At 38.0% G+C, this 72089-nt stretch overlaps 4 protein-coding genes, 1 long non-coding RNA gene and 1 other non-coding gene across 6 annotated transcripts; 2 read left to right on the top strand and 4 right to left on the bottom strand.

Moving 5' to 3' along the window:
• Positions 1–4784: 4784 nt before the first annotated feature.
• On the bottom strand, positions 4785–7448 carry LOC118487215. The gene is made up of 3 exons (XR_004880818.1): positions 7315–7448; positions 6736–6802; positions 4785–4993 (listed from the first exon to the last, which is right to left on the bottom strand). It is a non-coding gene; the product is annotated as an uncharacterized LOC118487215 (long non-coding RNA).
• Positions 7449–14866: 7418 nt separating this feature from the next.
• LOC110911725 (WD repeat-containing protein 53) lies at positions 14867–18984 on the top strand. Its single transcript, XM_022156352.2, has 10 exons — positions 14867–15025; positions 15298–15394; positions 15498–15559; positions 16058–16174; positions 16261–16317; positions 16412–16454; positions 16812–16889; positions 17915–18245; positions 18319–18472; positions 18562–18984. The coding sequence occupies exons 1-10, from the start codon at positions 14888–14890 to the stop codon at positions 18649–18651; spliced, it is 1167 nt and encodes a 388-aa protein (XP_022012044.1). The 5' UTR covers positions 14867–14887; the 3' UTR covers positions 18652–18984.
• Positions 18985–21062: 2078 nt separating this feature from the next.
• LOC110911724 (receptor-like protein 51) lies at positions 21063–22463 on the top strand. The gene has a single exon (XM_022156351.2). It carries the CDS (start codon positions 21085–21087, stop codon positions 22357–22359), a length of 1275 nt encoding a protein of 424 aa, XP_022012043.1. The 5' UTR covers positions 21063–21084; the 3' UTR covers positions 22360–22463.
• Positions 22464–24221: 1758 nt separating this feature from the next.
• LOC110911723 (60S ribosomal protein L11) lies at positions 24222–26556 on the bottom strand. The gene is made up of 5 exons (XM_022156350.2): positions 26450–26556; positions 26253–26360; positions 26113–26155; positions 25249–25444; positions 24222–24638 (listed from the first exon to the last, which is right to left on the bottom strand). The coding sequence occupies exons 1-5, from the start codon at positions 26450–26452 to the stop codon at positions 24440–24442; spliced, it is 549 nt and encodes a 182-aa protein (XP_022012042.1). The 5' UTR covers positions 26453–26556; the 3' UTR covers positions 24222–24439.
• A 63-nt stretch (positions 26557–26619) lies between these two features.
• Positions 26620–26692, bottom strand: TRNAE-CUC. The gene has a single exon. It is a non-coding gene; the product is annotated as a tRNA-Glu (tRNA).
• A 3114-nt stretch (positions 26693–29806) lies between these two features.
• LOC110911722 (shaggy-related protein kinase eta) lies at positions 29807–33871 on the bottom strand. Its single transcript, XM_022156349.2, has 12 exons — positions 33492–33871; positions 32628–32723; positions 32195–32254; positions 31830–32102; positions 31674–31748; positions 31539–31595; positions 30901–31041; positions 30767–30817; positions 30606–30701; positions 30444–30527; positions 30224–30325; positions 29807–30088 (listed from the first exon to the last, which is right to left on the bottom strand). Exons 2-12 carry the CDS (start codon positions 32718–32720, stop codon positions 29990–29992), a joined length of 1131 nt encoding a protein of 376 aa, XP_022012041.1. The 5' UTR covers positions 32721–32723; positions 33492–33871; the 3' UTR covers positions 29807–29989.
• Between the last annotated feature and the right edge of the window lie 38218 nt (positions 33872–72089).

A 72089-nucleotide genomic window follows, 5' to 3' on the forward strand; every position in this document is an offset into this window, starting at 1 on the left:
TATCCTACTGATACCACAACCTCTTTAAAGCATATTGACTTAGGAAACCAGTGTAGGACTCTTACGGTTAACCGTTGCGCCTTTTGCGCGCACGGTTCGACTTATGTAACTAGTTTACATAAACTAGCCGAAACGGGTCAAACCTTATTGTTTTGACCCCAAAATCCAGAGTGTGATTATTATACCCATATAAAACAAGTCTTCAAACTTGTTGGGTCCACATCACATTCCATTCCCGGTTTTCGCCTTTCACGCGATTAAACCGTAACTATCCTTTGAAACTGACCGGTCTAAGCTACGGCTAAATTAAAGACCCGTTAGGATTCTAATAGGTTATTTTAAACCTTCGTTCTAGAATAGGAGACCAGTAAAAGCTATTTGCAATTTATTCGATTAAGGATTTATACTTGCAAAGGTAAATACTTTTAACTTGTTTTCCGTTATACGGGCTTGGGTTACGGTATTTAAAATACCGCTTGGTCGGGCAATTGACGCCAACTCATTAGTAGTTGGGTATTATCAATGTGACCCGTTTAAAAACTTGTTTTGTTGGCTTTACGCCTTTGGGGGCTTAATGACCATGTCCCGGATATCCTTGGCAACATTTTACGAAATGGCCACGACCTTGACATCCGGGTGTAGGCGTACACCTGGCATTATGTCCATAATTATAAAAGTATAGCCGTTGGCTTTCCCGCCACGGTTTTATGCTATGTGGTGTGTCTATTAAACTTTAACCCGGCACGACCCGGGCGACCGAACGCATAGTAAACATGTAATTCTTTACAAGATTTAATTATAAATTATCCCAAGTTATAAAGAGTTTGTGCCTTGTGCATTCAAATCAATTTTATTAAACATTTTACAAAAGTGTCGGTTGAATGTATTTACCAGTGTAAACTGACGTATTTTCCCAAAAAGATTAATGTAGGTACTAAGCGTAATTGGCTGGATAATTCTCCTTAGCATCAATAAAGAGTCTCGCAAGCTTAAGATGCCTATGTCTGTTGAACAATTATTTTTATCTTATTATTGATCCCCTGTGGATTTTATTTCAACAATGGTGGTACATTGATATTACATTAAATGTTGAAATATATTTATCTTTATGCTTCCGCTGTGCATTCATATAATTGTGTGGTTTGACTATATTGTTGCCAACTACGTCACGGTAATCCCCCACCGGGCCCACCGGTGAGACACGTGGAAATCGGGGTGTGACACCTTTTCCACGCGTATCCCCTCCGGCGTGTCCGCTTGACGTTCCGGATTCCTTGCCTAAAGAGTTCAATTCATAACAAGTTTAGAACTCTTTCATAAGCTTTAACGCATTATTTTCTAACATAGTAAAATATGCGTTTTCACCCAACTTTTAACATTTTAACCCTTGTTTAGGCGTTTTATCAAACACCTAGCGGTTCAGATTTCTACATGATCAAAACTAAGTTCATGACTTGAAATTTTCACCCAAATTAACTTAATTAGACAATTTTGACATATGTCTTAACATCAACGTTTCCGAAGATTATCTCATAAATTCAATTTACACTAAAACAAGAGTTTTAATCCTAGTGTTTATCAAGTTCTACTAACTTTTTAATCACTCACTATGGTGATTATGAACCTTGCAAATATCATGCAAGATTTTGACAAGAAAACACCTAGGGTTTGTCCCTAAACCTTATATCACTTCCAATTTCATATTTACAACAAATAATCAAGCTCAACATTTGATTTCTTTCACATGCAAGAAATTCGGGTTGAATCAAAACAACCTAATTTGACATACCTTATGATCCCTTTGACGAAGTGATCACGAATCTATGTTCAGATTTCGATTTTAACTTGGTTTGAGCCTTCAATTTGAGGAATTAGTGAAGGTTAGGGTTTTGAGAATGGGGGGTCGCCTTCTCCTGCTTCTGATCGAACCAGACCCTCAAATGGGGTGTTTGGTTTTTGTTTTATCAAACTTAATAACATAAGTTTCAGTTTTTAACAACATGGGCCCCTCCACTTTTTATTTAGTTTATATCTTAGGCTTTTTAATTCACTCATGTGTTACTACAACACTAATAAACTAACTGGGTTATTTATCCTAGTTAGTTTATTCTTGTTTATTTTACACTTTATAAATTTAATATAAAATTTTATATTTTCGGGGTGTTACACTTACCTACATGTTAATAACTAGGTAACTATATTCCTAGTTATTATTATTATTATTTTGTTTACGGGCTAGTTTTTACCACTAACGGTACTTTACCCGTTTCCTTATATTTACCGAGTTTAAAATACCAAACCCGTTTTCGGGGTGTTACAAGTCTACCCCCCTTAAAGAGGTTTCGTCCCCGAAACCATATTTACGTAGTTCATTGGTTTAATCAAACGGGCCAAGTTTCATTTTCAAGGCACCCATTTCTTTCGGTCAAAAGTTTATATATATATATATATATATATATATATATTGACGCGTACGTCTTTCATGTGTAAGGCCTCGTGGGCCGTTACTTTCAGCTTGAATTCGTTATCTCCATTGATTACTTACTTTGGCGGTTAAACTTGTTTGTCACCGGTTACCTTATACCCCATCACCCGGGTATACCATATTGCCATCTCCGGCCTTATGTGTGTTTACTTGCATCAAGAAATTTACGTCTGAGGATTTATTACTTTCCATTATTATTTGATGCGGAGAATTATAACTAGTTCCCACGCTTAACCCAAATAACACGTAGATTCTTTCACTTAGCCTCGTAGGCAATTTATTTAGATTTTCACCTTTTTACCTTTTTAAGGTGAGACCCTGACAATTAGTTTGTTTCTATTTGTGACCCGTAGGTACTTTTGGTCCCGTAGACCTTATCATTACTTATAATTTCGTAGGTTATGATGATACCGTAGATCATCTTTTATTCGAGTCTTTATTCAACTGTATATATATTTATGGTGTCAAGGTACCATTTTTATGCTTAGAATCATTTATTTTCGCTTTTGTATTTCCTTTGACCTTGACCGTAGTGTAAGGCTATATTTGTTTTCTTTCGAATTATCTTTCTGACTTTATGACTTCTAATGTCATTTACACGTCGGTTTGTCCTACACTTACCGTTATCCAGTTCATACTTATATTTCTTTACATCCCGTTACCCGGGTTCTCTATCTTAATGTTTTTAATTCTCCGGTTTCACTAGTTTACGTTATTCCTTCCTATACTTACCCATAACCCTTCGTATAGATTTGTTAACATCTCGCATTTCTATTTATTCGGTTCGCGCTTACTTACATTATCAAACGTTATTCTTAGTTTAACTCGTTTGACTTGTTCATGTGAAATTTCATCACTTGTGAACATCAAACTTCGTTCCTTATTCGACTCGTCCAACTTTGAAATAGTTGAACATAGTTATCAAAAAATGTTTGCCAAATTTCATCGTATTTTTTTTGTTATAACTCTCATTCCGATTCTTTTGACTTTCAATCCGCGTTCCCGTCTCTTGGTTTATGCGTTCGCTCAAAATCCTACCCATTCATTGGGTATCTTTATTGAAGTCATCATCAAGTAACCATTCTTATATGGTTTTAGGCGTCATTTTAATTTATTTGGTCGTATTAGCGAAATCCATCGCTTTTATTCAGTCAAGTCCTTTATTTTTTATTTAATTCATTTGACTTGTCCGTGTGAATTTCATCACCTGTGACAGTCAAGCTTTTATCTCTATGCCTTAGCATTCCTGTTAGTCGGTCTGTATTTTTCATTTACTTTGATTATTGTCCCTTCTCTCGGGCTCGTTATTCTAACGTAATACGCTTCCGTCGTCCGACTTGCGTTTACGTTTATTATCAAACGTCTTATTTATTTGATTCATTTGGGTACCATTCAAGTTAGTCCCATTCACCCCGCCCTTACTACATCGGACGTAAATGTGTCTGCTACAAGAAGTCCATGGTATCATATGCCACTACTTACTTGGCCAGAGTAAGCGATCAGCACATGATACACATGACCTTTTTATAGTTTTCACATCACACCCTATGTAAGTAACGCATCTATCTATTTCATATCTCTGATTTTATATAGTAAAACTTTATTTAATTGCAAAACACAATCATTAGTTTTACTAGTTTTACATTTGAACATATAAAATGTTTTTCTTTTCTATCGAATGAATAGATATCCTATTAAGGTTTTATCAGATATATATGCAACCGTTATCCCCTACGTGTTTGTTGTATTACTATTTGTGCAATTAAATTTAAAAGTGTGCACCTGGTAATGCTTGCCCTAACGGGCTTCTCCTACCGTTAACTTTGTTCGCGATCGTCACGCGATTTAGGTCCTCAATGAGTATGCTCTGCTTGTCATACCTCGGACCGTTCCACCGTCATATCCACAATTCGTTCAACTCTCGTCATCTTCAGATGCGAGTGTCCTTCAACTAAACATTTACGAAAGTTAGTAATTTCGACATTAATAAACGCCCGTATTGTAATAATAGGCTTTATACTGTATGTGTCAACGCACGTAATTTTGTTAACTATATCTATCATTTATCGATTTGATTGGTGTAACGTGTATTACACGATAACCCTATGTGTTGTTCTCAACACTTTAATCATTCTAAACAATTAACATACTTATACTTACCGGATTTGCAATCAAGCCTGGAACCGAACACACTTTATTCTTTAACCATAAGCTCTGATTACCAACTTGTAACACCCATATTAATTTAATATGAATTTACTACTAAATACGCATTTAGTTTGCGTAATATACGGGTTAACAAAAATAAATTGTTAACTTAATATTCATACACGATTAGAGTATTTAGGATTAACATCCCCACTAGTTTAAGACGTACAAAAGTGACATCAAGAGTTACATATTCACATTTAGTTAAAACGAAATATATTAACGCGGAAGCTTCAAAAGTGTTGTGTTCGGTTCTTTGACATGTTGCTTGACCGTCTTCCGGAGTATCACCAACATTACCTAACATCAAAACCAACTTAAAGGTTAATTTTGACAACATATAACAAGTATAATCAAGTTCCGATATCAAATAATGAGAATGAAAATAAAATTCCAAATTCATGCCTCCCGCGTGTCGCGGAAGGCGTCCTTTAATCTGTCACGTGTCGCGCCCAAACTAAGGGATACTGTCGCGTGTCGCGGGGAAGTCTTTTTTTCAGTGGGTCCATTCTCTGGACCTGCATATTTGCCCAGCTCCATTTTTACAAAAATAACAATCTTCAAATTGCCATAGCTTTTTATCTACAAGTCCGTTTTGCGTGATTCTTTTTCCCATGCGCCCGTAATTAAATTACGAATCCATTTATCACCTCGGTTTGCATAAAAATCTGAATTATAAGCTATTGGCTTATAAATCCTTTATATGATTATTCGACCCGTTTGACTATAACATCACACACTTGTTTCTAGTTAATCATAAATCATACACCAAAGCATTTAATTCAAAATCTTTATTTCAGATTTTTAACTTTTGTAGATTACGCACCCAAAACCCAAGTTATGCGCGTAATTCGTTTTGACCCGTTTAGAGAATTTAAACTTTTAAGTTTAAATTTCTCTCGTTCTTTTCCCCCATCATTTTCCCAAATTCGAATTATCTACTTACATTTCACCACAACTATACTCATGGTGGATTTAGTATATTTGACCGATTTTCCCGGATTCTACACTTCGGTTGGTTGTTTTACGGAAAAGACTCGTTTATAGGCACTTGACCCAAAAAGGCTTATGTCTAAAATGTTTAAAACTTACCAAACATTATTTATGTTGTTGAACAACTTCTGGCCAAATATCATGTCAAAACTCGATAGTTAAGACATCGAAATAATTTCTGCAAGTAACGGAACTGTTGCTGTCAACAACTAATTTATTGACAAAACATCCACGAAAACGTCGTCAAACAACTTTATAAAAATCTATAAAAATTAATAAACATCCTTTATGTTGTAAACCAACTTCTGGTCAAATATCGTGTAAAAACTCGATGGTTAAGACCTCGAAATAATTTCGGCAAGTAGCGGAACTGTTGCTGTCAACAACTAATTTATTGACAAAACATCCGCGAAAACGTCGTCAAACAACTTTATAAAAATCTATAAAAGTTACTGAACATCCTTTATGTTGTAAACCAACTTCTGGTGAAATATCGTGTCAAAAGTCGATGGTTAAGACCTCGAAATAATTTCTGCAAGTAGCGGAACTGTTGCTATCAACAACTAATTTATTGACGAAACATCCGCGAAAACGTCGTCAAACAACTTTATAAAAATCTATAAAAATTACTAAACATCCTTTATGTTGTAAACCAATTTCTGGTCAAATATCGTGTCAAAACTCAATGGTTAAGACCTCGAAATAATTTCTGCAAGTAGCGGAACTGTTGCTGTCAACAACTAATTTATTGACAAAACATCCGCGAAAACGTCGTCAAACAACTTTATAAAAATCTATAAAAATTACTAAACATCCTTTATGTTGTAAACCAACTTCTGGTCAAATATCGTGTCAAAACTCGATGGTTAAGACCTCGAAATAGTTTCTGCAAATAGCGGAACTATTGCTATCAACAACTAATTTATTGACAAAACATCCGCGAAAACGTCGTCAAACAACTTTATAAAAATCTATAAAAATTACTAAACATCCTTTATGCACTTAACCCAAATATTTATGCATAAATTAACGAGACTAAAGTCACGTACCTTTAAAGCACACCTTTTCCACGCATATCCTCTCCGGCGTGTCCGCTTGACGTTCCGGATTCCTTGCCTAAAGAGTTCAATTCATAACAAGTTTAGCACTCTTTCATAAGCTTTAACGCATTATTTTCTAACATAGTCAAATCTGCGTTTTCACCCAACTTTTAACATTTTAACCCTCGTTTAGGCGTTTTATCAAACACCTAGCGGTTCAGATTTCTACATGATCAAAACTAAGTTCATGACTTGAAATTTTCACCCAAATTAACCTTAATTAGACAATTTTGACATATGTCTTAACATCATTGTTTCCGAAGATTATCTCATAAATTCAATTTACACTAAAACAAGAGTTTTAATCCTAGTGTTTATCAAGTTCTACTAACTTTTTAATCACTCACTATGGTGATTATGAAACTTGCAAATATCATGCACGATTTTGACAAGAAAACACCTAGGGTTTGTCCCTAAACCTTATATCACTTCCAATTTCATATTTACAACAAATAATCAAGCTCAACATTTGATTTCTTTCACATGCAAGAAATTCAGGTTGAATCAAAACAACCTAATTTGACATACCTTATGATCCCTTTGACGAAGTGATCACGAATCTATGTTCAGATTTCGATTTTAACTTGGTTTGAGCCTTCAATTTGAGGAATTAGTGAAGGTTAGGGTTTTGAGAATGGGGGGTCGCCTTCACCTGCTTCTGATCGAACCAGACCCTCAAATGGGGTGTTTGGTTTTTGTTTTATCAAACTTAATAACATAAGTTTCAGTTTTTAACAACATGGGCCCCTCCACTTTTTATTTACTTTATATCTTAGGTTTTTTAATTCACTCATGTGTTACTACAAAACTAATAAACTAACTGGGTTATTTATCCTAGTTCGTTTATTCTTGTTTATTTTACACTTTATAAATTTAATATAAAGTTTTATATTTTCGGGGTGTTACACTTACCTACATGTTAATAACTAGGTAAATATATTCCTAGTTATTATTATTATTATTTTGTTTACGGGCTAGTTTTTACCACTAACGGTACTTTACCCGTTTCCTTATATTTACCGGGTTTAAAATACAAACCCGTTTTCGGGGTGCTACAACAACCCACAACTCATGAGTCGCACAAGTCAATGTTGGATCGCACAATATAGGGTCAGTCGCACAAGACCATCCGGATCGCATAAGTCACCCGGATCGCACAAGATACCTATTTGTGATTAATTGGGCCGAGTATGCTGTTGGACTGCTTAACTAATTGGGCCGGGTTTATGATGGATCGCACAACATGTTGTGGATCGCACAACATGTTGGGCCGGGTATTATTGGGCTTATATTTGAATCGCACAGGTATGAATGTGTTATGCTCGTGACTGTTGACTGTTTACCATGATCAATACGTGTTGAGAACCTGTTAGGCTATGTGTAAACTTATGGGCAATACTTGAACCAAAACCTGACTCATATGGTAACCATGTTAGGACGTGGTTGACCCCTCTTAGCTCAAGTAACCTTTTCGTGTTCTGCCGAGCAAACCAAGGTGAGTTCACACTCTTACCAAGGCATGGGATTCCCGGCGGGCAGGGGATGGGATTTGAAGGAATGGGATTGAACAATTACTTGTACTTACACTGTTACTAGACTATCTACCATCGTCCTCGGATGCGAAGGACCCATACATAAAACCTACGTATACTTGTACTTATCACTGTCCTCGGGTTGCGAAGGACACTTACGTAAAACCTACGTAAACTAATACTCACTACTGCCTCGGGTTGTGAAGAGCACTTACGTAAAACCTACGTAAACCCCCGCGTACCACTGTCCTCGAGTTAAGAAGGACACTTACGTAAAACCTACGTAAACCTCGTACGTACTACTGTTCTTGGGTTAAGAAGAACACTTATGGTTGCCCCTAGTCTAGTACATATACACATGGGAAGCCCCCCACTAAATGAACATACAATTGACCTAGTTAATGACGCATGATGATGCAACGAACTTACTATTACAAACTTACTTACTGTGAACTCGCTCAACTTTGTTGTTGACTCTCTGTTACATGCCTTGCAGGTCGTTAGGTATTCATGGAGCTTGCAATGGGAAGCGCAGTTGTTGTGGGACATGGATCGTGGATGCCATGTTAAACTTTATAACACTTTGAACTTGATACTTATGTTGGGTTCTCATATTATGCTTCCGCTACTTAAACTATGTTTTGTTTGAACATCAATTGTATTGTGTTGGATTTCATAAACTACTTTTAATTATGTGCTATGTTCAATATGATTGGTGGCTTGATCCTGGTCATGTCACGCCTCTTAGCGGTAGTACTCCGCGTGTGGATTTTTGGGGGTGTGACACAATTGCATGTACCAGACTCCCCTATTTATACATGAAAAACGGCGCCCTCGCGTGGCGCAAGGGGCACCAGTCTACCATAGGGTAGCTTCGTGTCCAAGTAGCTCAGGTGAGTTGGTCTTGCGTTAAAATTCATCGTACACGTAAAACTGTCAAGATAATATCAACTAGGGTTTACCCCCTCCCCCCCTGAGTTTTAGGGGCCCTGATCCTGATTCTGATGGTTCTGAAAATTTTAGGGTTAATGCAGAATTACTTGGGTTTCTTAATTAAGGTTTCCTATTTAGATAATTAATATACTAAGTAATAGTTTTAGTGAGAGTTGTTACAGTCACCACCACCATCACCCATCGCCGCTGCCAACACCCACCACCGCCACCTATAACCACCCACAATCACTACCACCGACCACCACCACCACCACTCACCACTGATTTTATTACTCTGTTTTTCTTTCCTACCGAACAATACACAATAATAACTCATTCCATCCACACATGGTAACCAAACAAGACATGAAATGGTAATGATCCATTGCATTCTCTCGTCCATTCCATTACCTTGTCCATTCCATTCTTTCGTCCATTCCATTACCCCATACCAAACACACCCTTATTCTTATGCCAGATGGTTGTTATAAGAAGAACCCTCATCTTCTCCTTCTCGTAACGAGCCTTACAATGGTTTTAGTTTTGCAGATCAAGCCATTCTCAAGAACTCACGGTGATTGGAAGAATCTCTAACCTGTCAAACCTCATCTAAACACATATTTAACTTAGTGTTTCTTAAAAATGTATGAATTTCATGATGTTTTTGGCTTATTACTTTATATAAAATGTTGGTGAATACTATCTTAGAAAGTCGAATATAAGTTCATGGGCCGGCTATTTAGGAGGGCGACGACCTCTGGACCGATCTTATATATATTTAAAAAATACCTTTATATTTGAATTTCTGGGCTATTATGTTTAAAACTTTGATAAAGGTCTATCTTGTCTAAAATTGTAAACCCAGTTGTTTAAAAGTTTATACCCAATAAAAATAAGCCCAACCTTGAAGTTTAAACTTAATTAGAAACTATTGTGGGTCTAAGGTGTCGACGTGTGAAGGAGCGGGAAATAAACAAAAGCGATGACAGCGAGCCAGTGACGATTGACGATCTCACAATCGACGCATCACGCAAGCAACAACCAACAACACAACACCGGCATAAACACACCGACACATCAATCGAAGGAATTGAGTGGCTTTCGGCTTGTAATCGACTGAAATTGAGGTATACTTTGATCATTTTGGCTCAATAATTTTGTTTTGATGATTGTTATAACAACTACTGTCATATTATAATGTTTTATATATGGTTAATGGGTTTAAATTATATAGACCGATTTATTTTTACTAGCCCCAAGTCCAAAACATTTTGAGAATCTCAAAGAGAGCCTTGTATAAATGGTCAAAGTATAAATCAGTCAAAAGACCATCAGGTGGTGAATATTTATTTAAATAGAGAAAAAAAAAGAAAATTTAATAATAAACTCTTCAACATGGTTTTGTTATAAACTTATAAGACCGTGTGTAATGGGGCGTTTTTTTAAAAAATTTTTGCCCGAAAACGCCGCATAACGCCCACCCCCCCCCCCCATTACAGGGGGCATTTTAGGGCGTGTTTTTCGAAAAAAAACCCCTCCGGCGTTTTAAAAATAACGCTTAAAAAGATGGGGGCCACCATTTTCGACCGTTCTCAAACGGTAACATTCCTTTATTTATTTATTTATTTTTTTTTAATTTAAAATATTCCCCACTATATATATACCCCACATTCACACCATTTTTTATACAAAAACTCACTATCTCTCCCACTTTCTTCCAACTTTTATAAAAAAATACCCACTTTCTTCTAATTTTTATACAATCATGCATCCATACCGCCCTCCTTTTGGTGTCCCCGCTAGACCCGCAAACCCGAACACAACCCAACCGCAAACCCCGTACAATCTTCAATACATGGACCCGAGCTTTTTAACTTACGCGGCTTACTTGAGTGGCGCCCCTCCGTTTGTTCCTCCCACTTTCGGCTATGGTCAAGCCGGCGGGTCTCAACCGTCACAACCCGAAGCCGAACCCGATGTGGAAGTCGTACCGGAGACGCAACCCGAACCGGTGCAAGAAACATCGAAACGCGGCAAAAGGTCGCATAAGAAGAAGGATAAGGACGCACCGCGGCGTACAAAAAATATAATCAAATGGACGAAGGAAGAGGAATACGCGTTGACTCGGGCGTTTGTCGACATTTCGGAGGACGAAGAGACCGGTAACTATTTTATATAAATATTATTTTACTTATTTTGTTAATTTATTTTTTAACAAACAACTTATTTTTTTTTTGTAGCAAACTTTCAAACGGGCCCGGTTTTTTGGGATAGGGTTCGTGCACTCTTCTTTAGCACGTGGGGTCAAGGCGAACATCGGGACAAAGACTCCATTTCTAGCAAATGGACCGACATCAACAACAAGTGTCATGCGTTCCAAGAAGTCTTCCAACGTAACTACGATAATCGGCCGAGCGGTGAAGGTGACGTGGGGGTTTTAACGAAGAGTTTGGAGGAGTTCGAGAGGACAAAATGCCCTTTCACGTACTACAAGTGTTGGGAGCTACTACGAAAAAGTCCAGAGTGGGCGGTAGTTAATCCAATGACGTCTAGTAGTAGACGTCGGGCTAAAAGGTCAAAAACATCATCCTCCGTTGACCCGTCAACTCCGACATCGGATGCCCGCAATGTTGATTTAAATGAGGCGGTGGACGTTGACGAGGGCATTCAAGAAGAGTTGGTCCAACCCACCGGTAGAAGAAAGGGAACCGGGAAAAAAACGGTCGAGTCGTTTTCTGATCTCGAGTTAAAGGATGATTTCGAGGAGATGAACCGTCGTCTCCAAGACATTCGCGATCTCGGCCTCCAACGTTATGAGATTATGAAGGAACGAGTGGCCGAAACAAAAAAATTTAACGAGATGCAAGAGGCGAGGCAAATGGAAAAGGACATCGAGTTTTTGTCCAAACCTATCGACCACCTACAAGGCGATGCGTTGATCCTTACGCAAATGCGTCGCCAAAAAATTAGAGAAAAATATGGACTCTAGATCATGTTATTTTTTTATGTTTTTTTTTTTATTTTTTTCTGCTTTTTTTCTGTTTTTTTTTTTTTATTTTCGGTTTTGTTTTTCAGTTTTTTTTATTTTTTTTTCAAGTAATGTAATTTTATTTTTAAATTAATGAAGTTTATTTTATATTTTAAATTAAAAAAAATAATTGTGAAATGATTGTAAAATGATTGAATGGGGGTTATTGGCATAATGCCCCACTACACCACTTTTGCTATAATGCACCCTTGCTGACTAGGACGCCACGTGTCGTATAATGCCCCATGGTGAAGGCATTATAAACTTCTACCACTACACATGGTCTAATGGTGATATTTAAGTTCCAATGAATATCAATACTTGACAAACTTTCAGAATAACTTTGTATTCATTATAGAGTGGTCACATACATAGAATATTCAAAGTTCATAGATCATGGACTTTACATAAACTATACATTTACAACATTTGAAGATTCTAAAACGATACAGTCTTCAAACACGATGATCGGCTTAAGTTATTATTATTTGATGATATTCTTAACTACTCGTATTAATGGTATGTTAATAGGAATAGAAAGTTAAATGTTAGTTGGATGACATGTATTTAAAATCATCTTCTTGTAATTTAAGTCTGGTGCTTCTTTTCTAGCACTTTGCTAGTTTTATATATATTTTAACTAGGTTAGTTCCCCGTGTGTTACACGGGTTGAACAATTTAAACTATATAATAATTATTTCTTGTAAATGCAAATTAAAGACAGAGACATTTATATATATTTGATAAATAATGAAACTAATAATAATAGTAAAAAAATCTCATACATGTGTACAGAGTCGTCTGTAAGAATTCATGTACCTTGTTTAAGCTCGAAAAAATATGTTCTTTCGTAATGTTTTAATATTATTATTTAATTTTAAAATAAAATGGGTATTGGGCTTAGTAAGAGCATGTTTGGTTATGTTTTTTGAAACAACTTATAGACTTATTGGGGTTTTGGAAAAGTCGGTATGGAGTGACTTATTGACTTATTGGTTTTTTCCTCTCACATACACCCATATTGTCAAACATCATTTTGTAGATGCCAATGGGTATTGGGCTCACTAAGAGCATGTTTGGTATGCTATTTAAAAAAAAATTAACATAGATATCGGGTTTTTTTTTTTTATAAAAAACACGTGCCCCTCGAAATCACAGACTCTGTGCGGTGGTCCTCTCCGCACACCCTTATCACCGCCGATGCATGTGTATACTCATTTAAGTAATTGATATACATTTGATGAGATCCTATATTTTTTTTATTCAATTAACATTTTTCTATTTAGTATTATTTGCAATTATTAACATTTTTCTAAATGTATATATAGAGTATGGATGTTACTGAATTTTCGAAGAATAATTTTTAATTTTGACATATATATTCAAACTTATAATTATATAATGTAGTCTCAGATAAACATTTTTCTATTTAATATTATCTACAAATTAGAAGATAAATTATTAGAAAATAAATATGAAAGAAAGGCGGGAAAACCCAAAAATAGGTGCATCCAATGAATGACACGTGTCATACATTGGTTTACTTTATTATATGTATAGATAGATGTTAAAAAATATATCTACAACATTTTTTAACAAGTCCTATTGTTCTCACGGATAATCATTTTGTATGTCTTTGTTAATGGATTGTCCTTCATCTACTAGCAAAATCACTCAACCATTACCGAAATATAAGAAACTTTACTCGGTGTTCGTTATGAATGTGTATTTCATATATCATGGTTTTAGCTCAAGCTTTACATAATATCAACATATTATATAGTATTAGTGAATCTCACATTATTCTATCATGTCCAAATTAGATATACCAGGCCATAAAAAATTCCATATCTTAGATGTCAGCAACCCATTTTGGGCGTATTGACAGTGAATGAGAGAAGAACTCGGCATTTAAGTGTGTGTTTGGATGCAAGCAATACATGATGGTTGATTTTCTAGTAAGCTTTTAACTCGGGCAATTAAAAACAAGCTCATGATCTTATAGTATATCAACAAAGACAATATTCTTCAGTATGCGGGATCACATCTATGTGGCATGCCCATCGCTCATAAGCTATTTGGTCACCAGACGATCGACTATGCTTTCCTAAAAATTAAAATTGCCTTTCTTGAGATGGATAGAGATAGTAATGAGATGGGTATGTGTAATGGGCATTATAGGGGAGTGAAAGAGTTTAATAACGCCCCCACACCATTCCCCATGGGCATTATAGGTAGGGATGGACATTTTTTTTTCCCAAATACCCGTACCCCGTGCCATACCAATATATTCAGTACGGTATTTGGTACCCAGTTTTGTTCAAATTCGGTACCGATACAGGGACTATACCAATCTAAACCCTAATTATTGGGGCTTGAAGACGGAGAGATATTTTTTAAATAATGTCCAATAAAAAGAAAAACATGAAAAGTAATGAATGAAAGAACGTTAACTATTACAATAGAGTTATTATCCTATGTGGCGAAAAACATCAAAAAGAAAAATATATTTAAAGTAACCTTGTTTTTATTTACAATTTCCCCTGTTCACTTAAATTGGGGTTTAACCCTGTAAAGTTTCAGTTGTACATCAAACAAAGCAACAAAAATGGCGGAAACGAGTGTGCAGACGAACGAGACGACTACCACCGGACCACCGGCAAGACGGCTGAGAGGTCATAAAGCCATCGCCACCTCCTGTATCGCCTCCCGCGACCGCCCTGGCCTCATCGCCTCTGCCGCTGAAGTACGATTCATTCACTTTTAACTTTTTCATACTATGAACCCTATATTTGAAATAAAAGGTGAACCCTGGCCTTAATTGTTTGAGTAAGCCCAAATTAGTTTCTAAGTAAGACATTGATAGAATTACAGGCTTTCACTATTTTAGGCTCTGTTGCTTGCTTTAGATTCAACAAACTTATAACTTATTGTCTTTTTTTTTTATGAAATTTCTGAATTTTGGAGGTAACATTTTTATTTAAATCATATGATGTCTTTATATTATCTTGTATGTAGGATGGGTGTGTTTGCTGGTTTGATATGCGATGTAAAGATCTATTGCACACCATGGATGTTGCTCAAAATCCAATTTCCTCATTATGCTTCAAACCGGGTCAGCGTTCTTGGTCAAATGTTTTTTTTTTTCAAATGAATGTTTTGTGCTTTAGGTGTTTGTCGCATACTTTATCTCATTCAATTTGTATATTTCGATGCAGGGAATGAGAATACCGTTTACGTATCCTCTGAAAATGAAGTGAAGGTTTTTGACGTCCATATGGTAATCTTCATTGGTTCGACATTGTCAGATTTTGGTTACTTATTTTTGTTAACCGAGTTGAGACTTATCTTTGTAAACGACTTCTGATTTTTATAGAGTAAAGAGTTAAATGCCATTTTAGGCCCTGTGGTTTGGGCCATTTTGCCAGTTTAGTCCAAAGGTTTCATTTTTCTCCTGTGGGTCCAAAAAGGTTTCATCGTTGCCATTTTAGTCCACTGGGTTAACTTCATCCATTATTTCTGTTAACCAGAAGGGCAATTTATCCATTTTATACCGAATCACCCTTCTCGTTAACAGAAATAATGGATGAAGTTAACCCAGTGGACTAAAATGACAACAGTGAAACCTTTTTGGACACAGAGGCGAAAAATGAAACATTTGGACTAAACTGGCAAAATGGCCCAAACCACAGGGACTAAAATGGCATTTAACTCTAAAGTAAATTACTAGTTTCTTGCTTATTCTTTATTGGTCATAATGTTGACGTTCATCTTACAGCTTACCTCATGGAAGCCATTGGAGAGTTACAGTTACAATAAAGAGGAGATAAACCAGATCACATGTAACTCAAAGTCATCTTTTCTTGCAGCTGCTGATGACGGTGGTGATATAAAGGTACGGTTATTTTGTTAAAAAAAAAATCACTTTTATTATTATTTACATACGCGGTAGACCAATAACTAGTTAATATTGTCTTGCAGATCATCGATATACGCCAGAAGTGTCTGTATAAGACATTAAGAGCTGCCCATGAAAGTGTATCCTTTTCTGGATTTCTTGAAATACCTTTCTCATGATCATATTTTCCATGTATTTTTTTACTTGTCGTCTTAAGTCTTAACTTATATTTAGATATGTAGCAGTGTGCAGTTTCTTCCTTGGAGACCTTGGGAAGGTATTCTTTTCATATTTATGTTCTTTGTTTAGAAAAGTGTGCCTGAGGCGCGAGGCGAGCTTCAAAACGCCTCAGGGGGTTGAGGCGGTGCCTCGCGTACTTCTGGGTCAAAATTGGTCAAAGTTGATATGTAATACAGACATGAGAGACGCAACTTCTGTTGTGAATGAACTCATAAAGCGTATTGTATGTGCATATAGCAAACGCCTCGCATACGTTATGCGAACACCTCGCCTTTTGGGACCTAAACGCCTCGGAGCGCCTTGCACTTTGTTAAACCAAGTGTCTATTTAAACTTAAAGTGCGTGTGCAAATTCAATTTAATCAACATGAAGAATGGAGAATATTCTTTTGCAGTAATCACTGGTGGGCTTGATTCGAAGCTAATAATGTGGGACTTCTCGAAAGGACGACCATTCAAAGTTATGGATTTGGGTATGGCAATATTTCAATTTTGCTACATGTATTAGTTTGTATTTTATATATAAGAAATATTTCGATTTTCGAGTAAAATGCCATTTCGTCCCTGAGGCTTGGCCAGTTTTGCGACTTTCGTCCAAAGGTTCGTTTTTCCGCATCTGGATCTAAAAAGTTTGAAATCTTGCCATTTTCATCCGGCTTGTTAATTCCATCCGTTTTTCTTCGTTAAGTCAAGGGTATTTCCGTGTTTTTTGTTAACTTAAAGGGCAATTCGGTCTTTTTCACTTTATGTAAAAAGGCCAAAGACCCTTGAAAAAGACCGAATTGCCCTTTAAGTTAAAAAAAGGACGGAAATACCCCTGACTTAACAGAGAAAAATGGAAGGAGTTAACGAGCCAGATGAAAATGGCAAGTTTTCAAACCTTTTGGATCCAGATGCGGAAAAACAAACCTTTGGATGAAAGTCGCAAAACTGGCCAAACCTCAGGGGCGAAAATGACATTTTACTCGAAATATAATAATCGTTTTCTAGTTGACTGAATCAATCAATCATACCCAGTATAATCCCACTCATAGCCAGGCTACTAGTAAGGTCTGGGGAGGGTGAGATGTAGGCAAGCCTTACCTCTATCCCAAGGGATAAAGAGGTTGCTTCCAGTGAGACCCCCAGCTCCAAAGCCACATTCAACCATAAGCGTCAAATGAATCATAAATAGGCATATAACTACTTTTGAAGCAACTAGAAAACATAGGTCCTGGAAATATTCATTTTAAAGCTACGACGCAACGCAATAAAGAAAGCATTAACATACACGCAAGGAGTAGGCACAAAGGCAAGAACTAACATGCAAAGGCCACCAGAAACAACTAAAATGCAACGCACCTAAGACAGGTCTCTAATACCCAACCGTACCAACCTCCTAAAAGTCCTTAACCCTAATCCTATGTCTCCACGAACTTCTATCCTCGACCATGTCCTCAGAAAGGTGCAAGTCTATTAAATCCTTCCTAATAGACTGAATATAATTTCTTATTTTTAGGAAAATCTGAACCGGATAGCAGTAGTAACGCAGGACAGTGCTTCAATCCTGCGTTCGTACACGCAATTGCAGTTCCTGAAGCCGATATGTTAGATAAAACTGACAAGATATGTGTTGTGGCCAGAGGCGATGGTGTTGTCGATGTAATCAATATAGAATCCGAATTTCGAGCCGCCAAATCCAAGGGTTCTTCTAACCCGAAAAAAGGTGGTCAACCAAAGTCAAACGGAAATGTTCCGTCTCCAAGTTCTGAAAAAGAAGATCAAAATCAAAGAACGAGGTTGCGCTTAGATTATTCCTCTGGAGGCCATACTGCTGCTGTATCTTGCGTGTAAGCGTTGACTTTTATCGTCATATACGGTTTCTCGTTTGTAATAGTATTGTGAGTTTTGTTCATGATATAGGGCGTTTTCGGTTTTTGGGGAGAAAGGAAGGTACATAATATCGGGGGGCAATGATAAAGCTGTGAAGGTTTGGAATTGGTCCGGTTTCTTTAAAGCAGATGAAACTTGCAACAAAGATGACTTTCTACATTTAAACATAAGTTTGGGCAGAAAAGTAAGTTAATCCGCGAAAGGTATTTTTGGCATTTGATCAATAGTTCATATGCGTTCGTTGACCAATGGTTTATCTTTGTATGGCATTAGGTCAACTGGCTTTGTACTACTCCAACTGATTCAGAAAATCTTGTGGTTTGTGATACATCAAAAGTAGTGAAGGTTTATACTGTCGCATAGTCAACTATATGGATGCCGAAAGTCAAACTGCAGTTCTAGAAGTTGAATCAGTCTTTTTTAGCAAGATTAGACTGCGAAATGGTGGATCATGAGCAAAAACGATGATGAACAAGTTAGTTATGTTTTGTTGAATCTTGCGAACTTATGCATGTTTTGCAGAGTTAGTGTTATGGCCAGTTTTTACATTTTTGTATGATATTTGGTGGCAAGGTATTTACTTAGCATCGTTTTGCAAACTTATGCATGTCTTGCAAAGTTAGTTTTAGACCACCTAATATTTGTTTGTGGATTCAAAATTAATATACTGCATGCCAATAAGACCTGCATTTTAAAGGTTCGGATCCAATCAACTTGTCAGATCGGTTGCACTGAGTTTTGAGATGGGCTCTTGCTTCGGTTGAGATCTTTTGAGCAGACACTGCTCGTTGTGGTACGGTTGGGGTGGGGGCTGCCTCAAGTTGCTTCAAAGACTTGCATATATATAAACACCATTGTTGCATATGCACACTGCTTGCTACTTGCCTTCTAAACGGACGGTTCATCATCCCCAGGGTATCATTATTATTCTAACCAATACACCGATATTGGTAACTTACTAAGTGTGAATTTTTGACACAATACGGAAACACGACACAAACCTAACACGAAATTCAGGGGTTTGGGTTTAGTATAAACGGGTTCAGACCAGTTTCAGGTCGACACCGCTGGCACCTTAGCTAATCGGGTCGACTTCGTGTCAACCCAGGTTGACCAGTTTAACCCATTTATTTATTTTTTTAGTTTTCTTTTTAAGGGTATTTTTGTGCCAAAGTTTAAAATTTATAAATAATTGTTAATATTTTAAACATAATTGCTTCAAAAAAATAGATGTAATATGTAAATTTAGAATTTTAAAATATTAATATGTTAAATAGTTTGTGTTTGTGTCAACCTATGAATACGCGTGTCATGTTCGGGTTCATGTGACAATCTCCGGCTTTGTGTGAGCTCGGGATCGACCCCCAACCTACATTCACGGCCCATTTAGCAACCCGAACTAATCAAATTTACAACAGTTTTAATCCCTCTGACCACCCTTCTAGTCCTGAACCTGGTAGGCGTGGTGGTGGGGTTTTTGACGCCTTAAACAAAGGTTACTAGGCGCGGGGAAAGTGTTCTTTGCGTTTAGGGTCATTCTTCATTTGTAACCCGTTTCTTCAAGGTTTATGGGTTGACAAAACTGGAATCCAACAATTGTCAATTTGTGGTCTGTGTTGTTGGCTTCTCTTCTCTATTATGTGGGTCAAGATTGACCCGTTTGTTAGAAAAGGTGACTTCAGTCTTACGGAAATATGTATTGCAATTGATTGTTGAGTACAAAGTATAGTTTTAAATTAGCAATTTTTATTGATCATGGCGTCTTAGAGGATGTGCAAGGTGGGCAACCGCACACGGCCTATATTTTATAAGGGCATCAATTTCTTTCTATAGGTACTATAGGTCGATTTAACATATTTAAAGAAAAAAAAACTTATGAAGTCAGTAGTAATTTCATATTCTTCAAGGACTCAATAAGTTAATAACCATCAACCATTATCCCATTAATCAACTAATCGTTTAACTGAAATACCAAATACCCTTTTGGCCTTTTTAAACACTTAATATAATGACTTAATTAACACTTAGTTTATTGCAGCAATTTGGAATTGAAGAAGAACTGAGATTGGCGATTGACTGTGGATAACCAATTAGGCGATTAATGATCTAACCCCTCATTATGAATAGTTGATAACTTTACTTCCAAGAATGCTAGGAGAGTCGCAATTTTTTTAGCTACGTAAGATAAGTAAATTTCCTATAATAGTTTTGTTTTGTTTATTGTTATAGCAGTTATCGCCATAGTAATGAATTTTGTTTATATATATAACGTTCTACTTTAGTGACTTATTTTTACTTGTCGCATAGCGTCTTTGAAATCTTAGGTAAGTCCATGTATGTTGATGAGAGAACATGAATGTTAACCAAAATTCCTTGTTGAATAGTTCATAAAATGTTTGCTTATAGTTTATAAATTGGAAAACTCGATTTAAACGTATATTGTTTACTAAAGATTTTGATGTGTTACCGATACGTATGTTGATGTAAATGTAATCAAAGTTTTTCTCATTAGATATTCTTCAATTGGTAATTTATAAAATTTTAGAATAGAAGATGATCAAGTTGTACACATATAATTGCTTTTGTTTACATTTTATGATGTTCGGTTTATAATAATGATTACTAACAATTATATTTGGAACAAAATAAAATAAAATAAATGAACTTTTTGAGGGTGGTAAAATAGGAAGGTTAAATTAGTAATTTTAGGTATCACCTTTTCTTGATTTATACTCTTCACAAACCTTAAAAACATTCATATTCACACTATCTACTCAAGAGAGAAATAAAACAACAATGAGAGCTTCTATCCCCACCACCTTTTATCTCCTCCTCCTCCTCTACACCATCACCACCACCACCGTCGCTACTCCGCCACGGTCCGCCAAACAAACTGCCACGGCCGAATCTCCATCGTCTCCTTCCGCCTCCACCCTTGATCCACACCAACTAAGAGCCCTCCAATTCCTCCACATCCCCACCACCCAAGATCCATGCACCACCTCCACATGTGACAATGCCACCCCATTCCGCCACCTCCTCTCTCTCCGCCTCACCGACTGCCCCATGGAACACCGCCTCTCCACCACCACCCTCTCCACCCTATCCACCCTCACCTCCATCACCTTCTTCAATTGCCACATCCCAATCATCCACTTCCCATCCTCCCTCACCACTAACCTCCACTCTTTCACCTCCATCAACTCCCTCCAACGCCTCACCGGAGTCTTCCTTAGCCACTTCCACAACCTCAACCATCTCTACATCTCCGGTGATCCCATCAAAGCATCCGGCATCCACATCATCACCTCCAACATGAAGTCTTTAAAAACTATAACACTTTACAACACACATCTCACCGGATACCTCCCAAAAGATTGGAATCCAAAGCTTATCCACATTGATTTTTCCAAGAACAAACTCAAAGGAAGCATACCCACATCATTAACTCTCTTGAAAAACCTTAATGTTCTAAACTTTTCATCAAATAACCTCATTGGAGTCCTACCCAACTCATTAGGAGCCTTAACTTCACTAAAAATACTATCTTTATCGTCGAATTCGCTCTCCGGGCCCATACCCGGATCCATATCCTCCATATCCGGGTTAGTACATTTGGATCTTGGTTCAAACCAATTCAATGGGGTTATCCCGGAGTTCATATCCGAAATGAAAGAACTAAAGTATTTGAATCTTGAAAACAATAAGTTTCATGGTGTTTTGCCATTCAATGCATCATTTATCAAGAAACTTGATGTGTTCAAGATAAATGGGAATTTTGATCTTTGTTACAAGCATTCAATTAGTTTAGAAGAATTGCATCTTGGTATTGCTCGTTGTGATAAACATGGAATGCCCATTTTGCCCCCGCCGGCGATGAATACGCCATCGTCGTCTTGGGTGGATGTTGGTGGTGGTGGTGATGAAAATGGTGGTGATGATGATGTTGTGGAAAAGAATAATCAAGTGCATGTTAATAGGGGGCCAAATAAGGTTGTTCTTGGAGTGGCAATTGCGCTTTCGGCTATGGTTTTTATTATTATATTTTTGGTTTTGTTATTTATATGTTAGAATTTAGATTCACTTTCAAGTTTTGGGATAGTGTTTTATTGATTTTATGTAATTGAATTATCAAATAATTAATATGATGTTATATATGTATTTTGATCGAACTATAATGTTATACGATGCGTATATATGATGTTTATATACGTATTATTATACGATGCGTATATATGATGTTTATATACGTATTATTGTTAAGGTGTTATTTTGAAATCATGTGTGGGAAGGATTAGAGTAGGACATGTGTATATTCATGAATTTTGATTTTTTAGAGAATGATATTTGCAACCGTTGTTTTTTTTTTTCTTTTTGCATCAATACATGTAACATTGGATGCACAATGTAACAAGTTAGGAAAACTATTGTAGCAAGAGAAAAATACGTATGTGGAACGCTGCATAAAAATTCGTTATATAACGTGTTATAACAAACCAAAACTGGAAAGTTTGACATTGTTGTAACGTGTTAGACACGTCGTTGTAAAAAGGATATACAAATTTCATTATTACAACGAATTTTAACAAAAATAAACCGTATTTGGCGTTATACACAATGCATTTAATTCGTAAAAAGGATAGTGCATCCAAATTACGTGTATTTTTTAATCAAAGGTCACGTAATTAGATGAAGGCATCCAGGTCTATAAACAAATCCGAACATTCAATGAGTTTTTTAGCGGGAATTTCATTTACGTTCATTTGTTTAATAAATGAACAAACATGAGCAAAAAAAATTCGTTTGATTAATAAAATAAACGAACATGAACAAAGGTCACATTCATTCAATTGTGCTCGTGAACGTTCAGTAATATGTTCGTTTACATTCGTTCATGGTTCTTTGAAACATTATTTTTGGATTATTATACTTATTATGTCTAAGTTTTGGGATAATTATATTTAGTCAAACGCTTAACAATGTATTTATGTCTAATGTTTATGATTAAGAATGTTGTTTTATACTTTAAAAAAAAATTATATATGTTTGTGTTCATTAACAAATTCAATTCCTTGATGAACGAATATGAACAAGAACTTCGTTCGTGACAAATTAAATGCTAAACAGACAAACATAAACAAAACTCCGTTACATTCTTATGAAAACACATGTACCCTTACCCATACATCCTATTACTTTTTACACTTCTAATATTTTTTAATCTTTTATTTAACCAGGCCCCACTAACAAATATATCGAGAGAGGAATAATGATGTAGCGTTGTAATCGGCAATTGTTTCTAACCATGATTACTTTCTCGATGCTTTTTACTCGTGCTTTTCTTGTACTATACTTCTTTAGAGAAAAAGCTAACTTTTTAGATTTTATAATATCTTCAACAAATATTCTTCGATTCACTAACATGAATTACAAGATAATTGTAGTCGATTATGATCTAGCACTTGTGACCTAGTAAAGAGATCTAAGTTCAATCTTCATTGGTGTCACTTAGGTGGATTAGGCAATGATAGATAGAGATTAGCCTTCTTACAGAGGTGTCAGGTTCTATCCTGAGCCCACCCGGGTTTTCGTCCTACCATGTGTTATGCCAGAGAATGTTCAGTTCATGTTATGGTACAACGGCTGTCAAGTGGCAGTTGGCGATATGGGTATGGTTTCCCGGGGGAACGCCCAAACAAAACTATGAAGCCAATGTGGGGCCCAATTAAGACAACATAGTCCGGCTAGAGTGAGACAACGGTTCCAAAAAAAAGATAAATGTAACCGATATACAAATTTTCTTCAACACCAAGAAGCCGTTGCATCTTTATGTGCAACTCCATTAACCGTATGACGTAAATTGTTTCAATAAAAAAAAACTCGTTTAAGCCCAATACCCGACCCGCAGAGAAAAATCTCACTTGAGCCAAGTATAATCAAAATAGCATTTTTCAAACATGGTAATAAGAAAGCATTTGAGAAAAACAAAGGCGTTTCCATGATTTCCATCCTAAAAACAACTATTGTAACAAGATAATATAACCCGATTGGCGATTACTAGTCGAAAATAGAACCAAAAGACAAAAATGGATTAATACGAGCCGAGTGACAATTAACCACCCAACGAAACTTACAGTAAATATAAGTTTTTCTATGCTCCGATTTGTTGGGATTTGTTGAGGATAACTCCTTCATACTTCACCTGGAACCACTTCATTGCATCCTCCTTTGTAACTCTGTGCTGAATGCCAACACGGGCCTTGCACCTACGTCTGCGGCCCACACGGTACCCTGGCCTCTCTAGAACCACAAAGAAGTCCATACCATAGATACCAGTTGACGGGTCATACCTGAAATAAGATAATAGAAGAATCTTTGAATCTCACATGTTTGATTGTTTGCTAATATGTAAACAAGTCGTACCACTGGCGAGCTACTCTAAATCAACTTGCTTAAAGCTTTTGATTAGAGCCAGGCATTAAATATGCTTGAGCCTAGAGGGGAACTCATTTAAAACTTATACCCAAACTCAATACACATGCTTGACTAGGCTCACAAGCCTAAATGAGCCTCTTATTCAATATTGATATAAAGAGAATTACAGTATAAACTAAATAGATTATATTATTATGTTATTTATATGTAATTATTATATATATCAATTTACAACAGTAAGACTAATTATGTATATGGTATATAAGTAGCTAAATAATAAATAATAAATGAACAAGCTTGGCCCAGTCTTAAAAGAAATTACTCACAGGCTCGTGCATTTATACATACACAAGTTTAGACAGTTCGAAACGAGACAAACAGAAGCCAAAGCAAGCTCGAGCTCATTTAGACTCCAAGTGATATTAATACAGTTTCTTTTCAATGAAATACAAGTATAACATATACTAAATGGAACGTGTAAAAACTCAACTAAGCAGGCAACAAAAGGGATTTCATAAAACTTACTTGATACCAAGATCAATGTGTTCTTGAATACCAAAACCAAAGCAACCGGTGTCACTGAAGTTGCGTCTCAAAAGCTCGTATTCCTTGACTTTCAAGCCACTTTCCAAGAGCTGCATTGCCTTGTCTCCCCTAACAGTGACATAGCACGCAATCTTTTCGTTACGCCTGATACCGAAAGATCTCACCGTGTACCTTGCTGTGACAGGCAACACCAAAATTATCAACACATAAATCTAGACACTTTGTGTCGGCATATTAAATGCAAGTTAACCAAGAACTTAAAACACAACAAGATTTTCTAAACCAATACTCATTTTGTTGTCAATTAAACACAAACTACATCATCAAACTAGGGATGTTCCTGTCCGGTTGGGACGGTTTTGACGAATTTTCTCTGATAAGTACGTTTAAAAAAAATCAAACCAAAGCAACGAATTGGCCGGGTCAGGAAAAATGGTTCTGTTTTAACGGTTTACTGGTTTGAACTGGTTTTTTTATAGCACAAAATAATACCATTAGATGATAAGAACTTTAGTAAAACGGTTTACTGGCTTGGTTTTGACAGCCGGTTCCAAACCATAAACAAATTTTACACAGTAAACCATAAACTGAACCGCTTCACTTCTAAATTGGTCCAAACCGACCGATAGCTCGGTTTGAACAGTTCGGGTGGTTTCAACAGCTTTTAATTATATTAAACCACAGCAGCTAATCAACAACATTTTTTCCAGTTAAAACTGAGAATTGGAGCACAAGTATAACATTACAACTAAGAAACATTTTATATAAGCAAGAACAAAAATCTTCAAATAATCTGGCTATGCACTGAAATTGAATAGAAAACAATAAAAAGCTACAACTCACCCTTGGAAAACACAGGAGATTGGCCACTCAATTGCTCCAAAACCTAATTTCAAAACAACAACAACAACAACAAGCCCTAAATCAGTAAAAGCATTCAAATCATATTATCACACAGATTAAATAAAACCAGATAAACTAACCTTAGCAGCACGAGTAAGACGATCACCACTTTCACCGACGGAGATGTTGAGAACCAGTTTCTGAACCTTAATCTCCCTCATCGGATTCGCTTGCTTCCGTTCTGAAGCCTACAACATTATTTCATTCAATCACATCATTATCATCATCTCAACAAAAAACACTATTCGATTAAACAAAAAAAAGTTAAAAGCACTACCATTGACGATGCGGAGGATTACGGTGGCTGACGGCGGAGCAAAATGAGGGCGATTGTAGAAGAAGAATATGATTTTATTAGGGTTTTGGTTTATATACAAAAAAAGAAGGAATGTGAAATGACGGATATACCCCTGTACTTTAGAAAAGTTGTTAAAGAAAAAAATTGTTTTCCGTTGCCGGGACTTGAACCCGGGTCTCTCGGGTGAGAGCCGAGTATCCTAACCAACTAGACTACAACGGATGTTGCTTTTTTTTATGCTAACAAGGCTTTTTATACTGAGTGTTTTGTCATGTGAGTTGTGGATCTTTAAATGGTAATGACGTATGGGATTTTATAATCGCGTATATATTTTTACTCAAGTGTACTTTTATTAGTTAAGTAAAGTACATAAAGATTGAGTTACGTGTGTTAAAATTTGATACATGAATATGATTCACAAAGCATTTAATACTGGTAAGAAACCTAAAGTCTTATATCAAGGAAATGTAATGGATGCTTGAAAAGGTAGTTGAAAATTGTGCATGAGCTCGTGAGCTTTTAAATGTTACGTGAAGGAGTGAGATGTATGTGTGTTCTGCTATAATAGATGGTATATTAATTTAAAAGGGTTGACGTCTACTTGGAAACGATTTTTAAAGTTTGTTTCCTTTTGTCTATCTATAGGTTACTGTATGAATAGTTTTGAACAAAATTCGATTTGTGTATTTGTGCGATATGGTGAATTTGTGTTGTTAAATTTTTGGTTGTTTATTTATTTTGCTTCAACTCATCTAAATAGTCTGTATAGGACAATGCTAGATGGATTCCATTTTATCTTAATAGTTTCTGTAGGCTAATGTTCATGTGTAGGATTTCTAAACAGTTTGGTAAATTTTTGTTAGTATATGTGAAAAGATTGTAGCTACTTGTCATCTAGGTAAATCATTCTTGGTGTTGGAAAAATCCATCCGTGTCACCATGTTTTATAATTTGAGAATGTATTGTTTATTCTGCCCCGCGAAGTTCGCGGGTATTAGTACTAGTTAATGAAAAATTCCAAAAAATTTAGATTTAACAGCTAAATATAGAAGTCAAGAAAAATAATGGAAAAATCAAAGACAATAATATTATTCTTCTCTCTTTCTTCCGTCATAATTGGTTTTTTTAGAGTCAAAGCAAACTCATTTAATACATCAAATTTAATGTTCAACTTATTTTGTTTTTTTAACAAACATAACATGTACTATTTGGCAATGGGTTAAAATGTACAAGTTATTTGTCAGTCAAACATATCAAACATATCGGGTTAGATAGACCTACAAAACAAATAACTTAAATGTCAAGGAACCTAATGAGCTTGGAGTTTCTTCTACAAACTGAATACTTGTAAAGAGTTACATGTCTGGTACGTTTTTCAAAGTTCTGCCAAAATTAATAAACAAATCACCATGATATTTACTTTGTCACAATATTAGAGTACATTTTTTATTGTTACATGTCAATCATGGATGAAAATAGCAATGTGTGAGATTGATTTACAATATGTGGATATATTGTTATGTGTCAATTGGGGTTTACAATAGTAGTCTCTTATATTATAGGAGAAACAAGTACAATTTAAGTCCCTAAACTATAACCTAATACCAAATAGGTCTAATATGTGAGTACACATATGGTTATAGATGAATGTGATCCCATGTAACCTGAAAAAGGAATATGATCACCCACGACAAACTAATAGTTAGAATTATCTCTAGAATGGTTAATAATAACGATCTTTATTAAACTCGTTAGTTCTTGATGAATAAAAGAGTTTAGGGAGTTTAAAGAAAAACGAGAGTATAAAATAGCACATTCTTTAATTATAAGATAGTCTAATTTCATATGGGATGAGTGAATACCTAAAAGATATTAGATGTGACAAAGGTGCCTAGAGCATGCCACTACAAGCACCATAGTATCTAAGTGTCAACTAGATTTGTTTACATGGTTTAACAGATTAAAAACAAGATCTATTTACTAATAAGAGATCTGATACATTGATTCTTTTAAGCGGATCTAATACTTTGATCAACACAAGATCCATTATCACTCGTCCATTTTAACAAAAACTGCTCCCACCCTCACAACACCATCGATCAACAATTTGTTGTTCAAATTACCATTAACGCGTGCCAATACCATCATATACCTTGAAGATTGTGCACACGCTCTTAGAATGTGAGCTTTTAAATGCCTCGCGAAGGAGTGAGATTTGTGGTGAACATGGAGCCAACATTATGATATGATGCACCAAGTTTCAAAATTAAAGTTCTCAAAAGTCATCCCCTAGGAATTAGACAAAAAAACATATATTTTTCCAGTCATGCGATTAGATACTTAAACTTAATCCGTGTAACATTTATTATGGGCAGGAGGTATTCATGTGGATACAAGAGTAAAACAAAATACGCAATCATAAAGTCGAGTATCTTATTGTTCTATGTGTAAATGTTCTAACACGTATTTAAGAATGTAAAACACATAAAATCTTACGTAAAACCAATATTTAATATGCTTACAAAACTATATTATTACTATAATAACCTAATTTTTAAAGCGTTTAGGAGATGGTATGCATTAACCAAAGGGGCAATGCGCTAGTGGTACCCTAGTGACTTTCTGTATGGGTGGTTACCAGTTAAAGTCTCGTTCGTAACAAAAATGTCATGCGCAAAACAGTGGTTTTACCATAGTGGACCTTCAGGTGATGGGTTTCCCCTGGAATTGGTGATGGGCCGGGTCACCAGCGTTGTCTGCGATCGCGGGCCTGGAAAGTCTTTTGCCTATTGGTGATGGGCCGGGTCACCGCCACCAATGCATGCCACTGCCATCATCCCCCACGGCAATCTGCCACCCCCGCCTATTGGCGCAGCCATCATCACCACCGGCACCAACTACTACCAACGTTACCTTGCCCCCTTCACCACCCCATCACCCCTATCAATGTCGCTGCTATTACCAATTCCACCATCACCACCATGAGTGATGTTGCCGCCATCGAGAGGGGTGACTGACGATTAGAGGCAGGTTGATGGGCTGAATGCAAATATGGTGTTGAGATAAAATCAAAAATTAAGCTGATCTAGAACATGAGATATGCAAACCACGGTAATAGATCGAATCAAGATCCACTCAGTATTTGGGCCACATGTCACATACCAGCGGTTGACAAGCCTAACTGTACGCCTGTATTAACGAGTCGAAAGTGACAAAATGCAGGAGCATTTTCCAACACTAGAGAATATTTACATAACAAGCTAAACATATAATCTACCCAAAAACACATATAGTTGTATTCATAATTTAAAACTTGGGTGAACAAAAGCCGCAAGAAACAACAAAAACCCCGAGCCACTCGACTCCACCTTCCCCCTCCATATACTTAAATTATAAATCCAGATAACACAATAAACAAACTTACAACTTGCAGAAACAAAAAGCATATACATAACCAACTTTCCGTCCCGTTGCACAAACAATTAAAAGACCAAACACACAAGACAATCCACCTTACGCTCAATGACCCACAGCCGGCTGCACAAACTCAACATTCATTTGCTTCTTCACATGATCCGGAATCAACCTGTTGACAAGCTCCATCGATGCTCCTGATAACTGAACCACCAAAAAAGATTACAAAGATAAGAACTTTATATATATATATATATATATATATATATATATATATATATATATATATATATATATATATATATATAACCTTTTTATGGAAAAAAAAATGAAAAATACCTCTTGTTTGAAGTCAAAGAGAGGAGGTAATGGTCGACCGTCCGGTAAGTAAACATTAGGTTGGCGTATCTCATCAAAGAACGGATGTGCCATTGCTTCGAGCTAGCCATAGTTAAAAAATTATCAGTAAAACAATTACAATATGACATACAAGAAGCAAAAGCATATATAAAAAAAGTTAGTTATAAGTTATAACCAACTAACTAACTAACTAACTTACAGCATTGGAGCGAAGACTTGGAGAGTATTGCAGGAGACGAGAAGCAAGATCAACAGCTTCAGCAGGCATCCGCTTAGGAAAAACCTACAACAAACAAACGGTGAGTTACGGTTTTACGGTTTTATATTATCTAACAGAAATTAACAGCTGTAAAAACAGTACCTTATGCCACGGAAAACCCTTCATTTGAGGAAACCTGAAATCGTTGTAGTTCGGATTCATACAACGAATTTCTTCTCGAGTTGGCGTACCCAATACCTGACATAGACCCATCGTAAGAAACTATAAAATCTTCAAATCACGTTTTAAAAAAGATACCGTACCTTGATGATTTCCACCAGCTGGTCGACGGCATTTTCTCCCGGAAACAGCGGCTAGAATATATGTAAGACCGTTAAAATTAGTCAAATAATTTTTACAATGTTTATGGCTTGTGACAACGGTTTAAGATGCAAACCTGTCCCAAGAGAAGTTCGGCGAGAATGCAGCCAGCGGACCAGACATCAATCGCGGTTGTGTATTCAGTAGCACCGAAAATGAGTTCCGGTGCACGGTAGAACCGTGAACATATGTAAGATACATTCTGTTCTCCAGTCACCTAAACACAATGAAATATATAGTCAAATATGACTGTGAAAACAGCAAGAACAATTATTAAATATTATTAAAACTTTCCTATAGAATCCACTAAACCATGCAGTCGTGTTCATTTACATCAAATCTGGCTAAAATCGCGTAAAAAGAAAAAATACCCACGATTTATATTTGTTTAGTAGTCAACGTTAAAATGTGAGATTTTAAAAAGTTTCCGGAAAACTTGAAATTTTAGGCTTTTAGATTTTTAAGAAAGCAAAGCGATAAGCAAAAAGCGAAAAGCATAAAGGCCATTTTGTCATTTACTAGCGTAACCGAACCCTACTGCAAATTTGGGTAACTTTTCATGGCCTTGTATAGAATATAAGTTATCGTATTTTTACTCTAGATAATCAAACACCATGTTTTATTACGCAAACACGTTATAATTGCATGACACTGTATTAGGCAAATGAAGGCTTATATACATATATGGGATGTGAAGAAGTAACGTTAACGTACTAGCATTTTCGCGCTTCCAAAATCACAAATCTTGACTTGGTGAGTCAAAGGGTCAACCTGCAGGAAAGTAAATAAATAAGCTCTAAAAGACGCATCAAAATAAAACCGCAAAAAAAAAAAAAGATAAACGCGCACCAAAACGTTTTGAGGTTTCAAGTCCCGGTGGCATACTCCAGCAACCGTATGCATATACGCGAGCCCCCTAAAGATCTGAAACTTTCACTAGTTAGTCCCCTAAAACAAAAAAATAATAATAAAAAACTAGCGCTTGTGATGAAGGAAAAAACTCACTTGATATGTGTACAATTTCACATAAATGAGGGGCATACACATGTGTAGATCATTATAATGATCTAGAACTTGATGAATCGTATTCGGGACATAATCCATTACTAGGTTTAGAAAAAGATCGTCTGTGCTCGTACTTGAAAAGAAACACTGTTTTAAATTAACAACGTTCGGGTGGTCCATCATGCGCATCATGTGCAATTCACGGTTCTTATATCTTTTGTCTTGCAAAACTTTTTTGATAGCAACGGTTTCTCCGGTTTCTAAGCATTTTGCCTGAGATAATAACAGATCATACAAATTAGAAACTATAAAAGCACCGTAATTGAGTTATGTCAAGTTTAAACGAGAGAAAACTAATCGTGTACCTGAAAAACAGTTCCAAACGATCCGGTCCCTACAACGCGCTCTGCCATGTAACTAAGAGTCTGCATGACGTAGAAATAATCAGTCTAATTTTTAAAATAATTTTGATATTAGTCCAAAATGTTTTATTATATTACACACGAAAAAAGAATCCAAAACGATGTATTGACCGCAATATGTTTACGTTATTACGTACAACGTGGAAATATTCCCGAAAATACCAACAAATAAATTATTTCTATTTTTAGCTATAAGTAAGTTTGGATTGATACGCTCCAAACACAACCGCACGTGAATAATATCGATGACATCAAAAAAGTCTTGGATGAAACTTATAGAATTATGATTGATCAATCAAACGCAAGATCCTAATTTACTGATAGGATTCGCCCTTATGGACCGAATCAAATTGCAACATTAAAATCAATGATATACCACTTTCGGTTCTCCATTTCGGCCTCCGACTGAGGTTGATATAATGTGACCGGCTTCCTCTGCTTCATTCCTATCAAGAGCAGGCGCCGCCATTTCCTGAAACGTTTATCAAGTAATTTAGTCAAACGATAACGTTTTAGTGTCGGTGCGTCGCTTTGACTTACTTTTCTTTTCCTACATTACCATCTTAGTTCTACATTTAATAAAACAACATCGAACCGTATCTATTGAAGATATATAAACGATCTATCGCTTCACATGTTAACATAGCACAAACATCCTAAACTGACAACTGACATCTTTCACATCGCATTCAACCATGAAAACAGTTTGATATAAAACTCAACAAATAATTTAATTAGACGTCGTTTCGATGGGCGTTTAAACTGATCCTTCCAACTTGAAGCTGTGATGTAAATTTACACTGATCGAATAAAATCGACAATTATCACGCTTTCAAGACACACATGCATTAGAAACTAATCACATTTCAATAAAAAAAAAAAAAAAAAAAAAAAAAAACTAGCTCTAACAACAGAAACAGCCCAAAATGGTACCAAAATAAATAAAAAAAAAAACCATGAACATAATCCAAAATTTAAAAAAAAAAAAAAAAAACCCTCAGATAATACAAAATAAAAATCCTAAAGCATACCACTGATCTAGCAACAACCAACTAAGTGAACTAACAGCAACACAAGACAAAATTAAACAAAAACTGCTACTAAACATAAACCTTTAAAACCCTAACTGCAACCCTAAGCACACACATTGAAATCAAACACAGCCCATATAATAAATCTTGCCCTAACCCAATACCCAACACTCAATCAGCTGAAAGAACTAAGAACCAGAAACCCTAACCTTAATCAAGACTGAGTCTTTCTTGAATTCCAAACAGAACCCACAAATTTATAGGCCACAAGGAAACATATTGACAGCATAACTGCTAGCACAAAGCATGCCACCAGGCATTGTGTGGACCGGCGAGTTGAACGTGATGGCAAAAAGGGGAAAATTGTGTGTTTCCGGTTTTGGGGGGTTAAAGAAAGTTAAAAAGATTCAATTTTTTTATGAAATTTCCGGTGACCCAGAAAAACAATTTACATGTGAATGTCAATACAGAGGGTGTATGTGTATGTATGTAATGTATATCTTTTGGTGTGTAGTGTTGTGTTGTGAGTGTAAGGTGATGAGAGAGAATGTGAGTGACTGCAATTCTATGGCTTTACCCCACTAAAAGACTCTTTTTAAATTCTTCTTAATCATGCTTTAGACCCTTCTTTTTTATGATTCTAGTTATGTAAGATTCATGTGGAAGTAGTATATAGAGATATGGAATGTGTGTGTCACAATATTATTTTTTTAATTTTTATTTTTCAAGGTATTAAACTTTCCTTTTATTTTAAGATTTATGATGGTATTAAATATTTTTTTTCAAGATTTATGATGGTAGTAACCTGGACATGTGGTTTACTGGTTCACTAGATGTAGTGATATATTAAAAAAAATATATAAGTATTAAATAATTTTTAAATTTTGTATTAACTATAAGGTTAATACAATTTTATTTTTTTTATTGGTTATATATTTAAAGGAATAAGAGATATAAATTGGTTTCTTGAAAGAAAAAAACAAACTAAAGGAATAAGAGATATAAATTCGTTTCTTGAAAGAAAAAAACAAATAAAATGATGAAGAGATTTGGTTAAGGAAAAAAGGTTAAAAACATTATGAGAGAATTCAATTTAGCTGATACATTAAAAAATTTAAATGTGTAGGTATTTAATAAAATTTAATATTTGTAACAACTATAAAGTTAAAACAGTTTTATTATTATATTGGTTATATTTAAAGGAACAGGAGAAATAAATTGGTTTCTTAAATGGAAAAATAGAAAATGATGAAGAGATTTAGTTAAGAAAAAGACTTAAAAAGTTATGAGAGTATTTAATTTTGCTATTAAAATTTATTGGTCCAATTGTACTAATAAATTAAAAGTGTTAAATATTAAATGAGATTTAAATTTTGTATCAACTATACTTTAAAACAACTATATTAAAAGAAGAAATACATTGTTTTCATAAAAAGTAAAGAAATGTGAGAGTATTTAATTTAACTATACGTCTTTTAAAAAAAAGTTAATTTTAGCTATAAATACTTCACTAACATTTGGTTAGTCAACACTCTTAAATGCGTAATTGTCTGAATCTTATAATCTTAATGAAACGGTTTATAAGAGTTAGAGTTAGAGTTAGCATAGTATCTTAAATGTGTAATTGTCTGAATCTTATAATCTTAGAAAAGTTTCGATGAAACGGTTTATAAGAGTTAGAGTTAGCATAGTATCTAAAAAATATAATAACATCAATACCTTATTAGCAAACACTCTTATTGTGGATACGGGTCTTAGGGCCAAATCATCTAACATAAAATAATTAAAAGGGCTTTCAACTATATGGTATTGGTGAGTTAGATAAGGTGTAGAATAGGTGGAGGTCATGGGTTCAATCCCCATGACATGCAAGTTTAGCCATTCAAAAAAAAAAAATCTAACATAAAATAATTGAGTAACTTTTTTTAACTCGTGGGTTTAAATATTAAAAAATATAGAGTAAACATAAATAATATAAACAAAATCCAATGTCTATTTATAAATAAAATATAAAGTAAAAATAATAAATGAAAAATCATATCTAATAAAATTTAATAAATGATTCCAATTAATGTAATATGACAATCTCTTCTTTAACATAACAACTTTTACTTATATTTTATATATATATATATATATATATATATATATATATATATATATATATATATATATATATATATATATATAGAGGGAGGAGCTCATGCGAGAACCACCCTTATTGTGAGAACCTTGAGAACCAATGTGAACACAACCTAAAATAGCTAAAAAACCTAAAAAAAACCTAAAAAAACCTAACCCCCAACCCCCCCCCCAAAAAAAACCTAAACCCCCCACCCCCCCCCCACCCAAAAAAACCTAACACCCCCCCCCCCAAAACCTAACCCCCCCCCCCCAAGCTAAAAAAACCTAAAAAAACCTAAAAAAAACCTAACCCCCACCCCCCCCCAAAACCTAAACCCCCCCCCCCCAAAAAAAAACCTAACCCCCCCCCCCCCCAAAACCTAAACCCCCCCCCCCCAAGCTAAAAAAAACCTAAAAAAAACCTAAAAAAACCTAACCCCCACCCCCCCCCCCCCCAAAACCTAAACCCCCCTCCCCCACCCCCCAAAAACCTAAACCCCCCTCCCCCACCCCCCAAAAACCTAACCCCCCCCCACCCAAGCTAAAATGCTAAAAACTAAACCCCCAAAAAACCTAAAAAAATCTAAAAAAAATCTAAAAAAATCAAACAAAAAATCTAAAAATTTTTTTTTGATTTTTTTAATATTTTTTAGGTTAAAATCGCTACTTTTCGAAGCAAAAAAAAAAAAAAAATTTTTTTTTTAATTTTTTTTTTTTTTAAAAAAAAAATTTTTTTTGCTTCGAAAAGTAGCGATTTTAACCTAAAAAATATTAAAAAAATCAAAAAAAATTTTTTTATGTGATTTTTAGCTATTTTTAGGCATTTTTGGTGTGTTCACATTGGTTCTCGCGGTTCTCACAATAAGAGGTGGTTCTCGCATGATCTTCTCCCTATATATATATATATCTATATATATATATTAACAGTTATAACATGGACATTACTTATTATAAATGTATAAATAACTTTTTCCTGATTTATAATAATAAATACTAAAATTTATTGGTAAGTCATATATTCAATATCGTAATTTATGGTAAGTGATATAATTATAAATTTAAATTTATATCTAAATCATCTCCAAACAAAATTCCGTTATTATTATGTATAAATTTAATTTTATGATTTCGATATTCCTAACTTCATATCCGATTATACAAATTTGTCCCATACATGTCGGGTATTGAGTATATCTGCAGGCTTCGGATAAACCGTTAATTTTATTACAAAAATATCCGTTGGGTATACCGACGCAAACCCATCGGGTATCGATCAAACAACTATTAATCAATTACATTTCGTAAATTGTGTATTAGAAAAAAATGTTTAGATTTGAATATAATGTACAAAGAAAACATGTTGTAATCTAATGTGAATAATATACTCGAATCTAATCTAATCTAATGTGAATAATATACAAAAATGCAATTGAAAAATAAACGAATTATCATAAAGAGATATTTAAAAAATAAAATAGATATTATTTTAGGGTCAGGTATAGAATCGGGTATGTTAACGGATGACTGAGTCGAGTAAACGGATACTTCACTAAATCCAATACTTGTGTTAAATCCGTAAAAAAATAATAATAATTTTATACTCAACTACGTGATCTTATATCGTCCCAAATATACCAAGTTTTGAGTTTATCTATCAATTCTGGTTTAATTGGCATCCCTAGTTTAAGTTTGAATTTGCAAACGGTTTCAATTCGGATTTGCAAACGGTTTCAATTCACAAATCGGTATTTGGTTCACCTATTCCTATCAAGAAAATAGTGAATAAAGTTGAAATATGGCCTTTTTGGCATTAAACGTGATTCCTTTTGAAGGGGCCCACGTTTCAAACATTTGACTCGTGTATATTTATAGTAAATATTATATGTAGAGGGTTCAAATGAGAAGAAACTCTTTGGTGGTGTTTGGGATTCCTTATTTTTGCCCTCCTTTTGACTTATTAACTTTTATAAGTTAATAAGTTAGCTTGATAGTGTTTGGGAAACCCATAAGTCCTTTTACAATAACTTATAGCTTGTGTTGTAAAAAGCCAATTTTGAGAAGTCATGAATTGTAACTTCTCAATATGAAAAAGGACTTTTGAAGAAATATTACCATAAAACCCTTGTTTCTGTCTCAAATATAATCTGCGTATACTGCATTTAAACTTAAATGTTTGCATCAATTTTGAAGAGAATTTAGGACCTGACATGCTTATTAATAAAAAAAATTGTAGGTTTCATTAGAATATTTAGTTACAAACTTTGTGCAATTAATTTCTGGGATAAAATCATGACATAGTAACAAATTTTAAGGGATGTCCTTTTTAGTCATTTTACATGAATAAGTTAAACCAAACACTTTTTAAAACCTACTTATTGACTTATTGTCTCATAAGCTAATCCAAACACTTTTTTAGAAACTCCTTTTCAAAAAGTCATAAGTTAATAAGTCCTTTTGACAAAAAGTCCTTTTCAACTTAAATAAGCTAACCCAAACACCCCCTTTATAAGAAAAAATTTTAACCAATAGAAATGCTTTATTAGACTTCATTTAATATTTGTACTTAATGCAACTATAAGGGTATATTAGTAAACTTACATACATCATTAATTGGTAGTTTCATTTTTAATAATTAACTATATTAAATTTTTAACTTGTTTTTAAGATATATATATTTTTCACAAAAAATAAAAATAAAATTTCATTTATAGTGTAGGATAAATACGAGGCGTGTAGTATAAATTACGAGTTGTGTATGATAAATTTCAATATGTGTTGGATAAATTTCGAAATGTGTAGGATAACTTTTGATGTGTGTAGGCAAAAATATTTAGTGTGGAGGATTATAGTCTTAATGACTAATTAATTAGTCAAACATAATAATAAATGAGATGAGAAAAAAACTATTTAATGTTTTACAATTATACCCTTTTATTCTTTTTCTTCTCAATAAATTTTTCTTCTCAAATGAACATTCCCCTATATTATATTGTTATTAAATTATTAAATTAAATATCGTTTATATTTATTAAACACTACAAATAAGCAACAACTTTAAGCTAAGGGTGGTTGTACCCTTAGCTTTGGGTGTTTCTCAAAAAAAGATTGAATACATGGTTTTGTTTTTTTATTTTATTTCAAACAGATTAAAAAATGCAGATTGGACCTTCAATAAAGATAGTTACTTTTTCATTGCTATTCGTTTGTTAACAAAAGAAAAAGAATGAAATGTTCGGTTGTTTTTAGATATTTTTTAGATTTTTAGGTGTACGGTTGTTTTTAGTTTTTTTTTTTTTTGTGTGTGAATGTATACTTTAGATTTGTTTAAAAACATAGTTATATTCAAAATCAAGTATTTTTTTTTTTTGCATGCTATAACAGCAATGTTAGCGTGACGACACACAACCGCTTATGAGTAAACATCCTTGCCGGTATTTTGCCATAATGAAAACGATATCGGTGTTCGGCTTTACGTTTTCCGACAAAGCAAACCGATAATGACCAAACTCCACCCACTTGCGTGGAGAAAAACGATCATACACACTCCCACCGCGAAGCACGGGGGTAAACACCTAGTTGTATATATTATATTATTATTAAATTAAATTATATGCTATGCAACATATCTTAACTAAAACTAGGTTTAAATAATTTCGTCGCGTTGCGGCGAATTTATTTTGTTATTTAGTCTATGTTTACATGTGTTTTGATGTGACAACCCTCATAATTACATGTATCCGTACGATTTATTAATGTTAATTAAAGTGCTAGATGACTGTGTTGAATTACTTAACTGTTCTATGATTACTGCATCATACTTACATGTGCTTGTTAACGTACTAGTCTTGTACAGAAAAATTAACTAAATGGTCCTGAATGTTTTCTTAAGTACCGGGAATTAAAAGTGTTACAAAAATATATTCAAAAGACACTTTACGGAATAATTAAACACTTTAACGGAACGGTATCCAACCGAAGAACCGGACATTACCCGGGACACCGAAATTTTTGCCAAACACATTGTTTAATTATTTCTTGACTAGTCTTGATCCCCGAACACCCTAACACCCACTAAATATCAAGCAACTAACTTATGTAAGTACATACTTGGATTTTAACTTATGGTTACCAACTAACATCAAAAATTTACATCCACCCCCCCCCCATACCCGATTTCGGTCACCCCAAGGGGATCCACAAAATTTCACCAACATGCCTTCTTAGATTACATCTTATTATTTTATTAGATCATTGCTTGTTGTCTTGAACATAATATTGAACAAATCCTTATGAGTATGGCTTCATATCTCTACATATCCACTCAAAGATCACACTCTCTCACTCACTCTCTTCTCTCTCCCTCTTGGCCACCCTTAACCGCCACCATCACCACCATTTCACCACCATCTTCTTCCATCTTAAAGCTTCAACTAAGTGCTAGAAGGTGAATCAAGGGTGCTTGAAGTTGTAGATCACTAAGGAGCTTCATACATTGCTTTTCACAATCATTTTTCTTCATCTTTTTCTAGAGATTCATCCCTAGCCTTTGTGCTAGTAGTAAGTCCTTGTTAAACCCTTGTTCATCTTGTCTTTGTAGTTAAAAGTTGTAGTATGATGATTATGTTTGAAACACTAAAGAACAAGAACTAAGAAGAGGAACGTAAAGCTTTACATGAAGTTTGCATAAAGATGAAATGTTGTTAAAAGAATGTTGTAGTAAATATATTGTTGATTGTATGATGATTCTTGGTTATGTAATGCTAATCACCATATGAATCTTGTTAAGTGATGATTAGAAACATGACTTAACAAGATTAGGAGATGATATTATGTTCCATGAAATAATCATCTTCTAGTTAAATATGAACTTGATGAAAATAATTTTTCTTGAAATAGAAGTAAACAAAATAAGTTGGTGATCATGTAGATCCGGGTTCTACGAAAGACTTTTCTAAATAAACAAAGTTCAAGAATCGACTTTTGGAAAAATCATGACTTGTACATACACTTACACCATTTTTGGAAATGAAATAAGTGTAGGAACATTTTATTTACAAGAAGAGTCCAAAAGATAAATTTTTGTAAAAATTGTTTACAAGTTGTAAACACTAAACACTTTCAAGAAAATGATTTTTAAAGAAATAAATACACTTTGAAAGGTAACTAAGTCCACTAAACGCCATACCAAGTTACTATGCGTTTTTACGAAACATCAAGTTCATGTTGGTTTGTAATTGGAGTAGTCTGCTCTTAGTAAATTGTTGTTGATTGTTTGATTGGTTTTCGGAAAAGAAAATGATATGCTTATTAGCATGGACACCTCCATTTACAAAGGAAACTCTGGCGAAATTTTCTAAAAATTCCAACACTTAGAAATTATTTTTCTAACAAGTATGTTTTAACTTTGTTTTCCAAAATAAACTTCGCCATGAGTTTTGTTACAAAATACAAAGTATCGAAGGTTGATTTTTACAAGTAAAATGGATAAATATATATGTCTAGAATATATATTTTGCACTAGAACACTTGTGTGGATACTTGTTTATTTTGTGAGATAGTTATATTATTTTAGGGTAAAATAATATAACTTAACAAAGTACCGTGACACTAGAATTATGTGGTATGTGATAGAAGCATGGTTGCAAAAGTCGCTAGGCGCTCCCTAGTCGGTCGACCGGGGAGTTGAGAGTACTCGGTCTAAACGGAGAGTACTCGGGGAGTACTCGGACATGTTAAGTTATAAAGAAATTACTTTTTGGAGATTAAATATATGTCAAATAACATAAATTTACTAATATTTATAACAAAATATGTGAAAATTTTATTCATTCCTTAATATGATAAGTATAGAAATTATATTTTATTATTATTTAAGTCAAACTAGGCCCGAGTTGACCTACTAGATCCAATTCTGGCCAAGGTTGACCGCATTTGACCGACTCCGAGTAATTAGGCGGAGTCGAAGAAAGTCGCCTCGGCAGCCTACCTTGTAGCGACTACTCGGGGAGTACTCGGCCTTGGAAACCTTGTTTTACAACCATGGATAGAAGTAGTGAGTAGATAAACCGTACGTAGGATACGTGTTATGCATGAGAAACTGATTGTTATCTGTACCTTATTAGGACGTGCTTGATTTCCTGATTATTTGAGTAATTAATCTAACCGAGCAAACCGAGGTGAGTTCACACTTTCTACACGGCATGGGATTCCCGGTGGTTGGGAATGGGTTAAAGAATTTAAAACGAAACCTACATATCCTCCTTTGGTAGGATATGTACGACCATCCTCCTTGGGTACGATGCCATTATTAATCCTGCGTATTCTCCTTGGGTAGAATACGTACGTTCGTCCTCCTTGGGTAGGAGAACAACCTTAAAACTTACTAGACAAAACTCTATCATGAAGTCCCTCATTTTATATCGACTTAATCGCCGAGGCCAATGGCGAGCGGGTCATTAGTTAATAGCGCTATTAGATTTAACAAACCTCACACCGTGCCAGTCGGACGGGCGTGTACTAATGGACTATGTCAAACTGTCAGTGATGATAAACACTGATGTAGGGCACAACTATTGTTCGTCAGTTGTCGATATGGTATGGTCTAGTGGTTTACATGGGGAAGCCCCCACTGATTATGGATATGGTTTGGGTAATAAGAGGAGCTGGTTAAACATACTTTCAACTATGGGGTAACCCCTATGGCAAATAAGCCAACGAAAGTCATACCACGTTTTCAGAAACAACTTAAAACTAATAAACCAACCGTGAACTCACTCAACTTTGTTGTTGACTCGTTGTTACATGCCTTACAGGTTGCTAGACGCTTATGGAGCTTGCACGAGGAGGAGGTTGTTGTGGAATACGGGTTGTTATATCCCGTGCTAAACATTTAATCCTTATGAACTTATTAAACCTACGTTTTGGACTTTAAACTTATGAACTATGAACTTATGTTTTGGACTTACGTTTGATGCTTCCGCTGTTGAATTTGAACTTGGTTAACTAGCTTTTGGTCACCAATTATATTGTGGTTGGTTTTATTTACTTAATTACGTTGTTCAATATGATTGGTGGCTCGATCCTGGTCACGTCACGCCTCCAAGCGGTGATACTCCGCGTGGTGGATTTTGGGGGTGTGACAGATTGGTATCAGAGCCATTGGTTATAGTGAACTTGGTTTTTAAAAAGAGAAAAGCTTTATGACAAAACCAGACTATAACCTGTACAGTGCTCAACGATCCACAACGACACTTCGCTCCACGTGCAAGACTCGACACAATAGGTGGTATGGTTTATGTTATATTGTCGGTTAGATAGTTCACACTGTGCATTAGTTAACGTGATAACTGCTATTTAAGCCTTGTGTGCTTACTCTCCACTGTCGTCCCGCACTTACGCACTTTCGCGACACTTTTCTCACTTACGTTGCTTCGTTGTGAAGATCATGAACGGACGCGGAGGACGTATCAACCTAACTCAAGCCCAGTTGACGGCTTTGATCAATGAACGAGTTGCTGAGGCACTCGCAGCAGCTCCAACAGGAGGTATAACCTGTTATTTCGACCTATCCTAGGACGTTTAGACCTTACCCTCGCAAACCAACCCTCGTGCTTAACCTTGTCTTTTATTCTCGCGCCACAGGTCAACATGCTCAACCCCCTGTATGCATGTTCAAAACATTCATGGATTGCCGACCTAGTACTTTCAGCGGCACAGAAGGAGCTGTAGGTCTTCTCTACTGGTTCGAGAAGCTTGAGTCTGTTTTTGAGATGTGTGAATGCCCTGAAGATCGTAGGGTGAAATTTGCTACTGGAACACTCAAAGGTGCTGTGTTAACCTGGTGGAAAGCACAGGTTCAACTGCTAGGGCTGGCGGTCCCTAATGCCACCCCATGGAACGACTTCAAAGAACTGATCAAGGAAGAGTACTGTAGTCGTGACGACATCCACGAGCTAGAGGTGGAATTGTTCAATCTGAAAATGACGGGGTCGGAAATTAAGGCGTATACGAAGAGGTCAAACGAGTTGGCCATCTTGTGCCCTACTATGGTGGACCCTCCCATCAAGCGTATTGAGCTGTACCTCAAGGGTCTTGTACCGGAAATTCAGAGTCACGTGACTTCAGCTAACCTGGGTACCATTCAGCAAATCATCTGGTTGGTTAATCGTCTTACTGATCAGGCAGTTGAACAGAACAAGCTGCCCAAGCGTATCAGCGCTACTACTACTGATGTTCCCAGTGATAACAAGCGCAAGTGGGATGGAAATTCGGGCAAGGGTTCTACTTCAGTTCAGTCTCAGTCCCAGCAGCGAAAGACTGATGACCACCAGAGTCCTAGTCAGCAATCTTCTGGTAGTCAAGGACAGGGTGGATATCGAGGGAACAACCCCAAGTGCAACCGGTGCAACAAGCATCATAGCGGGCAGTGCCACAAGGGTCGTTGTCTGAGATGTAACAAGCTGGGTCATGAGGCCAACGATTGCAGGAGCCCACGTCCTGCGAATCAGAATCGCCAACAACAACAACCAGCTCCATAAAACCACCACCAGCAGCACCAGCAGGGCAATAAAGGATGCTTTCAGTGTGGCGCTGAAGGCCACTTTAAGAGAAACTGTCCTCAACTGAACCAGAATCAGAACAACAACAACCAAGGAAACGGGAACGACAATGGAGGCAACAACGGGGGTAACAATAATGGCAATGGCGCCCGAGGTCGTGCCTTCGTGATTGGTCAGGGTGATGCAAGGAACGATCCCAACGTTGTGATGGGTAAGTTTCTTCTAGACGACTTCTTTGTTACTGTTTTATTTGATTCGGGTGCCGATACTAGTCATGTGTCCTTAAAAGTTAGCCAAATGCTTAAGCGCACTCCAACACTTTTGAACACCAAACACACGTAGAACTAGCAAACGGTAAAAGTCTCGAAGCCACACACATAGTTAAGGGCTGTAACCTCGTCTTAGCGGGTCAGACCTTCTCTATCGATCTTATTCCTATCGTTCTGGGTAGTTTCGACGTTGTTATTGGGATGGATTGGTTATCTCATCAGCAAGCGGAAATTCTTTGCAACGAGAAGATTGTCCGCATCCCTCGTTCTGGTAAAGAACCCCTCGTAATTCGTGGCGACAAGAGTGGTGCTGTTGTGGGCATCACCTCTTTCCTTAAGGCCCAGAAGTGTTTACGAAAGGGCCACACTGCTATTTTAGCCCTCGTTTCTGATACATTCTCAGAAGAAAGGAAGATAGAAAACATTCCTATTGTACGTGATTTTCCAGAGGTATTTCCTGAGGAATTACCTGGTCTTCCGCCTCATCGTCAAGTCGAGTTTCAAATCGAGCTAACTCCTGGGGCAGCACCCATAGCCCGTGCGCCTTATCGCTTAGCCTCATCGAAACTAGAGGAATTGTCCACCCAATTGCAAGAGCTCTTGGACCAGGGTTTTATTCGCCCTAGCTCTTCGCCTTGGGGAGCTCCAGTGTTATTTGTAAAGAAGAAAGACGGTACCTTCAGAATGTGCATTGACTACCGCGAACTCAACAAGGTGACCGTGAAGAATCGTTATCCTCTTCCCCGCATTGATGACCTATTCGACCAGTTGCAAGGGTCGAGTTTCTATTCCAAGATTGACCTAAGGTCAGGCTACCATCAACTGAGAGTCCGAGACGAGGATGTCCCTAAAACGGTATTTAGGACTCGTTCTGGGCATTACGAGTTTCTGGTTATGCCTTTCGGATTGACGAATGCACCTGCAGTCTTCATGGATCTCATGAACAGAGTGTGCAAGCCTTACCTGGATAAGTTTGTCATAGTGTTCATCGACGACATCCTGATCTATTCTAAGAGTCAGGAGTGTGACAACCCTCACTAAACCAGGTATCCGTACGACTTAATTAACTATTAATTGTTGCTTAATTACTGTGCTTAACTGAAAATACTGATGAACTGCTACTTGACTGTTGATATTTGTACATATCTGCATCATACCTTGATTTCCGTCACTACATTATTTACTTACTGAACTCTAGTGATAAACATGATGCACTTAAAGCACAGTAGCATTTGAACGGATAACCTATTGAACATGCTGATAAAGCCAGCATCAGGCAGACACTGCCTCTAAGGGCCTGTATGAGCCAGAAATATTTTACTACACCCATAGTGTGTGTAGGGATACAAGGGTTGTAGAACTGCGTCTCTAGGAATAAGATATAATGATGGGATGTGCCTAAAACGTACTCTAAGCACAAAACACAGCACTTTTATCAACATACTAGCTTCTAGCTAACTAATAAAGTGCCAAAACATGAGGAAATATTCCTGACACTTTGCAGAATAAATTGTGTCACTAAAAATATCATTTACGACGCTTAAAAGATTACTTAAGCACTTTAACGGATTACTATCCAACCGAACAACCGGACTATACCCGGAACATAAAAATATTGCCAGAAATATTATTAACCTTTTTCTGAGCCAGTTAGGGTCCCTGATTACCCTAACACCCGCTTTATAACGTATCATACAACTAACGGAGTTAACCCCTAAAGTTAACCTACTTAACGTAACTAAGTCCTAACTACACAATTGAAATCGAACCAAGTGACCCCCCCCCCAATGGGATCGGCCAAACTAGGGGAACCAAGGAAGTACACTTTTGATTATTATAATGGTGTATGTTTAATATCAAGGGGACACGAGATCCGTTGGACGATAAACATGATTTTGCCTATAAATACTACCCTTAAACACAAGAGTTTCTCACACCACAAATCACCAACTCCACTCTTTCTCTCTTGCTCTCCCCACTCTCGGCCGAAGACCCCCCACCCCCATCCATCATTTGTCGGCTCTTGTTCACCCATTCCAAGCATATACAAGCTTCACGGGTTACGTATTAGGAGGCTTGAAGCAAACGGAAGTGAAAGGACCTCGTTACCTTGCTTTTATCCACCGCATTTTCGCCTAGATTCTTCCCTAGCCCCGAGCTAGAGGTATAATGTTTAAAACTCACTCTCGAACATATCTAAAGTGGTTAATATGATATATAACGGTTAAAATGCGGAAACCCATCTTTTGAATCTTTAAAGTTTACTAAAACTTGAATTTTGTTGGATAAAAGATCATAACTTGTGTAAAAGTTGTAGTGTTTGAATATGGTGATTATTTAGGCCCGATCTACGATGTGGTGGCTCGGATCATCGTTTAACCCGACTTTGTTAAGATCATGGATCTTGACATAAGCTTGTTTATATCGGTACAAGGGTTAAAGGGTGAAACTCTACCACATCAAAAGACATGAACTTGTGTAAAAGTAATGTTACTAGTAAAATGGTGTTTAAAACTAGCGGATCTACGGATCTGCAAGTGGTATTTTCGTAAGACCAGGTGTCGAGAAAATCATGTTTTATAAAAGTCGTATGACACACTAACAAATATGATTTTTTTTTTACAAACTACAAGTGTATAAACACTTGTGAAACGAAAGATCCGACAAAGTAACCATTTTTATAAAAGTTGTCGGGAAGTTGTAAAGAATGATTTATTCTAAAAACGGGGTTTTTACAAGATTAAACTATCTTACACATAGATCCACCAAATATAAGGAGATCTACACTATAGTTTTCGGAAAAACTACAAGTTCATGAAATAATGCGATTTACATACTAGTCGGCAAGTTTGGTGTGTTGAGATTAGTTTGATGTGTCGGAAATTGTTTGATTGAATCAAGAAATTGTTGAAGTGATTTTGTAAAAGAAAATGATACGCTTGAAAGCGTGGCCACCTCCAGTTACAGGGGAAACTCTGGCGAAATTTTTCTAAAATCTAACACTTAGAATTATTTACAAGTGTTAAACTATTTTTGAGATGTTTTCAAAATATATTTCGCCATGACTTTACTTATTAAATAATCGGAGGTGGGATTTTCACAAAAACTAAACGTGATAAATATTTATCCGATAAATATATTTTTCACCACACTGTTTATGATTATTTTGTGAAAATATATAAATATTATTTTTAGAGTAAAAATAATATTTACAAACGTTGACGAACCCAAAATAATACAAACGCTTATACGACGAACATATAAGTTACACTGGTAATTATTATTACCACTTAATCGTTAAAACGTAACTTACGCTTTATACGGAAATACTCATGAACGCGTATTTCGTCAACGTATTATTTTTGAAAGTATTAAGTGAAGAGAAAATATAATATTTTTGAGAAAAATATTTATATTTTGGAATAAGAAGTAAAAATATATTAAGTGAGACTTAATGTTATAAATTGATCGCACATGTATTAAATCCCCCATCCTTGGGAAGGAAATTAATTACCAAGTATATACAAAGAACGGTTGTCTAACTGTTCCCGAAACTTAAACTATAAAGCTAAGGCACGGCCATCCGTCTAATAGAATTAGCACATGTAGGTCGTTGCACAGCTGCCTGACATTCGGAGTACTTGGTATAGCGACGCACTGACTGTGAGTTCATGTCCCCCTTTTCTCTTAACTGTTTTCAGTTTTCTAAACTGCGGGGGTGAAATACATGTTACAATGGTTATGATTACTTTATACATGGTATGGTTAGCGTAAGGAGGGTTACTTTTAGATCATGTGAATGGGTAGGCGGAAACTTGAGGTCATTAATCCTCAGGGTAGGACCGAGGGGCAGGAGCGGTAGATCTATTTGGGTGTAGCGAGGCCAGTCCTAGGTCCAGCATAACGGACCTTGGGATGACTTTGTTCCCGACGCATAAATTTGCTAGGTTTGAGCCTTCCTACTTGCATTTCACACATATCAATGGCCTTGCAAACCGTTGGTGATCTCTTTTTCTTATTTGCTACATACCAGGGTTTTTGATAAATACAAAGGTTTATTTACTCTCTTCGCATGAACTCGCTCAACATTATTGTTGATTTTTCAACTTACCTGTATTTCAGGGAATTAAAGATCTGGCACGGTATGGCATGTTTTCCGCTGCATTAGTCACCGAGGTCATCCAGGGTTTGGGGAATGTGACTCTTTCTTGGACGAGTCACAGTCCTCGAATCATGTTATGTTATGTTATGTTTAGGGTTGTAATGTTTGTGGGACAAGTTTATGGTTGAAAAGGGTGTTAACCCGTTAAGACAATGTTTTGATATTTTTATTTTAATGGATGATCTTGCATATTTTTAATTCATATAGCTTGTTATGATTAAGCTATGGTATAAAGAAGTCACACCAAATTAACCACGCTTCCGCAAAGCCAGGGTGTGACAGCTTGGTATCAGAGCTCTGATCATAGCGAACTAGGATTCCTTCTTGAGTCTAGACTATGATCACTAGGGCTCTCACGAAAACATTTTTACTGCATACCACTTAAGTCCAGATCCAAAACCTTTTTATAAACAAATGTTGAGCGCATTTTATTTATTATTTTTAGGCTCAGTCTGGGAGGCTGAGGCTCGGTCTGGGAGGCCGAGGCTCGGTCCAATGGATCGAGGTAGATGTCTAGTGGGACTAGGGAGTCAGTCTGGGAGGCTGGGAGAATTGACTAGTGGGACTAGGGAGTCAGTCTGAGAGACTGGGAGGCTAGTGGGACTAGGAAAAGCAGTCTGGGAGGCTGGGAGGCTAGTGGGACTAGGAGAATTATGTGATTATTATTTGGTAACTTATGTGATTACCTGATTTACTAATTATTTGTGCATATTTGTGTTTGTGTTACAGACACATGGACTCACCAGGCACGGGTGATTCGGATACCACCGGACCTTTACCCATAGTATCTGACGACATTATATCCTCAGAGCACGAGGTGCATACCTCCGATTACACGAGCACTGATGACGATGACTTCCAGCCCTTCGCTCTGCCCGATGGCGCTGATGAGCCTATTGATGACCCTCCTGCTGAGTACTTACCCCTAGTTGTGATACCAGCTCCTATTCCTTTAGCCGTCTATCCCGCATATGACTTGCTACTCGACGCCGAGGCTGACGGCGATATCGATTTGTTTGAGGACGAGCCTTTTGAGGATGAGATTCCGGATGCAGCCCTTCTTCCCGCTGGCGATCTTCTGATGATCGCTGACGCCCCTGCTGAGGACTCACCCGCACATTCACCGGTCCCAGACTCCTTTGAGTCTGTGGCATCCGCACCTTCTCACGAGGTGAGCGCACAGCACTTTGCGCACGATTCGGATCCTGACCAGGCATCCTCTGCCGCACCTATTCCCAGCTTTGCATTTGAGCATGACGACATAGAGGATTCTGATCCCATTTTCCCTCCGGGATTCGACCCGGATCACGACATTGAGTTTATCCCGATGGACCAGCTCATGGAGGACCCCGCTGATCCCGTTGACCCTATTGATCCTGAGTTCGACTTTGATATGGCTTTTGATGACCATGAGCCTGCCTTGGCTCCTGAGCAGGCAGCTGCTCTAGATCCTATGCATGAGCATGACCTGGTACATGCTGGCGTTCCTGTTGAGCCCATTATAGCTGACCCGCCTGTTGGCGATCTTCCTGTTGATGATGTTCCTTTGTTAGTTGGTGATCATGTTGTTGCTATCGATCCTGTTATTGATCCACTTTTTGTTGCTGATATACCGGTTGACCATCCTGTTGCACCAGTTGACCCTGTCGTTGCTCCTCCATTTGATCCCATTCCGCTCGAGCCTGAGCACGCACTATTTGCTGACCACATGGATCCACCCGATGAGGATGCTCAGCACGGTTGGATACCTGCTGACGAGGATGTTCCACCTTTGCCCCCTCAGATCCCTGTTACACGATCTGTTGATTTCACTTTTCAGGTTCCTCAGTTTGTACCTCCAGCGAGGCCTGGAGAGGGTTCTTCAGCCCATCCTTTTGGGCACGTACCGATGTCTATTCCCTTCATGCCTCAGATGTCATCTGTTCCACCCTCTACTTCACCATTTCATGTGGCACCATTTGACCCCACCAGTGAGCCTTTGCTTTGGCCGACGCCATCAGCCATGCCACCTACTGACCCATACCATTCGTTTCATGTTGGACACACTATAGAGGACGTTTTGATGTCCTTCGTTCATCAGCATGAGTCGCACACGCAGCGTCTCCAGGAGCTCGAGAGAGCTCAGCTGCCACCATGTTCATGCCATGGTCAGATACACTCCCCTCTTCAGCCAGGTCGATCGTTACCCCCAGATTTTGCTGCTCGTCTCTTTACACTAGAGCAGCAGGTTGCTTCTGTTATTCGCACTCAACAGGCTATGGAAGAGGATTGGCTTCTGTTACGCCGCTTGCTTTACCCTCACTTTCCCCCTCCTCCCCCGCCATCCGCATAGAGCTCATCAGTGCTATATAGGTAGACGTTGGTGAGACGACAGCGATTGTGACTGCACAGCATTTTGGAGACCAGCTGATGATACTGACTTTTGTTGACACTTATTTGATGTACTTGATGTATTTGACACTGACATGATATAGTTTTTGGACAGGGGTGATGTAGCCCCTAATTGATTGATGATTGTATGACACAGTGATGTACTGATACACTTACTACATTGTGGTCTCGATATATATGGCAATCGCAGTATTCTCACCATATCTGATTCACTTGATTGCTTATTTATATTTTTGTGACATGGGATGTTGGGACATGGGATGTTGTGTATATAATACTTGAGACATGGGATGTTGGGACATGGGATGTTGTGTATATAATACTTGTGACATGGGATGTTGGGACATGGGATGTTGTGTATATAATATTTGTGACATGGGATGTTGTGTGTATAATAATCGTAACATGGGATGTTGTGTGTGATATATTGATAACATGAGATGTTATGTGCTATTACTATTACTATATACGTACGCTTTATTATGGCCTGACCGACGTATACATCTTTAGAAGATGCCGCCAAGACGTCAACCTCAGCCAATGCCTACTACTCAGGACGAACTACAGCAAGTCATTGCTGCTGCTATTGCTCAATATGCTGCCTCTCAAGGAGGAATGAGTGGAAGCAACTCTGGCAACACGGGCAACAACAACAATCCACCGCATGGGTGCACCTACAAACAGTTCTTGGACTGCAAGCCCGTAAACTTCGATGGCACAGGTGGTGCTGTTGCTTTCGTCCGCTGGGCTGAGAAAACCGAGTCCGTACTTCGCATGAGCAAATGCGCGCTGGATCAACAAGTCACTTACATCTTAGGGCTATTTCTGGATGGAGCCCTATCATGGTGGAATCTACAAGTCCAAACACTTGGCGAAGCAGCTGCTTACGCACTGACATGGACCGAGCTGAAAGAACTCATGCGCAAGAAGTACTGTTCTCGCGCTGAAATTCAGAGATTGGAGACCGAGTTCTGGCATCTAAAAATGGAAGGTCCTAAGATAGCCGAGTATGTTCAGAGGTTCCACGACTTGTCGCATGTGGTACCTACATGGTTACACCTGAGTTCAAGAGAATTGAACGCTTCATTTGGGGATTGGCTCCTCAAATAATCAGCATGGTGACCTCATCCAAACCTGCAACTATCACAGAAGCCATTGATTTGAGTGTGGCTCTCACCGAAGAGGCAATTCGGTTGAACAAGTTTGATGAAACTGAGCCCAAGAAAAAGGAGACTCATGTGGAGTCGTCAGGTGGGAATAAACGAAAGTTTTCGAATTTCAAGCAGGGCACCGGGATGGTGGTTAAGAAAGGGGAATCGAATGCGCCAGCTCAAGATACAGCTGGTGGGAGAAAGAAAAGTAAGGGATATATGGGTGCACAACCCAAGTGCAACTCATGCCAACGACATCACTCTGGTCGTTGTGGGTTAAAGGTTTGTGAAGCATGTGGGAAGGCTGGCCACCTGAAGGAGACTTGTTGGGCCACTGCTGGCCGGGGAGGCCAAGGAGGATACGGGAATAGGAACAACCGTGGTGGTGCTGGGAACCGCCCACAAGGAAACCAGGGAGGTGATGGAAACCGTGCCAATCATGCTAACCAAGCGGGCGCCATGAATCGAAACCAGGGAAACAACCAAGCGGGAAACAATGGTGGGAACGGGCAGAGGCCCGGATGTTTTAACTGCGGTGATGTTGGGCATTACAAAAGAAATTGCCCAGAATTAAACCAAGCACGCGGAAGAGTTTTCAACATAGAAGCAAGGGAAGCGCGCCAGGATCCCAATGTTGTCACTGGTACGTTCCCTGTAAACCAACGCTATGCATCCGTTTTGTTTGATACTGGTGCCGATTACAGCTTCGTATCGCTAGAATTTAAGAATATGCTTGGTTTAGCCGCTAGTAAATTAGATATTCCATACTCGATCGAATTAGCGAATGGGAAGTTAGTAGAGGCTAACGAGGTGATTCGAGGTTGCGTAATCGAATTGGGAGAGTGTGAGTTCGCTCTGGATCTACTACCAGTCCAGTTGGGAAGCTTCGACGTGGTAGTAGGGATGGATTGGTTAGCAAGTAACAAGGCCGAGATAGTTTGTCACGAGAAGATTATTCGTATCCCGACCGATGATGGTGAGACCATTGTTGTTCATGGGGAGAAGCGTGAGACGCCGTTAAGGATGATTAGCTGCCTGAAAGCGAGAAAGTGTTTGCAGAAGGGATGTGTTGCTTTTCTAGCACACATTGTGGATAAAAAGGCTGCCGAGCCGAAGATCGAAGACATCCCTGTCGTGAGGGAATACCCAGAAGTCTTTCCAGAAGATTTGCCTGGCTTGCCGCCTCAAAGGCAAGTGGAGTTTCGCATTGACTTAGTTCCAGGCGCCGCGCCTGTGGCTAAGGCACCCTACCGACTTGCTCCGTCTGAGATGCAAGAACTGTCGACACAACTTCAAGAGTTGTTAGACAAGGGATTTATCCGACCAAGCTTCTCGCCTTGGGGAGCTCCAGTTTTGTTTGTGAAGAAGAAGGACGGTAGTTTCCGCATGTGTATTGATTACAAAGAGTTGAACAAGCTGACAATCAAGAATAGGTATCCCCTGCCAAGAATCGATGATCTGTTCGACCAACTTCAAGGTTCAAGCTTTTATTCAAAGATCGATCTTCGATCCGGATACCATCAGCTACGGATACATGAGGAGAGTATCCCAAAGACAGCCTTCAGAACTCGATATGGACACTACGAGTTTCTCGTTATGCCGTTTGGTTTGACAAACGCACCTGCAGTGTTCATGGATTTGATGAATCGAGTTTGCAAGCCGTACTTGGATAAGTTCGTGATTGTATTCATCGATGATATTTTGATTTATTCAAAGACGAAGGCTGAGCACGAGCAGCATTTAAGAGCCATTTTGGAGCTGCTAAAGAAAGAACAGTTGTACGCCAAATTCTCTAAGTGCGAGTTTTGGCTAAGGGAAGTGCAATTCCTTGGGCACGTGGTAAACGGAGATGGAATCCACGTGGATCCCACCAAGATCGAGGCGATCAAGGATTGGGAAACGCCAAAGACGCCAACTGAGATTCGGCAATTCTTGGGTTTGGCTGGCTATTATCGAAGGTTCATCGAGAACTTTTCAAAGATCGCTCAACCGTTGACACTCCTCACGCAGAAGGATAAGAAGTTTGATTGGGGAATCAAACAGGATGAAGCGTTTCAGATATTGAAAGATAAGCTTTGTAACGCGCCAATCTTAGCTCTACCAGAAGGTACTGATGATTTTGTGGTATACTGCGACGCATCGCGTCAAGGATTGGGTTGTGTGTTGATGCAACGTCAAAAGGTTATTGCCTACGCGTCACGCCAACTGAAAGTGCACGAAAAGAACTATACCACTCATGATTTGGAGTTAGGCGCAGTAGTTTTCGCTTTGAAGATCTGGAGACACTACCTTTATGGTACGAAGTGCACAATCTTCACAGATCACAAGAGCCTCCAGCACATATTCAACCAGAAGGAGTTGAACATGAGGCAAAGACGATGGGTCGAGCTGTTGAACGACTACGACTGTGAGATAAAGTATCACCCAGGGAAGGCGAATGTGGTTGCCGATGCCCTAAGTCGAAAGGAGAGAATCAAGCCCATAAGGGTTAGGGCTTTGGAAATGATTATTCAGACCAATCTTTCTTTGCGCATTCGGGCCGCGCAGAAAGAAGCTCTCAAGGAAAGAAACCTTGCAGAAGAGTATCTCCGTGGGATGGAGAAGTTGTTGGTACCAAACAAGGAAGGGACGTTGTGTTTTGAGAAAAGGATTTGGGTTCCTTTGTTTGGTGGTTTAAGGAAGGTTATTTTCGATGAAGCTCACAAATCGCGGTACTCTATCCACCCTGGAGCGGATAAGATGTACCAGGATCTTAAAGATTATTATTGGTGGCCTAGGATGAAAGGCGATGTTGCTGTTTATGTGAGCAAGTGCTTAACATGCGCCAAGGTTAAGGCAGAATACCAGAAGCCTTCAGGACTTCTGCAACAACCAGAGATTCCCAAGTGGAAGTGGGAACAAATCTCTATGGATTTTATTACAAAGTTGCCAAGAACGCCAAGAGGCCATGACACTATTTGGGTAATAGTGGACCGTTTAACGAAGTCAGCACACTTCCTACCTATCCGCGAAAAGGATTACACAAGCAAACTGGCCGAAATTTACATGAGAGAGATTGTTACACGCCATGGAGTACCTCTCTCGATTATCTCTGATAGAGACGGAAGGTTCGTGTCAAGGATATGGCAATCCTTCCAGGAAGCTTTTGGCTCCAAGTTGAATCTGAGCACTGCTTTTCACCCGCAGACCGACGGTCAAAGTGAGCGGACGATTCAGACGTTAGAAGACATGCTGAGAGCATGTGTGATGGATTTGGGCGGTAGCTGGGATAAGCATTTGCCTTTGGTTGAGTTTTCATACAACAACAGCTACCACACCAGTATTGGTGCCGCGCCGTTTGAAGCTTTATATGGGCGCAAGTGCAGATCGCCGCTTTGTTGGGCAGACGCAGGTGATAGACAATTGGTTGGTCCTGAAATGGTACAGGAAACCACAGATAAGATCGCACAGATACGGGACCGCATCAGCGCGGCTCGTGACAGGCAGAAAGCCTACGCGGATCGAAGCAGGAAACCTCTAGAGTTTGAGGTTGGGGAGATGGTTTTGTTGAAGGTATCACCCTGGAAGGGTGTGGCACGCTTTGGGAAACGTGGAAAGTTGAACCCGAGGTATATTGGACCGTTCAAGATCTTGGAGAGAATCGGGTTAGTAGCATACAAGTTGGACCTACCTGCCGAACTAAATGGTGTTCATGATACATTTCATGTATCCAATCTGAAGAAAAGTCCAACACAAGATAATGTTGCCATTCCTACCGACGAAATTCATGTTGATGACACGCTCCACTTCGTTGAAGAACCTGTCGAGGTCACGGATTGGAAAGTGAATAAGACCCGCCGGAGCAGTGTCAAGCTCGTCAAAGTTCGTTGGAACGCTAGACATGGTCCTGAATTCACCTGGGAGCGTGAGGACCGAATGAAAGAGAAATACCCCCACTTATTTCCTGAAAACCCTGCTTCTACAAGCAGAATTTAAAATTTCGGGACGAAATTTTTCTAACGGGGGGAGAATGTGACAACCCTCACTAAACCAGGTATCCGTACGACTTAATTAACTATTAATTGTTGCTTAATTACTGTGCTTAACTGAAAATACTGATGAACTGCTACTTGACTGTTGATATTTGTACATATCTGCATCATACCTTGATTTCCGTCACTACATTATTTACTTACTGAACACTAGTGACAAACATGATGCACTTAAAGCACAGTAGCATTTGAACGGATAACCTATTGAACATGCTGATAAAGCCAGCATCAGGCAGACACTGCCTCTAAGGGCCTGTATGAGCCAGAAATATTTTACTACACCCATAGTGTGTGTAGGGATACAAGGGTTGTAGAACTGCGTCTCTAGGAATAAGATATAATGATGGGATGTGCCTAAAACGTACTCTAAGCACAAAACACAGCACTTTTATCAACATACTAGCTTCTAGCTAACTAATAAAGTGCCAAAACATGAGGAAATATTCCTGACACTTTGCAGAATAAATTGTGTCCCTAAAAATATCATTTACGACGCTTAAAAGATTACTTAAGCACTTTAACGGATTACTATCCAACCGAACAACCGGACTATACCCGGAACATAAAAATATTGCCAGAAATATTATTAACCTTTTTCTGAGCCAGTTAGGGTCCCTGATTACCCTAACAACCGCTTTATAACGTATCATACAACTAACGGAGTTAACCCCTAAAGTTAACCTACTTAACGTAACTAAGTCCTAACTACACAATTGAAATCGAACCAAGTGACCCCCCCCCCCAATGGGATCGGCCAAACTAGGGGAACCAAGGAAGTACACTTTTGATTATTATAATGGTGTATGTTTAATATCAAGGGGACACGAGATCCGTTGGACGATAAACATGATTTTGCCTATAAATACTACCCTTAAACACAAGAGTTTCTCACACCACAAATCACCAACTCCACTCTTTCTCTCTTGCTCTCCCCACTCTCGGCCGAAGACCCCCCACCCCCATCCATCATTTGTCGGCTCTTGTTCACCCATTCCAAGCATATACAAGCTTCACGGGTTACGTATTAGGAGGCTTGAAGCAAACGGAAGTGAAAGGACCTCGTTACCTTGCTTTTATCCACCGCATTTTCGCCTAGATTCTTCCCTAGCCCCGAGCTAGAGGTATAATGTTTAAAACTCACTCTCGAACATATCTAAAGTGGTTAATATGATATATAACGGTTAAAATGCGGAAACCCATCTTTTGAATCTTTAAAGTTTACTAAAACTTGAATTTTGTTGGATAAAAGATCATAACTTGTGTAAAAGTTGTAGTGTTTGAATATGGTGATTATTTAGGCCCGATCTACGATGTGGTGGCTCGGATCATCGTTTAACCCGACTTTGTTAAGATCATGGATCTTGACATAAGCTTGTTTATATCGGTACAAGGGTTAAAGGGTGAAACTCTACCACATCAAAAGACATGAACTTGTGTAAAAGTAATGTTACTAGTAAAATGGTGTTTAAAACTAGCGGATCTACGGATCTGCAAGTGGTATTTTCGTAAGACCAGGTGTCGAGAAAATCATGTTTTATAAAAGTCGTATGACACACTAACAAATATGATTTTTTTTTTTACAAACTACAAGTGTATAAACACTTGTGAAACGAAAGATCCGACAAAGTAACCATTTTTATAAAAGTTGTCGGGAAGTTGTAAAGAATGATTTATTCTAAAAACGGGGTTTTTACAAGATTAAACTATCTTACACATAGATCCACCAAATATAAGGAGATCTACACTATAGTTTTCGGAAAAACTACAAGTTCATGAAATAATGCGATTTACATACTAGTCGGCAAGTTTGGTGTGTTGAGATTAGTTTGATGTGTCGGAAATTGTTTGATTGAATCAAGAAATTGTTGAAGTGATTTTGTAAAAGAAAATGATACGCTTGAAAGCGTGGCCACCTCCAGTTACAGGGGAAACTCTGGCGAAATTTTTCTAAAATCTAACACTTAGAATTATTTACAAGTGTTAAACTATTTTTGAGATGTTTTCAAAATATATTTCGCCATGACTTTACTTATTAAATAATCGGAGGTGGGATTTTCACAAAAACTAAACGTGATAAATATTTATCCGATAAATATATTTTCACCACACTGTTTATGATTATTTTGTGAAAATATATAAATATTATTTTTAGAGTAAAAATAATATTTACAAACGTTGACGAACCCAAAATAATACAAACGCTTATACGACGAACATATAAGTTACACTGGTAATTATTATTACCACTTAATCGTTAAAACGTAACTTACGCTTTATACGGAAATACTCATGAACGCGTATTTCGTCAACGTATTATTTTGGAAAGTATTAAGTGAAGAGAAAATATAATATTTTTGAGAAAAATATTTATATTTTGGAATAAGAAGTAAAAATATATTAAGTGAGACTTAATGTTATAAATTGATCGCACATCTATTAAATCCCCCATCCTTGGGAAGGAAATTAATTACCAAGTATATACAAAGAACGGTTGTCTAACTGTTCCCGAAACTTAAACTATAAAGCTAAGGCACGGCCATCCGTCTAATAGAATTAGCACATGTAGGTCGTTGCACAGCTGCCTGACATTCAGAGTACTTGGTATAGCGACGCACTGACTGTGAGTTCATGTCCCCCTTTTCTCTTAACTGTTTTCAGTTTTCTAAACTGCGGGGGTGAAATACATGTTACAATGGTTATGATTACTTTATACATGGTATGGTTAGCGTAAGGAGGGTTACTTTTAGATCATGTGAATGGGTAGGCGGAAACTTGAGGTCATTAATCCTCAGGGTAGGACCGAGGGGCAGGAGCGGTAGATCTATTTGGGTGTAGCGAGCCCAGTCCCAGGTCCAGCATAACGGACCTTGGGATGACTTTGTTCCCGACGCATAAATTTGCTAGGTTTGAGTCTTCCTACTTGCATTTCACACATATCAATGGCCTTGCAAACCGTTGGTGATCTCTTTTTCCTTATTTGCTACATACCAGGGTTTTTGATAAATACAAAGGTTTATTTACTCTCTTCGCATGAACTCGCTCAACATTATTGTTGATTTTTCAACTTACATGTATTTCAGGGAATTAAAGATCTGGCACGGTATGGCATGTTTTCCGCTGCATTAGTCACCGAGGTCATCCAGGGTTTGGGGAATGTGACTCTTTCCTGGACGAGTCACAATCCTCGAATCATGTTATGTTATGTTATGTTATGTTTAGGGTTGTAATGTTTGTGGGACAAGTTTATGGTTGAAAAGGGTGTTAACCCGTTAAGACAATGTTTTGATATTTTTATTTTAATGGATGATCTTGCATATTTTTAATTCATATAGCTTGTTATGATTAAGCTATGGTATTAAGAAGTCACACCAAATTAACCACGCTTCCGCAAAGCCAGGGTGTGACAAGGAGGAACACGAGCAACACCTGAGGCTTATTCTGGAACTTCTTCGAAAAGAGCAGTTGTATGCCAAGTTTTCGAAATGTGACTTCTGGCTTCGCGAAATCCACTTTCTAGGCCATGTGGTGAACAAGGATGGAATTCATGTTGATCCATCCAAGGTTGACTCGATCAAGAACTGGCCTGCACCCCGTACACCAACAGAAATCCGCCAATTCTTGGGTCTGGCAGGATACTACAGAAGGTTCATCAAGGATTTCTCCAAGATTGCGCAACCTCTCACCTCGCTAACTCAGAAGGGTGTCACCTATCGTTGGGGTGATGCATATGAATCTGCTTTTCAGCACTTAAAAGATAGACTTTGTAACGCGCCTATCCTCTCATTGCCTGAAGGCACGGATGATTTTGTGGTTTATTGCGATGCTTCCATCCAATGACTTGGTTGCGTGTTGATGCAACGTGACAAGGTCATTGCCTACGCATCGCGCCAACTTAAAGTTCACGAAAGGAACTACACTACGCACGACTTGGAATTGGGAGCAGTTGTTTTCGCACTTAAGATATGGAGACATTACCTGTACGATACCAAGTGCACCATTTACACGATCACAGGAGTCTCGAGCATATCTTCAAGCAAAAGGAATTAAACATGCGGCAACGCCGATGGGTCAAGCTCTTGAATGATTATGAATGCGCCATCAAGTATCATCTGGGCAAAGCCAACGTTGTGGCAGACGCCCTCAGTCGAAAGGATACTATACCTAAGCATGTACGTGCATTACAGCTTACCATTCACTCTAGTGTAACACCCGTCTAATTTCACTTGATTTTAGAAATAGATTATGCCAATCTAAATAAAATATTTCATAACTAACATAACTTTCATTAAAGAAGGTCATAAGTAGTATCAACCTTAGTCAAATATGACCAAGTTAAAACGTTTCAAAAGCTGTTTAGAAATTGTTTACAACCCATACACAAAGTCTATTAGAGATTTAAAACATTGCGGAAGCTTCAAAATGTAGTGTTCGGTTCTTCATCATTCGCTTGATCGCCACCCGTAAGATCCACTTCGTCACCTATGGTCAAAACGTTAAAATCATTAGTTTTGACATTATTATATAGTATATAAACACGAGATCCAACATCTGAATTATGAAGAATAAATTATAAGTTTTTCTGGTTCCACCGTAACTTACGGTATCACCGTAAGTTACGGTAGGTCCTGGAAGTTTCTGGTCTACCGTAAAACAGGGGTAAACCACCGTAAGCACCTGACCTCTACCGTAAGTTACGGTACTACCGTAACTTACGGTAGTCCCTGGAAATCAATATTTTGTTTGATTTCTTCATTACACTCAAACCCAAATCTCGGATTTCACTTTTCTAACATACCAATACATTAAATTCTCGTATTTCTAACATGTTATTTATTGACCAATATCAAAGATCAACCCATCATAAGCCGGGGCATTAACTATGCCTTACTTGGTTATTCGACCCGTTTGGCTCGTCTAAGGAATCCTCCCATATGACGACTACCAACGAGTTCCAACCAAATTTTGACCAATTATTCAATATAGCGACATCACCGCTTTAATTCAAAACAACCCTTATTCTAAAATTCAACCACACATATTACAATCATCAACATTTACTTAATGTAACGGGTCAAGTTACATACCTTCAAAGTAGGCCTTTTAAACGTGGTTCGCCACCCGCTTGTCCGCTTGACGCTCCTGCGCCCGACCCTATAGAGTTCATTTATCATATGTTTAGAACTCTCTCTTCAATTCATAATTCGCATAATACACCAAACATCGTGATTATGCGTTTAAACTTGAAATTTCAGTTTTAAGCCTTCATAGAGGCATTTCAACAAACACTTCATGAGCAGATTTTTTTACATGATTAAACATCACATCTTTAGTTTATCATTTAGGCCTAATTTCACATAAATCAATCATTTTACATGATTGTTAACTTCTAATTTCTGAAATCACTTCAAAATTGCCAAATTACACTAGATTAACAATCTATTTCCTAGTGTTCATCCAAATACACATAACCCATTAATCACCTACAATGGTGTTCATGGATTCACCAAAATTTCATATGATTTCAACTTCTATTTGTCTAGGGTTTGTCCCTAAACACCCTAGTTGTTCCTAAATCATCATAAGGCAAACATGCAACTAGAATTTCAGATTTTTCCCAATTCATGAGAATTTCAAGTTAAGAGTTTTCATTAAATTTTACATACCTTGCAATCCTCTTGCGATGAGGATCACGATTCTAAGCTCGGATTTTCGTTTGGACTAGATTTGCACCTCCAATTTGAGATTTTAAGTATAATTCTAGGGTTTGAAAGTGGGGGTGTCGCCCCTGCTTGTTCTAGTCGACCAGACACCTCCTTTTGGGGGTGTTTGGTTTGTTTTATTTGATTAATAACAATTAAGTTTCAATTGTTACAACTTAAACCCCTCCATTTTGATCAACATTTAATATAGTTGCTTTTAACCCTACTTTAAGTTATTTCTAGACTAATAACTAACTAGGCTAAAATTTCTAGTTAGTAATTTCTTTGTTTATTTATACTTTATAATTCTAATATAAAGTTTTATAGTTTCGGGGTGTTACAAGTCCACCCCCTTAAAAGGGTTTCGTCCCCGAAACCGAAGTACGTACCAAATAGTGTAGGGTGGAGGCGTCGCATCTCCTCTTCGGACTCCCACGTAGTGTCCGAACCTTTCCTATGCTCCCATTTATCTTTGACTTGATCGATTTGTTTATTTCATAAGTGTTTGACCTTTCGATCTAAAATCTCCACCGGTCTCACCACATAATTCAGGCTATTATCCACATCGATATCATCGTAATGGATATAAGCTGTTTCGTCCGCTAGACACTTTCGCAATTGCGACACGTGAAATGTGCCATGTATTCCATTCAATTCTTCCGGCAACTCCAAGCGATAAGCCACTTTGCCAACCCGTTCGACAATTTTAAATGGCCCAATAAACCTCGGGCCTAGTTTTCCCCTTTTTTCTAAATCTGATAACACTCTTCCATGGGGAAACCTTTAGCATAACCATATCACCTGGCTGAAACTCAGTCTGTCTTCGTCGTTTGTCGGCATAAGACTTTTGTCTATCTTGGGCCGCTTTCAAATGGGCCCGCACCACCTCGATTTTCTCATTAGTGCTTCGGATCATATCCGTAGGTGCTAGTCCTCGTGGGCCCACTTCTCCCCAACATACCGGAGTTCGACACTTCCTACCATATAACATCTCATACGGGGCCATCTTAATGCTTGCGTGATAGCTATTGTTGTATGAAAATTCGACTAACGGTAGATAGACATCCCAACTGCCTCCGAAGTCGATAATGCAGGCCCGTAGCATATCCTCCAACGTTTGGATTGTTCTTTCGCTCTGCCCATCCGTTTGCGGATGGTAAGCGGTGCTAATAAACAGCTTGGTTCCCATTTGTTCTTGGAATTCACGGCAAAATTGTGAAGTAAACCGAGTATCTCGGTCCGATACGATGGATATCGGTACTCCATGACGTGCTATGATTTCATTGGTATACACTTCCGACATCTTCTCGGATGTATAAGTCTCACGTATCGGAATAAAGTGAGCACTTTTCGTTAATCTGTCTACGACTACCCATATAGCATCGAACCCACGGTTAGTTTTGGGCAATTTGGTCAACAAATCCATGGTGATTTGTTCCCATTTCCAAACTGGAATGTCCAACGGTTGCAGCTCACCATATGGCTTCTGGTGCTCTGCTTTAACTTGCAAGCAGGTCAAACACTTCTCCACGTACTTCACAATATCTCTTTTCATCCCGGGCCACCAATAATTTTGTTTTAAATCATTATACATCTTGGTCGCCCCCGGATGGATTGAATATCAGGATTTATGAGCTTCATTCAATAGAAGCGTCTTTACCCCACAAGTGTTTGGAACCCATATCCTTCCGGATCGAGTCTTCAACCCGTCATTCCTATCCGACAAATCTTTCAATTGGCCGATTATTCTTTCTTTCTTCCAGTTCTCTTCTTTCACTGCTTCAGATTGCGCTTCCTGAATACGTTCAAGTATACTCGAGGTCACCACGAGCTGCATCGACCTTACTCGTATTGGAACATAATCCGCTTTTCTGCTCAGAGCATCCGCTACCACATTTGCCTTTCCGGGGTGGTAATGTATTTCACAGTCGAAATCTTTCACCGTTTCTAACCATTGCTGTTGTCGCATATTTAACTCCTTCTGATCGAAGAAGTATTTTAAGCTCTTGTGATCAGTGAATATGGTGCACTTTACTCCATATAAATAGTGCCTCCATATTTTTAAGGCAAATACCACCGCAGCCAATTCAAGATCGTGCGTGGGATATTTCTTCTCGTGTATCTTCAATTGCCTCGAGGCGTAAGCTATAACTTTGCCTCGTTGCATCAGAACACATCCGAGCCCCGATAGTGAAGCATCAGAATAAACTACCAAATCTTCAACCCCGTCCGGCAATGTCAGTACCGGAGCTTGTGTTAACTTCTCTTTTAGCGTTTGAAACGCTCTTTCTTGATCGACACCCCAATTGAATTTCTCTTTCTTTTGGGTTAGCTTTGTTAGCGGTAACGCAATCTTGGAGAAATCTTGAATGAATCTCCTATAGTATCCTGCAAGCCCCAAAAAGCTTCTAATTTCCGAAGGGTTCTTCGGGGGATTCCATTTTGACACAGCCTCAATCTTGGATGGATCCACCAATACTCCGTCGGCACTTATGACGTGGCCAAGAAATTGTACCTCTCGTAACCAAAAGGCACACTTAGAGAATTTCGCATACAGCTGATGTGCGTGAAGTGTGTTATATTTTTGATATATATTTAAGCCCTTTTTACACTTTTAGCCAAGTTTTAAATTTATAAAACACGATATTCACTAATACTAAACACACATATGGGCAAGTGCACCCATCGTGGACGTAGTATAATGTTGGTAAGATACCGAGGTCGTCCAAGGACACAAGAGCTTTTAATACCGGTTTATCCTCAACGTCTAATCAAATCAAAAAGTTAGAAAAATGTTTTAAACTAAGAAAAATAGAAACTAACTAAATGCTGAAAATAAAAATAAAAATAAAAACAGATAGACAAGATGAATCACTTGGATCCGACACGTGTATTAGTATAACCTTTGATTATTTTCGCACTTTTGCACTTGTTTACGAGATTATCTTAGTTATTGTAGTAGGCCCCTCTTTTGAAGGCGACGTTACCCTCAACCCAGTAGTTTGAGTCAGCAAGGATACAATCCTAAAGGGTCGGATTATTGAAAGATAATGAATTAAGTTATTAATGCACATTATGGTAGGCCCCGCTTTTGGCGGTGACGTTACCCTCGGCTAAGTAGTCTGAGTCAGCAGGGATACAGTCCTAAATAACCGGGTTATAGTATTAATAGTAGTTAACTTATGAGGGGGTCAAAGAGTTTGGATCCCCGCCATCCAATACCTATGGGCATTGAAGGAGATCCTACTAAATTTGACCCAGGTCCCAAGCAGGACCTCTAAACGCTGAACAAGGGCAAGACCCTTACCAAACCGTTCCCTTAACCCCCGACCAGGTAGCCAACATACCTCCATATAGACCGTGGAGATATGAATGGTGAAAATCTTTTATTTTATATAGACAGTAAAATAATGCCAAGACACCACGGACAAACGATAAGGAAAGATCACCTTCAACATAAGTAACTAGTTATTAAAGTCATTAATACAAAACCAAATAAAAAAGTGCAAAAGATTAAAAATAAAAAGTATTATACTAAACACTTGTCTTCACCAAGTGATGTAAGAGACTTAGGCAAACATGGCCTTGATTGTCAAGAACTCTTACGATCAATCTTGGATCCCGAGACGACTCACACACTCTACGATGGACAATGGATGATGGTGGTGGATGATGGTGTTATGGTGGTGGTGGGTGGTGGATGAGGTGTGAGAGAGGTGGTGTGCCAAGGGATGAGTTGAAATGAAGCCAAGCACTCCTATTTATAGGCTGAACAGAAGCCTGGGCACGGCCCCATGTCCGCTGGACACACCCCCGTGCCCGTCTGACACTCTCTCTCTTCATTAATTGTAATTCGCAATTACAATTAATGCACCTGCAACACTCTGACCACGCCCCCGTGTCCGCTGGGCACGGCCCCGTGGTGGGCAATAGAAGCTTCTACCACTTTGTCTTTTCTGCCAGGGCTGACCATCCTGGACACTGCCCCGTGTTCGCTGAGCACGGCCCCGTGTTGAGCTGGACACGCCCCGTGTCCGCTGGACACAGCCCCGTGTTCAGCTGGGCACAGCCCCATGCTCAGCTGGACACAGCCCCATGCTCAGCTTTCTTCTTGTTTTTGCTTTGGGAGATGCTGTCGAGGAGTCGGGCATGCCACGTTTCTTCCTTTTCTTTGTATTTATGTTGTATTTAGCTGCATTTTTGCTTCTTTTGTTCATTTAAGCTCTTTTAACCCTGAAAATACAAAAGGAAGACAAAAGCACACTTTTTCCAACATTAGTACTTAAAAAGGGTTAGTTTTATGCCTCATTTGATGTAATTTATATGTTGCATTTTACTCACATCAAATACCCCCACACTTGAATCTTTGCTTGTCCTCAAGCAAAACTCTTTAATATGTGGCTTACACTCCCAAATGGAATGGGTAGAAGAGAAGGTTTTGGGCTTGTCTTGAGTGTCGGGAATCCAAGATCTTTATTGGGTTTTATTTTTATACTATTTACAATCCTATTCGTTATGATTTATTTAGAACGTTTCATAAGAGAAATTACTTATTTGGGCATAACATGCCTTTTTAAAATTTCATTTATATACAAGTTCACATACCTCACGGGGGATCACTCAACACTCGGCCGAAGGTGTATTTTTAATGAATCACTCGAGAGCGGCATGGAACTTATTCCTACCATAAGCTTGCCAAGCAATCAATCCTCCTCCTTTTTAACTTTATACCTTTGTAAATATCAAGAGGACTTTTTGGGTGAAGGGTTAGGCTTGGGCTAAAGGTGGGTGGTTGGGTTAGTGGTTAGTAAAAGGGCGAAAAGCGTAAAAAACGTCGGTTTTCGTAAAACACTTTGTTTTTTTTTCTTTTTTTTTCTTTTTTTTTTCTTCACTTTTTTTTTATTCTAATGAAGCATTTTTCAAACAAGGTTTCTTTTGATGAGCTTGTTTGTTTATTGCTAACTTCATCTCTTTTTTTTTTTTTAATCACAAGAAAACCGAGCTTTGTTACTAAAATAAAGGGTTTAAAATGAAAAAGGTTTGGTGGGTAAAGGGTGTTTGTTTTGGGGAAAGAAACGAAAAGGTTTAGGCTCAAAGGGGTTAACTAGGGGGATTTTTGGGTAGGTGGTAAAAAAAAAAGGAAAATTAATGGTGTAGAAATAAAAAGGGGTTAGTCCTAATGCCTCCATCATTTACTTACTCGGGTTTAAGTTGGTAAGGACCGGGAATGTATCGTCATGGCAAGTTCTAGAGTCGTAAGAAACCAAGCGGCTATTCACACAAGAAACGAAAAATGAGCATTTAGTTTAAAGATGTATATTTGTATGCTCAATAAAGGCTCAAAACTCACTTTTGTGGGAATGGGTTTTTATGTGATCAAGTATATATAATCAAATTTTAACTAAGATTGTCATGCCGTTTCATAATCTTCTTATTTGGTTCTTTTTATCACGACGCTATCGGTTGTAAATTTGTAAAAATATAACCTTTTTAGAACTTGTTATTCCCAAATTAAACCAAGACAAGTAAAAAAAACGAGAAGTTTTTGAAAAAAAATTTGGGGTGATTAGCGGTTCCAATAGAGTTTTGTGTAAGGCTTGTTAATAGGACTTGCAAAATTCAAGGTTTTAGCATCCCCCACACTTAAATTACACATTGTCCTCAATGTGTCCCAAAAATAAGATTTTCGGTTGATTAGAATGTGTAAAAGTGGGTTAAAAACAAGATTTTATGGCACTGGGTAGCTGAACACGGGGTGGTGTTGGCTGAGCACGACCCCATGTCCAGACTGCCAGTACCAAAAGTAAACAGAAGGCTGGGCACGGGGGCGTGTTCAGTGAGCACGGCCCTGTGTCCAGATACCTGAACTGGGCATTTCTGCAGAGTTTTGGGCACCGGGGCGTGTTAGGTGAGCACGGCCCCGTGCTGAACTTGCAGTAATGAAGAAAAATTGTCGACAGGCTCTGTTTTTGTGCATGGGGTGTTGGTTCAAGCTTCCCTTAGTATCCTTCACCATCCTGAGTGTGTTTTATTCCTGCAAATTAAAACTAAAGTAGAAAGCATAAAAGTTAAACTAATTTAAAACTAAGGATAGTTCCGCGGAATGCCTCCGTGGTGCGCCACGTTTATAAGGGTCCTTGGCTAGACCCTCCTTATCGGGTGGTTCTGGCTCATCTTCAATTAGGGGGTCATTATTGCCAAAAGGATATTTCATTGAGCGCTCAAGATCTATGCTCCTTTTGAATGCCCCTAATTGAAGAGGTAGATTGTTGAATTTCCGGTTTTTCAAAGCTCTATGAGTTTGTACAAAAGGTTTTCCCAAGACTAAGGGGGCGTCATCTAGGATGACGAAGTCGGTTGGGATTACCATTTGATTTGTTTGAACCAAAACATCTTCAACTACACCGATTGATTTTATTACTTTCCGATTGGATAGAAAAATGGGTATTTGAAGTGGAGTAAAATCACTAACACTTAATTTTTCAAAAATGTAGTTAGGCATTATGTTAACACAAAGATCCTTATCGATGGTGATATTGCTAATAAATGAATTTTGAAAGAAACATGGAACCGGTGTAATGTTAATTTCAAAAGGATCTTCTTTTATTAGCGAGGTTTGATCATTAGTTAACTTAACACTTACTAAGTCTTTGATTTTAGCATTAGTGTTTAACTCTTTTAAAAACTTGGCATGAGGGGTTATTAAACAATGATTTTCGAAAGTAGGTGACAAGAGGTTAATTTCTTCAAAATTAGACTCTTCTTGAATTTTATCGTTATCGGACTCACTATTTTCGTTGTTTAACTCATGTGTCGGTTTTTCACTTTCTTGTTCTTCCATTTTTACACTTTCAACTATCTCTACGTCATTATCATTTTTTAGCTCTTCTCTTGCGCGGGATTCCTCTTCCCTTGCGCGAGATTCTTTTATGCAACGTTCGATAGTTTTAATGTGTTCTAATATCCTATTGGTCACTTCGGTGAGATTGAAAGAATCTGGATCCTCAAAGCTTGAATCCGGTTGTTCAATCCTTGGTTCCTCATAGTACTCATATGAAGTAGATGGTTCACACCATTGTTCTTCATTGTAAGTATATGATGGATAAGGGTCGAAACTTTGTTCTTCATAGTACTCATATGAGGTGGGTTGTTCACGCCATGGTTCCTCATAATAAGAGTATGAAGGTGGTGGCTCATATGTTGAATCTTCAAAGCATGAGTATGAAGGCTCATACCTTGGTTCATCAAAATATGAGTATGAGGGAGGAGGTTCATACCTTTGGTCTTCATAGGATGTGTATGAAGTTGATGGCTCGTACCTGGGCTCCTCATAGTAGTTGTATGAATTGGATGGTTGATATGAAGTATTATATTGAACCGAGCGTGCGTTACGACAATTAGTGCAATAATTACCCCTATAATCATCCTCATCATAGGTGTAGTTGTAACCTCTTGAGTATTGATCCATAAGAATCACTCAACAGACCACAACTGAGTCTCGGGACCAGAAAACAAAAATAAGACTGAAACAGAAGCTGGACACGGCCCCGTGTTGGGTGAACACGACCCCGTGGTCAGGGTCTGTATCTGGGCGTTTTAATTAAATTTACTGGTCACGTTGAGCACGGGGGCGTGTTCAGTGAGCACGGCCCCGTGTTCAGACTCTGTATCTGGGTATCTACTCTAAAAATATGCAGCACGGGGGCGTGTTCAGCGAGCACGACCCCGTGTTCAGGCTACTGTAAATGCAAACTAAACTAAAATGCAGAAAAATGTGCGCGCGTTTTGAAAAGGTTTTGAAAAACTGATTAGGCCGTCGATTTTAAGCTTTCTTAAAATCCTTGTGTCCCCGGCAGCGGCGCCAAAAACTTGATGTGCGTGAAGTGTGTTATATTTTTGATATATATTTAAGCCCCTTTTACACTTTTAGCCAAGTTTTAAATTTATAAAACACGATATTCACTAACACTAAACACACATATGGGCAAGTGCACCCATCGTGGACGTAGTATAATGTTGGTAAGATACCGAGGTCGTCCAAGGACACAAGAGCTTTTAATACCGGTTTATCCTCAACGTCTAATCAAATCAAAAAGTTAGAAAAATGTTTTAAACTAAGAAAAATAGAAACTAACTAAATGATGAAAATAAAAATAAAAATAAAAATAAAAACAGATAGACAAGATGAATCACTTGTATCCGACACGTGTATTAGTATAACCTTTGATTATTTTCGCACTTTTGCACTTGTTTAAGAGATTATCTTAGTTATTGTAGTAGGCCCCTCTTTTGAAGGCGACGTTACCCTCAACCCAGTAGTTTGAGTCAGCAAGGATACAATCCTAAAGGGTCGGATTATTGAAAGATAATGAATTAAGTTATTAATGCAAATTATGGTAGGCCCCGCTTTTGGCGGTGACGTTACCCTCGGCTAAGTAGTCTGAGTCAGCAGGGATACAGTCCTAAATAACCGGGTTATAGTATTAATAGTAGTTAACTTATGAGGGGGTCAAAGAGTTTGGATCCCCGCCATCCAATACCTATGGGCATTGAAGGAGATCCTACTAAATTTGACCCAGGTCCCAAGCAGGACCTCTAAACGCTGAACAAGGGCAAGACCCTTACCAAACCGTTCCCTTAACCCCCGACCAGGTAGCCAACATACCTCCATATAGACCGTGGAGATATGAATGGTGAAAATCTTTTATTTTATATAGACAGTAAAATAATGCCAAGACACCACGGACAAACGATAAGGAAAGATCACCTTCAACATAAGTAACTAGTTATTAAAGTCATTAATACAAAACCAAATAAAAAAGTGCAAAAGATTAAAAATAAAAAGTATTATACTAAACACTTGTCTTCACCAAGTGATGTAAGAGACTTAGGCAAACATGGCCTTGATTGTCAAGAACTCTTACGATCAATCTTGGATCCCGAGACGACTCACACACTCTACGATGGACAATGGATGATGGTGGTGGATGATGGTGTTATGGTGGTGGTGGGTGGTGGATGAGGTGTGAGAGAGGTGGTGTGCCAAGGGATGAGTTGAAATGAAGCCAAGCACTCCTATTTATAGGCTGAACAGAAGCCTGGGCACGGCCCCGTGTCCGCTGGACACGCCCCCGTGCCCGTCTGACACTCTCTCTCTTCATTAATTGTAATTCGCAATTACAATTAATGCACCTGCAACACTCTGACCACGCCCTCGTGTCCGCTGGGCACGGCCCCGTGGTGGGCAATAGAAGCTTCTACCACTTTGTCTTTTCTGCCAGGGCTGACCATCCTGGACACTGCCCCGTGTTCGCTGAGCACGGCCCCGTGTTGAGCTGGACACAGCCCCGTGTTCAGCTGGGCACAGCCCCATGCTCAGCTGGACACAGCCCCATGCTCAGCTTTCTTCTTGTTTTTGCTTTGGGAGATGCTGTCGAGGAGTCGGGCATGCCACGTTTCTTCCTTTTCTTTGTATTTATGTTGTATTTAGCTGCATTTTTGCTTCTTTTGTTCATTTAAGCTCTTTTAACCCTGAAAATACAAAAGGAAGACAAAAGCACACTTTTTCCAACATTAGTACTTAAAAAGGGTTAGTTTTATGCCTCATTTGATGTAATTTATATGTTGCATTTTACTCACATCAACAGCCTTTCTCGTCTAAGTGTCTCTAACACTTCTTGTAAGTTGTGTGCGTGTTCAGCTTCACTTTTCGAATACACCAAGATATCATCGATAAACACGATGACCGACTTATCCAACATTGGCTTGCAAACCCGGTTCATGAGGCCCATGAAAGCCGCGGGTGCATTTGTTAGCCCAAATGACATTACGAGGAATTTGTAGTGTCCGTATCTCGTGCGGAAAGCCGTCTTTGGTACATCTTCTTCTTTGACCTTTAGTTGGTGATACCCAGACCTAAGGTCAATTTTTGAAAACCAGTTCGCACCTTGTAGTTGGTCGAACAAATCATCTATCCTCAGAAGCGGGTATCGGTTCTTTACCGTGAGTTTGTTTAACTTCCGGTAATCGATACACATCCGCATGCTCTCGTCTTTCTTTCTCACGAACAATACCGGTGCGCCCCAAGGAGACACACTCGGCCTTATGAATCCCTTATCAAGCAGGTCTTGAATTTGGGACATCAATTCTTGTAATTCCGACGGTGCGAGTCGGTACAGAGCTTTTGCTACGGGTTTTGCGCCCGGAATCAATTCGATCCCGAACTCCACTTCCCGTTCAGGCGGTAACCCCGGTAAATCCTCCGGAAACACATCTCCATAATCTCGTACTACCGGTACTTCTTCAATCTTCCGTGATTCTTTCTCGGGCTCATTTGCGTATATCATGAACGCCTTGCATCCTCGCTTCATAAGCTTGTGAGCTTTCAACATTGAGCACACTATGGGGTTACCTCCTTTTTCG

This window comes from Helianthus annuus, chromosome 15 (genome assembly GCF_002127325.2).
Source record: "Helianthus annuus cultivar XRQ/B chromosome 15, HanXRQr2.0-SUNRISE, whole genome shotgun sequence".
NCBI classification, from domain to species: Eukaryota; Viridiplantae; Streptophyta; class Magnoliopsida; order Asterales; family Asteraceae; genus Helianthus; species Helianthus annuus.

Excerpts from the sequence above, each read along its gene's own strand:
- LOC110911724 (XM_022156351.2), top strand. The coding sequence starts at position 21,085 with ATGAGAGCTTCTATCCCCACCACCTTTTATCTCCTCCTCCTCCTCTAC.
- LOC110911725 (XM_022156352.2), top strand. The coding sequence starts at position 14,888 with ATGGCGGAAACGAGTGTGCAGACGAACGAGACGACTACCACCGGACCA. Across the intron at positions 15,395-15,497 it reads CTCATTATGCTTCAAACCGG|GGAATGAGAATACCGTTTAC; the intron begins GTCAGCGTTCTT and ends ATTTCGATGCAG. Across the intron at positions 15,560-16,057 it reads AGGTTTTTGACGTCCATATG|CTTACCTCATGGAAGCCATT; the intron begins GTAATCTTCATT and ends TTCATCTTACAG.
- LOC110911723 (XM_022156350.2), bottom strand. Across the intron at positions 26,156-26,252 it reads GTCTTACTCGTGCTGCTAAG|GTTTTGGAGCAATTGAGTGG; the intron begins GTTAGTTTATCT and ends TTTTGAAATTAG. Across the intron at positions 24,639-25,248 it reads CACATTGATCTTGGTATCAA|GTATGACCCGTCAACTGGTA; the intron begins GTAAGTTTTATG and ends ATCTTATTTCAG.
- LOC110911722 (XM_022156349.2), bottom strand. The coding sequence starts at position 32,720 with ATGGCGGCGCCTGCTCTTGATAGGAATGAAGCAGAGGAAGCCGGTCAC. Across the intron at positions 30,818-30,900 it reads CCGAACTTCTCTTGGGACAG|CCGCTGTTTCCGGGAGAAAA; the intron begins GTTTGCATCTTA and ends CATATATTCTAG. Across the intron at positions 30,089-30,223 it reads TCTTTGACTTCAAACAAGAG|TTATCAGGAGCATCGATGGA; the intron begins GTATTTTTCATT and ends TTGGTGGTTCAG.